The sequence below is a fragment of the Bactrocera neohumeralis genome, chromosome 2, assembly GCF_024586455.1.
Source record: "Bactrocera neohumeralis isolate Rockhampton chromosome 2, APGP_CSIRO_Bneo_wtdbg2-racon-allhic-juicebox.fasta_v2, whole genome shotgun sequence".
In the NCBI taxonomy this organism is placed as follows: domain Eukaryota; kingdom Metazoa; phylum Arthropoda; class Insecta; order Diptera; family Tephritidae; genus Bactrocera; species Bactrocera neohumeralis.
The window spans coordinates 90,871,047-90,943,135 of record NC_065919.1 but is presented as its reverse complement, the minus strand read 5'-3'; the positions used below and the strand labels follow the sequence as shown (position 1 = coordinate 90,943,135).

The window sequence follows — 72,089 nt, the reverse complement described above, 5'->3', positions numbered from 1 at the left end:
AGCCAGGTCCTTCTCCACCTGGTCCTCCCAACGGAGTGGAGGTCTTCCTCTTCCTCTGCTTCCCCCGACGGGTACTGCGTCGAATACTTTCAGAACTGCATTGTTTTTCCGGACGACATGATCTAGCCAGCGTAGTCGCTGTCTTTTAATTCGCTGAACTATGTCAATGTCGTCATATATCTCGTACAGCTCATCGTTCCATCGAATGCGATATTCGCCGTGGCCAACGCGCAAGGACCATAAATCTTTCGTAGAACTTTTCTCTCGAAAACTTGCAACCTCGACTCATCAGTTGTTGTCATCGTCCAAGCCTCTGCACCATATAGCAGGACGGAATTATGAGTGACTTATAGAGTTTGGTTTTTGTTCGTCGAGAGAGGACTTTGCTTCTCAATTGCCTACTTAGTCCGAAGTAGCAAATTTTGAATATGTTCATACAAATAAATTTCATTGGAAAAAATAACGAATTTAAGGCTGCTTTCGCAGTGTCTGGTTACCAGCCTTTCTGTCCATTTAATAGAGATGATAGCTTAATAGAGCGCCCATTTAATATGCTTTCACTGTATATTTTATTTTCGAGGACAAACAACGTGACACTATTTTTATATATAAAGATTATATGAAAACGCTGTTAACATGCACAAAATAAAATTAGTTAACTCTAAAAAAAGCCTAACTTAAGATAACATGAACCTTAGTTTTGCGCTATATATAGCCACTCTGTAAAATGCGTGGTTTTTTCGCCGAGTGTATAAGAATCCCCGGTAGTGCCGAGTGCAATGTACTGAGGGACTTTGAAACCAATGAAGATATTTCTGTGTTCGTTTTTAATTTTTCACATCACTTTTTCATCCATATATTTACATTTCACGTAACAACCTCTTGAAGGAATCTTTCTTAACTACTCCTTTGAGTTACTTTAGGTAAATAACTGGTATGTCGGCCTACGAAAGGGACTATCCTGTCGGACTTTTCAATTGAAAAGTGATAGCATCTAAAAAATCTCAATAATCACCATTATCCCCAGAACTTCTTTCTAATTTCTGCAAATATTTGATTCTTTCCAAATTTTTGTAATAGGAGCGTTTAAATGAGAGAATATTCTTAACGAACAGCATATTTACAGCGACCGACCAAATTATATAATGGCTCAAAGGCAGTGACGAAGACTCGCGTAGAGACAATGAAAGCGATAGTTGTGGCGTCGGCGTCAGGAAGGGGCGCAGAGCCAGCAAGAAGTATAAAACCAGTTTGGTGGAATGCTAATAAGTGTAGATATAAATAAAACAAAACCCAGAGTATCACAGGCACAACCACGAAACCACAGCAAGTCAGTACAAATGCCATGCCACCAGCTCGGATGGCTGATTGACTGCATAGCGGTAGTTGGCAGATAAATTGGTGACGGTGGCGTCGACAGCCACTCGTCTGGTCGCTGTACGTATGCCCGTTTGGCGCATATATGTGCATGGCCTGAACTTTCGAGAAAACCTGCACCCAGTCGCAGCGCAGCCTGTTTGCCTCGACTGCGTCGGCTGCGTCGATGAATGCGCGACCAACTTCTTAAGTGGCCGAGGCTGAGCCCGAGTAGACCGAGCGGGAAAGACACTTAGTCGGCGTTCGAGCGCTTGGTAGTTTTGTCTTCTATAAGTAATTTAAATTCAAGTCACACACCTACAAATTGTGAAAAAATCTTGCATACTGGTTTAGTACGTTGTGTCAGCTACGACACTAAACACCCATAAATTCATCGTACGCTCGCTTGCTCACCTGCGATCCGTTAAGACAGTGTAATAGTTGGAGGAAAAATAATCGATAATAAGTAATAATGAATACCCAGCTGATCTTGTTGCTGGCCTGTGTGGCATTGGTGAGTGTGGAAGACGCGTGAGGCATAAAAGCATACGCGCATTAACAAATTGGCACAGCGTCTACAACAAAAACGAGAAAAAACGAGAAGCAGCAATGACAAAGGCTGAAGCAGTAGTTCGGCGTTTTGTGCAATCTTTTTTTTCGAAACCCTTCATTTATCATTTTGTCTTACCCGCTTTTTATTACTTTGTGTTTGTTTTTACATACGTGGACTTGGTTTCTCGTCAACAGGTTGCAGGCAAATTCCAGATTCGTACAGCTCAAGATGCGTTTGACGCACACGAGGCGTGCCATGAGGAGTACCGCGTCCCGGAAGACATTTATCAGAAGTTCCTGAACTACGAGTTTCCAGCGCATAAACGTACCAACTGTTATGTGAAGTGCTTTGTGGAGCGAATGGGACTCTTCACCGAGGAGAAGGGCTTCGATGAGAAAGCGATTATAGCGCAATTCACTGCGAAGAGTTCAAAGAATTTGGCCAAGGTATCACATGGACTTGAGAAGTGTCTTGATCACAACGAACACGATTCGGACACTTGCACTTGGGCTAATCGCGTATTCTCCTGCTGGATATCCGTGAACCGGCCGATTGTTCGCCGAACCTACATTGAAAACTAGGGACTCGATGCGGCGTTGCGATTGCGATTGCAAAATCTTAGTTTTAAGTTGACGAATCTTTTCAGAAATTCGGTTTTTATACGCGGTTCATTATTACAGGAAGAAAGAAAATAAATAAATGTAAGAATTACCGTTTATTTTCTTGAGCTGCACGATATTTGTATGTTAAAGAAGATGAAGTTAAATTAAAAAATAAAATGGGACTCGCTGAAAAAGCGCTGGTTGTACATATAAAATGAATGTTTGTTGTTTGAATACAGTTATGTGCATCTCCTTAATTTAATCCACTATATTAGGAGGCTTTTGTCTTGTCTTCGACTGCCGCTGCCGTTTTACGTGTGATAACGGCACTCAGTGTCGTGCTTTCCAATGGATAAGAACCGTCTGTGTTGTAGTTCAAGCGTTCCAAACAGTTATACTCCTCGTACATCCATTCGCACTTGTCGCGCGCCTTCATTTGCTCAGCACTCACTTTGCAGACATTTGAAGCCGTACGATCCTGGCGCATCGGTCCGAACGCCTGGACCCAGTTATCGAAATTCCACTCATAAGTTGGCGTGTAGAAACTCATCTTCTCTGCCAGACATTGAAAGAGGCAGGGCACAACTTCCTTGCTCGGAAAAGCGGCGTACTTTTGTAGTTCCTTCATGGTGACATTTAACTCGCTGGCGCAACTCACAATGTTCTTGTAAGTTTCCAGAGTATAGAGCTCCGCCTGTAAATGGAGTACATTATTAATAAAGTGTTCGCTATGGATCGGTCTATATCAATTTATTTATGAACTAGATATTACTACGGACTTATAAGTTATGAAGTAGATGTAATAATTTCAATGTTGTTTTTATGTTACGCAGTCGAGACTTCTTTTGTTTTTGATTTGAATATAAATTTCTGAAGTAAATTTCGATAGAAAAGTTCTGCCAAAGATTAATGGTCCTTTGCGCGTTGAACACGGCGAATATTGCATTCGATGGAACGATGGGCTGTAAGAGACATACGACGACTTTGACATCAGTTCATCAGTTCATATTGTCCGGATGAGCGAAAACACTCCCGCAATGGAAATATTCTTATTATGAAAAAGCTACGTATAAATTAATTGGTACCTGTTTCAAGCAGCAGTGTTGTTCTTCAGAGACCGGTCTATCGTGTATGCGAACTCGCAACTATCCTCATTGTAGCGATCAAGCTCATAGCGGCAGTAGTTGTACATATCGGCACCCAGGTCATCGGCGATCTGCTGTTTGTTCCACTTGCTTTCGTCCGCATCGAACCAGTGCTTCATGGAAGCGAGACAACGTGTAAAACAGGGCACCTCCTCTGATGTCCATTTCGAGTAGCGTGCAACCTTTTGTAGCTCACCGACCAAATCTTTGCTGCCGACTTCGCGTAAACATTTTCGTAATATCTCTGTATCGGAATCGACGTCTTGTTCCGCCGCCTTTGTTGTCGCTGCGCTGCTAACCTACAAAACTTTTATTTATTTCAAATCTTTCTCTATCTTTTTTGATCATTAGATCATTTGCATATTTCAATTAACTATTGATCTCATATGTGGTTTGGTCACATCGAGCTTTTGAATTTGAAATTATAATTTACCATTTGTATACAGTACGCGACTGCGATTAATAAAACCACTTGTGACGCTTCGCGAAAATTCATTTTCGATGAATTTCGTTTCGTTGATGGAGTTCTGTTGATTTGTGATTCTTTAGAGCCTTAGCCGTTTATTGAGACTGACTTGGATGGGAAGTAAGCTGCGCAACGACGCTGTAACGACTTGTAGATTGTGTTGTCGTTGTATAGACAGAGACTGACGGTGCTGTATTTCTTATCTGTGTTTTGAATTCCTCTACTTGGTACTTATCGGCGGTGAGCTGATAACGCTATATAAATATACGCTTATTTCGTCTTTTTTAGTGGCATACACGACGGCGACGGCAGCTTCAGGGTTATCGCTGGGTGCGCCAAAGTGTCATTGCTACATGTAAGTCGGACTTAGGGTTGTAACACAGGCGCCGTTTACGGGAATAATGCTCGCGGTGAGGCTATCTACGTCACTGCGGTTGGTTGCGAATTATTATTCTTCGGTCTCGATCTGTTGGTATGCGCTCCCACAAAATCTAAAAAGCGGAACATATCTTTCACGCACTTACCTTCAGAAATAGCTTAAAATGTTTTCGGACCGATGAGAAGGTTTCATCGCAGCAGCTCTGAAGTCTTTCAGGTAATGGTTACAAATTAAACGAATTCAAACGCATGAAAATCCGCATTAACTTTAATTTAATCGAGGTCTGTACTGATATATTTTTTAGGGGAAATTCTTGGAAATCATTTTATTCGGAAATTCAACCGTTTTCAAAATTTGTATGTAGTGATGATAGAAAACACCTTTAACAAGAAGACGGAGCTCGCTAGTTATTGCAGGGAATTTATAAGGAAACCCAGTTAACAACACATACGAGACAGGAGGGCGTGAGTGAGTATGGTTCCCATTTGTAGAAACTCATATTGTATTTTCACATCTTTATCCTATTTTAAAGATATTTGCACCATTTTATAAACGTCTTAAGAGAATATATGCCAGAGGTGGCTGACACCCATTGAGAGGCCTAAAACATAGCATTTAAACGAGGAAAGCAAATTTATCAAAATTGAATATGAGATAATATTCTAGAACTATTTAAATGTATGTAAAGTGGTGCTTTGGATTATCATCGAAACACTGTTGGGTAAGCTGTCTGTGTGCTTGTCTGCTGCGCCAGCTTTCTCGGTGCCCTTACCGAATGGGTTGCCTTGAAAATGCTAGTGGATTGGAACTCAACTGATAGGCAATTGAGACTTGTCATATTCTCCTCTTTAAAAATTTCAAATTTTCAATTCAAATGCACACATACACAAACACATGAATACATATTTCGTTAAAAAAACAACATTCACGATTTTGAGGCCAACAAAATACATTGACTCGGTTGAGGCGCGTTCATTCACAGCTTTATTCGCTTGAAGACTGATTAGAGTTTCTAAGTTATATAAAAATCGAACTGATTAGAACTTAAATGCACTCTTGCTTTTCAAAAATATTTTACTAAGAGCTTCCAGCACGTGGCATATATAAAATCGGTTTTTAATCGTGAGCCAATACAAAGCAGGTGAACTCCTGATACATCCACACACAGGCATTGCGGTTGCGCCTCTGCTTCAGACAGTGTTGTATATTTGCTCCAGTGGCAGGCACACCCAACTTGGACGTCAGCGCCGGTATGTTCCACTGGCGAGTTTGTTGGCTATAAAGTTGCAAGCGATCGATGAAGCATTTGGTGAAGCAGGGGATGGGTTCGCGCACCGGATTTTTTGAGTAATCTTTGATGCGCTCCCATTCGTACTGATCAAAGCGATGCAGACAGTCCTTCATGGCGGTTTTCGCCTCGATGCTGACATTTTTCATGCTCTCGATTATCACGAAAGGGTCATCCTCCAACTGCAATGAGAAAGGTGGAATAAAAATCACCATACGTAAGGGTATATGTTTATTCGCTTGAATAATCACAACTCACATTGACGAGGCAATGGAATCCATTATAGGCCTGCTGACAACTATCTGCCGCAGGTTCCATGCGATGTTTGCATGCCTTGTGAAGCGGCTGGCCGAACTGCTTGATCACCTGCTCATCGTTGAATCCCACAGACTCTTCGAACATATTAAACATATTCTTGATGTAGCACTTTGTAAAGCATGGTATCTCTTCATACGTTTCCGACCAGTCCTTAAAACGTCCCAAACGCTTCGAGTTCTCCTCCGTTATGCCGCCATAACTTTGAAGACAATCGGAAAGTATACGAATTTCCTCGGCATTGGGTTGGACAACTGCACCCGAAGGAGACTGAGAAATAATCCAAATAAATCAAATGAAATGAGGACTCAATAAAGAGCGTTTAGACGACTTACTATGATCGTCGCTGCGAGTAGGAAAACTAAAATCAATTCCATCGTTTCGTGTGCGCTCTGTGTTCGCGCTAAATTCGTATGGAGCAAAAGTGGGTCTCTTGTGCGATTAGATTGCGCGCAGGTCTTGGACTGCTCGATTGGTTGGCAATTCACTGTAGCGAATTTCTTTTGGCACACCGATTTGGCGATTATCAGCTTGCTCTATACATGATGAACATCAAGAATCAAGAATTGCTCAATAGTTGCTGATAACCTAAATTATTTGGGTACCGTTCATTTAATGAATGAAATGAACTTCTAAGTTGAATTTAGAAGGCCAATGGTGTACTTAAGTGCCGCAGATCAGATGTGTGCAGATATGTTTGATGTTTTTTTTTCTACCCAATCACAAAATATTACGAATATGATATTAGAGGTGCTGTTCGAAGACTACCGAAGAAACAAAATAATGATCTTCTTAGATATATCTCTAAACAAATATGAAATAGAATTATATTTCGATAGCCCTCTCAAAGAATTTCTACCTACACAGTTACAGTGCTCCCTGAATATAAAAGTGCATGTTATTAAAAATTGCCCGCAAACATGAATAATATTTCCTTGGCGTCCCTTATCGTATTTTGATATGTATTTGAGTATTTTTTAAAATTTGCAAAAAAAAAAAATTTATACGGATTATATTGTCACCTGAAATATTTTTATACTCATAGTTATGGTACTTTTGATGAATATCATTTTTTAAATTTTTATATGAAAGGTTGAAACTGTCCAACAATCTGAAAAAATTAAAAATGATTAAAAATTGAATCAATAAACAAGTAAGGAAGGGCTAAGTTTGGGTGCAACCGAACATTTATACTCTTGCAACTTGAAGGAATCAATGTCAGAAAAATACCTTTAGGTGTAAAACGTTAACCACATGATCGGAATGCAAACAATTTTGTATATATACATATACCATATATAACTCATTCACTAACGGATATACTTGCATTCGGCATAAGGTTTGTTATAAAAACGAGAATCATTATATGTAGTATATACACAGGAGTTGGGGTACCAACCACCCGATTTTATCTGTTAACCATTAACATGCTACATTGTAAAAAAAATGTTCTCTGGGTTTCATTAGGGTACTTCACATACACTTACCAATCATATGGAGTACAGTTAGCCGGTTGTTCGAAAATACTGGTAACGGTTATAAGGGGGCTAGGTCAAGTTTTCGTCCACTTTTATCTATTTTAGGCACAAAGATGAACTGTTATGAGTAAAACATGCTCCATAATTTTCATTGATATATCTCAAATATTGGCCGATACATGCAGCATAAAGTCACTTCACGAAAATCTTTATATTAAGTATATGATCAAGTATACTCGTATAAGTCAACTATTGGTACCAGGGTGTAACAGTTTTAATTGGATATAAAAAATTTATGGTCATAAGGTAGCATACAATAAAGACAATATTCTTGCAAAATTTTATCACGATATTAATTACTTCTTTATTTGTATAGTGGAGAGTGAAAGAGTCAAAGGGAATTTAAAATTGTGTTATGGTAAAAGTAGGCGTGGTTGTATTCCGATTTCGGCCATTTTCACACTGTCACATAGGAATATGAGAAGAATGCCACGTACTAAACTTAGTCGAAATCGGTTGGTCGGTGATTCTACCGAAAAAGTGGGCAGTACCACGCCCTTCGTCCAATTTTCACACCGATGAATGTCTCTGACGCATTTAGCTATTGATTTATTGCGCTTTTAGTAGTTTTTAACAGTACCGTTATATGGGAAGTGAGCGGGGATATCTTCCGACTTCATACATTTTCACACTGTCGGTAGGAGTTCTTATAATATTCGTGCTGGGCGAATTTAGGTGTTGTAGCTTTGGGCACTTTATACGTTTAATGGCGATTTGTGGGCATGGCAGTGGTCAGACTATGCCCATCTACGAACTTGTATTTTTTTTGGAACCTGCCTACCAAGTTTCATCAAGATGTCTCAATTTTTAAATTTACGAGTTACAGCTTGCACGGACGGACGGACAGACAGACAGTAACCCGGATTTCTACTCGTCTCTTCATCCTGATGATATACGTAACCTTAAATCTATCTGGATTAATTTTGGTGATACGTGCAACCGTTAGGTGAATAAAACTATTATACTCTGTAGCAATAGGTTGCAAGAGTATAAATGGATATTTATATGGGATGACAATAAGGAAAGGTACTCTTGGCTAACTTCTCACTAGAAGATATTGGAGGATGATTTTGACAATTTTTCGCGGATACTGTTCCGACACTTAACCCGCAATCAGAAAAATTTTGTTTGATCTTCGAAATCCTCTTCTCCTAAAAATGTTGTCCCTTTCTTGCTCGTTTTATTAAGTTTGTAACACCCAGAAGCAAGCGTCGGAAACCCTATAAAGTATACATATATATAAATGATTAGTATGTTGAGCTGATTCGATTTAGCCAACTACTAGTCTAGTAGATCTAGAACTAGTCCCTCAGTTTTTAAGATATCGTTTTGAAAGTTTGCAAAAGTCATTTTCTCTTCAAAAAGCTGCTCATTTGTCGGAACTGTCGATATCGGACCACTATAACATATAGCTGCCATATAAACTGAACGATCGGAATCAAGTTCTTGTATGGAAAACTTTTGCATTTGACGTGGTATCTTCACAAAATTTGGTATGAGTTATTGTTCATAGAAATAATGTAATATCGGAAAGAATTCTTCAGCTCGGATTACTATAGCGTATAGCTTCCATACAAACTGGACACATAGTTATTAAAAGAGATGCACCTGTGAAGGGTGTATTAGCTTCGGTTCAGCCGAAGTTAACATTGTTTCTTGTTTTCGATTTCAATTCGTCAGCATAAACCATTTCTTTTAAAATAAACTGAATCAGTTGTTTTCATATAAGATTATATAATCGCATAACGGAGTTTTTGAAAATTTTTTCCAATTTTGTTTGATTTACTTGCAATTTCATTGATAAACACAACATCAGTTGCCAATGAGGCCAAACAACCAATTCGCCTCACATTCATACTGCGAACGACTTCGTCCAGTATATACACATGTATGTGTCTGTGCCGCGGTATGTACATATGTATGCTGTAAAAAATATTGCACTTCAGTTTACATACTTAAAGATAATAAACATAAAGTAGCACGTACTTTTTTCTGTGTGTTTTTAATAGCTTTGCACATAAACACGTTTGAAGTAATCCCTTTTGGCGAATATTTTCGGTGTTAAAGTGCGCTGATAAATTAGCTATGCGAACATGTTTTCGCAAATGACGGAAATCGTTAAGACCCTATTATCTTAGAGTTGTGGAAATATTAATTTACTTGACCTATTATTTATTGTGTTAGTCTTAATAACCGTTAGTCTGCGACATTTGCAATTGACAACAAACACAGTTGGATTGAAGTCCCTCAATGAGATTGTAGAATATATACATATGTACGTCGAGTTAACCGTGAATCTTTTGCAAAAAATGTTAGCTTTATTTCATTTGAAGACGACCGAAACATTTTGACATCATAAAATTCGCTCAGCTGAAAATTTCGATTTCGTCAAAAACAAAGAAGCGGGAACCCAATTACATAAACCCATTTGGATGTTTTTAGCTTTTGCGATTCGCTTGTGCTTGATCGTTTTTCGTATATTCGCGCCTTGATGCTCCGTGTCTTATCTAGCGTCCACCGTCGCCGTCAAAGTGAAGAAATACAGCAATCAAATTAATGGCTTCAGTTCCATTTTGCCGCCGACGGAAAGATAGAGCGAATGATTGAAGATGGCTACCAACGCTTTCAAATCACCGCTTTGGCGTCTAATTTGTGTGTGTTTATATTTCTAAACGCCACTTTCGTTTATGGCACGCAATGCGAAACCTGCTACAAAGAAAGAGCCGAAAACGTATTTGGTAAATATGACCTTGAATATTCCGAAACGAAAGAAATAAAACCGAATTAACACTCGAGCTGATAAGTTGTTAATATATAGGCCAAGAAACTGGCTTCGATTTCAGTGAATGACAACAACAAAAGTGAAGTTGAGAAAATTGAATGATTAGCATAATTTAAGTAACGCAACATTTTATTTACCATATACTCTGTTAACAACAAAAACATCTGTGCCTGTGTGAGTGTGTGAGGGAAGAAATAAAGATCCCTTGGAGGAGAGAGAAACAGCTGTGAAAGAGTGGAGGCTAATTATAATATTTAATGATCACAAAGTGTTGGTATGAATTGGGACGATTTTGTAACAATGCGACGGCAGTGTGGGCATTTGGCAGCGGCAAGACAAACCGGTGTTGACATTGACAAACTAAAAGTTACACCAATCAGCTACCGATATTTGGGGGATTAGGTAATGCGGGTACACAGCCACACACATACTCGAATATGACATACCACAATGAATATGAAAAATATAATTTGTGCAGTATACATTTCTGGGAAAGAGGGGCTTGCAGCGCTTGAAATCATTCTGCAATATGACCCTTGTCTTTTGATTTTGTGTTGTCGTGTCTTGTACGAGGTGAGTTGTTGTTGTTCATTGACAGAAACAACCGATTAGTTGACTGGTATAATGAAAAGAGGCTAACGGTATGATTAGCTTTTAGTTACATCTGCTGTGAAGTAAAGACACTACTCCTTGAAGCCGAATACTGATATATACCAAAGATACATACCATAAAATTTGCACCAGTCGAATTCGCTCGAGCGTAGAACACGATCGCCTATTTGGGCAATTAAGACGCGGTCTTATCTCAACATCAAAAACACATCTTTTTTACTAAACCTGCTTTTCAACAGCTGAGTGGCGCTGAGAATGCAACTATTCACCCGAGGCTACAGTGCAATCGACAACAACGATGATTAGTAAAAGCAATATTGATCAAAATAATGGAATTGCTGCAGGAAAATCGCTTGTTGTGAAAACGTAAATTTGCAAGAGCAATAAATCGAAGTCCAGTGTGCGAGCGCGTTGCAGCAAAGAAGACGCCTCTTTCCCCATGTCTTTCGCAATAACCGAACTGGTGAGAAACGCTAGAGAAAAGTGAATATAATGTTTTGTAACTGGAGATGCAAGGCACTAGCATAGGCTTCCACAACAGACCATGAAGAGTCAAAAAACTTGTTGCTGCAACGCGATTGTTTATGAAAGCGTGTTTGAGCACATTACCAAAGCCGCATTAGCTGCTAGAGATCCCACTGCTGCCAAGTTATGAAGGAAACGCAACAATGCGATTAATGTTGCCTTAAAATGCCTTTACGAAAACCAGCTGGATTATGCGCACGCGCGATGCGGGCTTTGTTTGGCTAGCAAATCGTGCTTTGTTGGCCGAGCCGTTTGTTTGCAGCACAGCGCGACGGGCAGCGAGTGCGCAGTGGCTGATTGATAGCACCGTCAACGTGATCGCCAAAATCATGGTCGCCACTGGCTTTGGGGCGTTTGAGCGGCGCCGCCCGCCATGGCATCTTCAGCAGCGAGCCGAAGAAAGCAAGCCAAGGTCAATGCAAAATTACTATGGGAATGCCGTTGCGTGTCTCCGCCGCTTTTTGTTGGGGATTTCTTTCGGCTGGCATGAGTGCGCATGTGTGTGCGTGTGTTCACATAATATTCCATTGTTGCACATTGCAAGCCTGATTGCAGAGGCGCGTAAAGTAGCCAATAACTCATTTTCCTGGCGGTGTTGTGGGCATACATTTGCATTTGCACGCTCGGCTGGCAAGCGATGCACTCCAGTTTTCGCGGCGCCGACTGGGGGCGCATCACGCCTTGCACGTCGGCAATTAATATCGAGAGTAATGTACTCGCTGGGCGTCGGCGCGGACTGCAGAAGCGTGAAATTGTTATTTAAAGCAAAATGTAATAGACGTGAGATAATTCATTAATGATTTATTGAATTACGTAAAAAGCATAAATTTTCCTCTTAAAGTAATTGGTAACGAGACGGTGTTTGATGATGTCCATTTTCGAGCTTAAAACCCGTTTTAAAGAGCAAGTTTTCGAAGGACGAAAAAAAATTACCTCAACTGACGCATCGCATATCTAAAACTGCAATTTAATTATTTTTGGTTTTTTATATTTTCAAACGGTAAGCGATCATAAACTCAAACTATTTTGATACGCTCTTATAAACCTTGTCAAACAAATAAACAGAAATCAATGTTTATACAGATCCATGAAAATATAGGTAGGTACGGCGCTTGTACTCGTGCGCATGCGTCATGACACAATTTGGTAGTGTCTGACATTGACGCACCCAGCAACCAGACCGAATTGCGAACGCCTCCAGTCGCCGCCAGTCACCACTTTACTTAGCCGATGATGGTGGCTTCGATGATATTGGACATTTTTTGCACGATCACCATAGTGACTAATAAGCAACAAATCATTGTGGACCGAGAGCAATTCCAATTAAATTGTTAGTACTCAAAGTAGAAATAAAATAAAATGGTGCAAAATCGCTTAATTTCAATTTTGCGCTAATAACGGTAAGCGAATGAAAAGCAATAAGCGCGCAAAATCAAATAATAAGCGTTAAATTGGACTGTATATTCGCTTATATCGAATGGATACTTATACAACAAAAAAGAAACACGTTTTTACCATTCATTGATGTTTTCTGTATTAACTTGGAGGGGTGTTTCCTAAGATAATGGAAATTTTGAAACATGGGCGCTGCAATTTTTAAGACTCCTTACGTGGTTTATAAACGGTGGCCCATTTCGAGATTCCCTACTTTACGTAATGTTTATTATCATTTGAAAGGGCATTCTTTGAAGCTTATTCCTTTCAAGTGTTGATCGCACCTATGTCTCAGATGGTCCATCCGTTGAGTCCAATTTTCGTGGCTCGTACGATCATTTCAACTGATAACTTGCGAATGACTTGAAGGCCTGAATCGAAGCGCGATTGTCCGCATAAGCTTTGGACTTTACATATCCCCACAGGAAAGAGTCTAACGGTGTGATACCACACGATCTTGGTGGCCAATCGACCGGCTCAAAACGTGACATTATCTTCTCACCCAAGTGTTCTCTCAATAAAACTATTGATTGATGCGATGTGTGGAAAGTGACTCCGTCTTGTTGAACTAAACATTCAATGTCATTGAGCCAGAAATGCGACTCATCGCTGAATAAAATTTGGCTCGAAAATGTCGAATCTTCTTGAAACTATTCAAGAGCCCATTAAGCGAAGCGATGCCGCTTAGGAAGGTCGAGCGGCTTCAGTTCTTGCACAAGCTGGGTTTCGTACGCTTTAAATTAAAATTTGGACGTAAAAGTCGATTCATACATCAGTCCGAGTTGCTCCGAACGGCAGTTCTTCACGGTTTTCGTGGACAATTTCAGCTCAGGCTGCTATATTTTCTTCAATGTATGTTGAAAATGGTCTAATCGTAGTAGGCCGATTATGTTGACCATAAGTACAGTGACCATAAATTAGTGCGATTTGAATTTGTGTGATTCAAGCATCAGTCTTTTCATGATGAAATGCAAACAATATTGGACAAAAAGAGCACGACAGCTTGAAATGACTTACGCGAGATCTGCCAAAAAGGGCTACTTAAAAAAGGATGAAATATCAGTATGAGTGGCTTTTGAATTCCTTAAGTTGCATCTTTACTGAATATGATTACTTTCTTTTAAAAGATGACTTATTAGACTTATTTTCTATTAGAATTTTTCGAATGGGAAAAGGTTTGTGATCCAAAAGTTTCTCCCAGCTGCAAATATGCGAGAATTCAAATTGTTAAAAAGTCGTCCGCAGTTCAATATAAATGCCAGCAAAATATTAAGAGAAATGATTTGCTCATACAAAGCTTTAAATAAGACTGGACCTAAACAGCCGTAGGTACACACACATATGCACGGTAAGCATTATTAAGGGATTAACGCCAACTAAGCCAAAGCACAAGGCAATCGCTTTGGAACTAACAAAGCAGCAAAAGGTTACAATGCAAAGGCGAAATACCAATCAGCTGACGCGAGCGCTAACCACAATGCAGCAGAAGAAGCAGCGCAAGCGGGAGCGCAGGGCAGGGTGATTAGCAGCAACTATGCGCACGCATCTCCGGCATGCAATGTGACGCAAATGCTGCTAAGCCTTCGAGTTGCCGCTGGCGCGCTCCAAGACAGCAGGCAGAGCCTCCCGGTACCAGATTGGCCGCTGTTGGCGCGCGGCCGGAACTTTTTGGGTGCCGCAAGCAAGCGCGCAAAGAGCGCCAAGAAAGATCATAAAAATACCGAAGGCAAACCTTAAGCAACAATTTCTGAGGTTGTTGACTTGTCGCTGCCGCTTAATCTGACGCTGATCTGCATGCCAGCATATACATTTACAAACACAGCTCACACACATACACATGTGTGCATAGAGACGCCAATGTGCGCGTGAGTGTAAGGATGTGTGCGCTCATACCTGGCAAGTGACATAAGCCGTATGTTGATGAGCGCAATAGCTAGGCAAACAGCCAGCAACAACTGTAAAGCCGCTAAAATTTAACTAACCGATCAGACCGCCTGCGCGCCGAGCAGTGCATCCATCGCGCGCTTATTTGTATGCGCAGTTACATGTGCTCGCACACAAGCCCGAACACGAACACACCCGTAGCCGCCACTCGAAACTGGGGCATTGAAAAGCGAAATGATTTTCTGATTATGATGACTTGCGATCGCCGAGCGGTGTCTACGCGCTTACACATAACAAGCATGTAAATTACAAATAAATACCTTGAGCATTGATTATCTGCTCATTTTGTGCATTTTACGAACGGCTTTTGTTGAGTACACGAAATAAACTTAGGGAAAACAAAGCAGCTCTCGACGCGCTTCTTTACAAGTCGGGAACGATTTCTTGGGAAATTAGGAAACTCCTTCGTGCATTCAGCCTACATTATGTTGTCAGCTAAGTCAGTATGAGGGGTATTTAAAACAGCAAATTCATAAATATATATCCTCAAAATTTCCTCAGTTAACAGGAGATGAATTTGATTTTACATCAAAAGCCGAACATACTACTTATTGTAATAAATGAGTTTAGAGTGGATCAGCTGTGATTTCTTTAATAGTTAGTGCTATTACGAATATAAAATTTTGCAAGAGCTTATGTTAAACCTCTCTATTTTTCTAAAAAAAATTGCATCTAAGACTGTTGAGCTGAGTGAAACTGGCCAGAGTTTGTCAAGGCAAACCGATGCAGCTACCATTTCTTGGAGAAGAATTTGAATTAGTTTTCAATTGATATATCCCTCTGACCCATTTTCTCACTGTAACAAAGAGGGAAGCGAGACGCATTTGTAGAAAAAAACAGAGGGGCTGAAATAAGTGAATATGTAAAGCTTGAAAAGCTGGCCGACTGGAGTAATGCTCGAAAATTCTACGAAAAGATGCGCGGTCTAACATGAAGTTTCAAGACTTTATCAAACTCTTGTAGATCCCCCAAAGGTGATCTAGTGACTGATGTCAAGAGTATACTAAAATTATGCAGGGAAATTTTCTCCAACCTGCTGAATGCCAGTGAAAGCATAACGCTAGAAGAAGGCGTCCCGATTCTCCAATCGATGACAATGGAGGAGACGCCCGAAGAAGTTCGAATAGCAATTACTCGTCTAAAGAACAACAAAATGGTGGGAGCCAATGGATTGCCGACCGAGCTATTCAAATACGGGAGCGAAGAACGGATAAGAAACTTCTTTGTAAAATATGGTCGGACGAAAGCATGCTCAACGATTGGAATTTAAGTGTGGGATAAGCCTCCTAAACATCGTATTAAAGCTCACCGTCATCAAACTGATTAGTCCTTATCAGTGCGACTTTAAGCTTGAAATATCAACAACTTACCAGATATTCACCATGCGCTAAATCAGGGAAAAGACCCGCGAAAAGAGGATCGACACACACCACCTCTTCGCCGACTTCAAAGATACTTTCGACAGCACGAAAAGGAGCTGCCTTTATGCCGCGATGTCTGAATTTGGTATCCCCGCAAAATCAATATAGCTGTGTAAACTGACGTTGAGCAACACCAAAAGCTCCGTCGGGATCAGGAAAGACCTCTCCGAGCCGTTCGATAACAAACGAGGTTTCAGACAAGGGGACTCTTTATAGTGCGACTACTTCAGTCTACTGCTGGAGAAAATGATTCGAACTGTCATAAAACAAACAGTCGTCTCACTCGCAACTTGGCTCCCACGTCACTGTCGATAGCACTGTGGAACATTTTTGGGATTATTGTCAGAAATTCCAAGTTAGGGTGATGGTACTAGGTTATAGTAAAACCCTCAAAGGGTTTGGCGGTTGTATGTGTCAGTTTTTTTATGACCTTTTAAACTTATCTTGAGCAGGTAAGGAAAAACCTTACAGCAATCAAGATACAACGTCAGCTGTTGTACTGTATAGTCTTTGAAGTTATAGATAATTTCGTCTATTTTGGAACCAGCCCTTACAACAACAACAACGTCTGCCTCGAAATCCAACGCAGAGTAACTCTTGCCAACAGGTGCTACTTCTTACTGCTATTGAGAAGAGAAGTCCTCGCTCGACAAACAGAGACCAAATTCTGTAAGTCCCTCATTATTCTGGTACAGATGTATGGACGATGACAACGTCACGAGTTTTCGAGAGAAAGGTTCTGCGGAAGGTTTATGGTAATTTGAGCATTGGCAAAGGAGAATTCCGCAGTCAATGGAAAGATGAGCTATGCGAGATATACGACGACTTTGACGAGTTCAGTGAATTAAGAGACAGCGAGCGTCGGGTAGATCATGTCGTCCGAATGGATGAAAACGCTCCAGCGGCGAGAGTATTCGACGAAGTACCCGCGGGGGAAGCAGATGAAGCGGAAAACCTCCATTTCGTTGGAAAGACTAGGTAGAGAAGGACCTGTCTTCGCTTGGAATCTCCAATTGGCGCCAGACAGCGAAAAGGACCACTGGTGCGCTCTTGTAAACTCGGCTATAACCGCTTGTGTCTCTGCTAATAAAGAAGAAGAAAATTTGTTCAGTAATTTTTTCCAGTGCGTACACATGCTGCAAGGGGCAACGCTGCGATAATCATTACGCCACTGAGATTCCGCTAGTTATGAGATGACACGCAACACTGCTGATTTAATGTATTTAGTGCAAATGCTCTAAGCCATTTGAAGTGTCGAAATTGATTTCACCGTTTTTACAAGCGCTTGCTCCGCTTAAGCTTTTTCATTGTTTAACGGCGGCGCTAATTTCATTTTAATGATGTTTACAGTAGCAAATGACATAGAGATATTCATGTTCATGCGTCTCTGCCAACAAATTATGTGTCCATGAGTGACGAAACTGCCGAAAATTACAACACGAAAACACGACATTTTGTTGTAATTGTCCAAAAAGAAAGCAAAAAGCCTCAAAATCAGCCGATTGTCGGGCAGCGTAATGAGCGGCGCCGGAGTTGCAAAAAGAGATGCGCAACGCAACTCGAAATCAAGGGCTTAAACATTTGCATACACACACTTGCATAGGTGAGAATGTGGAGTGCGACAAAATGCAATTTATTCGGAGGGCCTGTGGCAAACATTTGTTGCGTCAGCAAATAGCGGAATTGCCAATTCATTATTGCATTTTTTGCGCCGCGGCCGCGAACGGTTCTAAAAAATACTGTTTTAATGCTAGACTTGGCCATTGCGGCAACGGAGGGGTGCGCGTATGTGTGTGCTGGTGCGCATTCGCAATTGTTGGCGGCAAATAGCGGTAAATGCGGCAATTAAAATGCAGCGCATCGCTTGCGACAGCACACAACAACACGTCACAACAACGCCGCGTTGCCGTCGCCGTCGCCGATGCTTAATTGAATGAAAAAGAAGAAAATGAACAAATAAAAGGCGGAATGTGAAGAGCAGACAGCCAGCAACGGTAGGTGCCGCCGTCACACCCGCCGCCACGCGCTTGCTGCCCACTCCGGCTGCCGTTCAAAAAAGCTGTGCTGTGCTAACGCACAACGGTACTTCATGCATCATTTGTTTGTGCATTAATCAATTCTAGTTTCGTGTCTTCTTCGATTTTTCGTGTCGCTTTAGTCATCGCACATCGCCGCCTCGGCCTTTCGGTAAGCCCATGCATGTGTGCAGTTGTTTTTGTACGCACCGTGTTGTATAAATTACCAGCGATTAAGTGTAGGCAGGTTTTAATATTTATAAGCGCAGTGCATGCATTTCGGTTTTTAGAAGTGCGCGATCAAATATCCATTAGCCGGAGCTAAAAACGAGAAAAAGGTTAATGTTATGCGAACTTGTGTGAACGTGCAACAATTGAATGCATATCAAGCACCAATTTGTTGTTGTTTTGTGGCATGCATAGCAATGTACACGGTTGCTCGCAATTAGAAAAATATGCGCCAAAAGCCATTTATTCTGGCGTTCTTCTAATAGTTCATCCGTACAATTATCCCTCGAAATTGGAGCCACTTTCGAAATCAGAAGGCTTGGCAACAGAATCTTTCTAGAATGAAAACACCTCATGAAACATTTGCCTAATTTAGCGGAAGTGAGAAGAGCTGAATCTTACGTAATTCAATGTGCCAAAACGGATTAAATTCAAGGTTTGCGGTAGTTAATTAGATTAGTGGCAGGTTAAATTCTATTTTGTATCATAAAAGTATGAATAATCATCGTGTTTAAGATTTATTAGTTTTCTTCTAGTTTTGGTTTAGTGGAGTGGGGGAGTGCGCGAAAGAAACTACTGTGACAGCAGCTCAACTTTGTAAACTTTATAGAAAATTTGGAACATAGTCTCAAACATAAGCCTTTGTCAGATTGACCACCGAGTGGATACTATGAAAGCATTTCTGACATGTAATATCGTTAGTTGTACTTTCCGTCTCTCTGGCAATTTGTAAACTCCTCCTGGCTTCAATTCATATGTTACTCCATTTTGTTGGTTTTGAATGTATCTGGCCACTTGAGGACTATCTAAGATTCTGCGAGCTTCTCTTATCATCGAGTAATGCTTCCAGTTCCTCATTGTTGAACTTTCCGGGCCGCCTAGAATGTTCCTATATGTTCATCATATACCACCACCCTAACTAATTTTCGGCTGAGACTTTCTTCATATAAAAGCAATGGAGAAGAACTCCTCTCAAAGACATTTTTTTGGCACAATGTTCGACATATGTGAGTGAAAAAAATTGTTGTTTAAGCTTCAAATAAATTACATATATTGAAAAGGCGCACAGGGTTGGAAGGTTTCCAGCGCAAGTTCGGAATATTGGAACAATGGAAATAATCAAGTTACGCCATCTCCTGACGAGCCTCACGAATATAGTTATAATAAATTTTGCCTTATAACTTTTGGTACAAAATTCTATGTGAAGTGTCCGGAAATTGTAAATAAAACGAAAATATTTAATTTAATTTAATCTCCACCAGTTGTAATGCACTTATGCCAACGATTTTTCCAGTCCTCGAAACACTTATCATAAGCACTTTTTGGCATGACTCCTTCAGCGAATTTTATTTCATCTCTTCGATCGACTGAAAGCGGATTCCACGATGCGGCTGTTTCAGTTTGGAGAACAAGAAAAAATCACACGGAGCCGAAACTGGCTAATACGGTGGTTGATCTATGGTATTCATTGCATTTTTGGCTTTAAATTCGGTCACAATCGTAGTGCGATGTGTTGGTGTATTATAATCGTGTAAAATCTATAAATTGTTCTTACATAATTCCGGCCGTTTTCAACGGATGTTCTCAGGCACCAAACCACGAATATCGAAAAAACACTGAGAATCACCTTGATTTTTGAGCGGCTTTGGCGTGGTTTTTTTGGTTTCGGCTCCATCCATTCCGATGATTGCTGACTTGTTGGCATGTTAAACTGACACATTTATGTCTCATTTTCAGTTATATTGCTCTCCATGAATGTGGGATAGGATTTCGCGCGATCAAGCATGTCCAAAAAATCAGCTTACGGTTCTCTTTTTGAACAAGTCTCGAACTCCCTTTGCGACCTCTCTAACGTTTGCCTGCGAATTTCAAGCACCACACTACACAACTGAGGTGTACCGACTTGAGCAGCTGCTGTAACCAAATTAGTTGAAGGATCGCACTGATATTTGGCATATTAGTTAAGGACAGTCCTACCAACTTAACAAAGTTAATTGAAATTGAAATATCATTTATCCAGGGAATTTAAATTACAATTTTGTGTAAATATTGAATCCAACATATTTTTTGATTTTAATGGGTTATAAGGAATTTAGTTTCCTTTTTCACACCTGATAGCCTTAAAAAAGCATCACTGATCATATGCATTTGATGATAAAACTCTAAACCCATGTTTGTAAACTTTCGTGTGCGCTTGTTCGCTCTTTTTTTTAGTGTTGAGCCCAAAATATCAAACAGAAGCTGCAATGAAATATCTGATACCAACTTTATTTGTCTTCGGTAATGGCAATTTGCTCGGCGGGGCTTAAGTCTTGTTTCGATAACTGACCACATGCTGCCGCTGCCACCGCTTTCTTCAGCTCCGCTATTATCTTTCGTTAAAGTCTTTTGTGTGGACGTCGTTTTATGTGTTTGCGGCGCCGCACCCTCGCTGATGCAAGTTTTGCATTATTTAAAAAATATTGTTCAGCTGGAGAAAAAATGCGGTTTCCTTTGTATGTGTGTGTTGCAATAAATAAAATGTTGATCAGTGAGTAGTATTTTGATTTAATAATTTATTATATAAATCCACAAATAAGTGTGTGTGTATGTATGCTAGTTGGTGAATCGAGAATGTTGTTCACTTTGAGGCGATCGCGGACACAATGGCCACAGACCTTATGCAGTTACACCCGAGTGTAAGTATTGAATGCCGGCTCCGTATACTGCTCTGAATGTGTGTGTGTGAATGTTGCGCTCATATTTATTTTGAGTGTGAACAAGTGTTTCGACAAGAATTATGAGCATTTTTCAACTCCCCTAAAGCACTGTACTGGATTACCTCATGCTGAGTAATTATAGAAAAATTCATATCTGATACATTTGTCAGTAATTGAATTATATTAAAATGAAGAAAAGGTAAGAATGTATAAAATTATAAAAGGCAAAGAATGTGAACTTTTGCAAAGTGACTATTTTGACAAAGTTGAGCGGACTTAATGGTTAGTATATTGAGTCTTTAATTGAATGACTGTTGAAGACGAAAATTGTATGCGAAATAATTTTCCGTCCACGATCGAGTGCTAAATCTATAGCTATGAGCTGCAGGCGCTTGGAAACTTCTCACATTTAATATTCGAACGGAAGTGGGCTCTAGTGGGCTAACAATTATGAAACCAAACGCATTTCGCTGTGACAATTGTCGGTTTCAAAACATGATTATTAACCACAAAATAACCAATTTTTGTTTGTTTGTGGGAATAAGTCACCTCCGAACCTTCACGCGATGCGCGCCGAGCGAAACATAAATCATATCGCCAGTCTTATAATAGTTAGGTGAATTAATGGTATTTTGAACACAACGTGAACGCCCTTAACAGCTTACGTAATCATTTTGCTTTCATTTACTTTTGTTTTGAGTTTTGGTAAAAGCTTTGCACTTCACTCTGTTGTTGGTCGTTTTGTCTTTAGTGCATCAAAGGGTTGGTAAACGGGTGTAATTAGCACGAAATGGAAACGATTATGTTGGCTCACATGTAACTTACGGTAAAAAACGAGCACGATCTCGAGCTACTAGTTTTGGTTACACCCAAAGCATATAACTCTTCCACAAATTTAAGCGGAAAGGAGAAAAGCATGACATACCGTTGTATTGCAAACCAAACACAAGCGAAAGTACAAAAGGGAAAATAACAAAAAAACAAAAAATATTAGTTTTGAAAATACTCGAACATAATGCTTTTGCATGAAAGTAAAGCTGTTAACCAAAAGGGTTTCTCTCGGTGTTTGGCATTCGAATTGCTCGCGTTTAAGGTGAAGCTTAAACGAAAGCTAGTGTCAAAGTTGTTGTTTTGGTGAAGAAAAAATCTAGGAGCAGCAATTAAGAAAGCTCTCGCCCAAGCTGACTTAGTAACGATCGGTACGTGTGCGCTTTCCAGACCCAAAGAACTCAGACAATCTGTTTTACTTTAAATGTCGCACTTTGTCCACAAAAAACGTGATTTGAATCACGAAAAGTGAAGAAAGGGACTTCATTAGGCCAATCTCCATAAATCAACATTTTATTTGACACGTCATCATCACAAAAATAAACAAAACGGAAGTCTAAGCCTGATCGGTGGCATTTCGGTGAAATAAGAAAAGCGCTGCGAAGCAGATTGCGAACGGGTTCGCTTCAAGTAAGGCATAAACGAGTGGATACATGTCTCACAATGCTATTGCAACAATCTGTTGATGGTCAGCCACTATTCAGCGCGCTTACGAGCAAGCAAGTACAGCTACTAAGCTGCAATCAAACTCATTAATAAATCTACTTTTCATTTTACGCAAACAAGCTCGCATTAAAATGCATAAAAGCATATAATTATTGTGGATGCAACTCGGGCGACCCGCTACCCGCATACTCGCATACTCGCATGCATCCTCTACAAGCCGCGCTTGTCTCGCTTGACCGACTGCCCCGACTACATAGCTGACTAATCATGCCCAAGTATACACACCCGATCCACATACAGACCAAATCGGAGCGCAGGTGCGTGTGTGTGTGCTGTGCGTTGCCTTGCAACCAGCGCTGAGAGGCTGTGTCGTGTTGGGCCGATTAATAAATGCCCAATGCAATGAAATCAAAAGTGACCAACACACCGCGCTGGCCAGGGCATTTGTAGCGGTTCTACAGCCAGTCATTTTTCTTTCTTAACAATTTCAAGACAGCCCCACTCCTTCCCCGCGGCAGATGCCTGTTGTTGTTGCGGTCGGAGTTAAGCAAACTGCACTGGGGAGACTCTACTCCAGACACGAACGAACGAACCACCGAATAGAGCCACAGCCAATCGCCGGACCATAAAGTGAACTGTAATGAACCATAATGTGATTCAAGGCTTTGGAATTCAGGAAGAGTATTGAATTACCATTTCAACGCAAAGCAACACCCATGTCAGCGGCTGCGTCGGCTATGAAAATATTTGTGCAGCAAATGGCAACAAGCAAGAGGCGAGAAACAGCAAAACTGAAAAACAGAAAAACTCGTGTGTTGGTCGCAGTCAAGGCAGTTAAGTTTTTCCCGACAACATAGCCACCGCACACACACACATTGCCATTTATACAAGCAAAACATGCACGTTTGTCGCCATTTACCTATTTCCACACACAAACACATACACATGCAGTGGGTATGCATGTAAACAATGTCTGCAGTGGAATTGCAACACAAAGCAAATAGCTCACGAACGCTGAGTGGCAAGTCGAAAGATAATCGATCGAGAAGTTGGCTCGCTGCCACCAAGAGTGGTGAAGAAAGATATTGGTGTGTTGTTGGTATTTTTGATTGGTAACTGTGTATTCACTCGTGCTTGTCTTTATGGAGATATTCACCTATCGGAGACTTTGCTCCTTTCCCTTTTCCCTTCACGTTTTCAATACCCTTTCTATGCGATCAATTATCGGCGACAGTTGCTAGCTGTACTGGTTTCGCGCTTGCTGCTGTAACCGCTATGTGTGTATTGGCTCGCGTTTATGTAAAGCCTGTTTGGCCATAAAGATTATGTGATTATTCATACCGAGGCAAATATGGGATAAAATCAACAATTAAGTGAGACAAAATTGCTTGGCTTTCATTAGATCAGGCGATTGCGATCCACAGATTTGTGGGAGAGGTCGGAGTAGAAATTATTTTGCTAAACTGTTAATTGACCTTTGTGTTTAGTGATTTTTGCTGGGATTTGGTTTTTAGACTTTGGCGAACTGGTGATCTGAATTAAGGAAGGACTTTGCCAATCGATTAATTATTTTGTAAATTTCATGGTCTTCAAAGGTGCCTTTAATCCGGATAATTGTTTGTTGCCTTTGAGGTGTGAGCCTATCACTACTAAAATAATTTAATCAAACAGAAATATCGTTGTTTGACTGTAAGTTGAAAGAAAGATTAATATTGGACAGTCGAAAAAGTCTTTTCGTATTTTGTCAATAGATGCCGTTGCAGTCGTATTTTTCCAGTGCTACCAATCACATTGTGTCATCCCATATAGTGTTGAAAAGGCGAGATTTTGAGCTTCATTTAACCAAAACAAATTATATTCGCTCTGGGCGACCTATCGTTGAAAAGGTCGATGAAATTATGGAAAAATATTGACTAGGACCGTCACATAAGCAGCCATGACATCGCTAAGGAACTTATCATTCATAATCAAACGGTTTTGAACCATTTAAAAAAGGCTGGCTACAAAAAGAAGCTCGATATTTGGGTACCACATGAATTGTCTGTGAAAAATTTAATGGTCCGAATAAACATCTGCGATTCTTTTCTGAAACGAAATGGAATCAAACTATTTCTAAAGCGAATGGAAACAGGAGACGAAAAATGCATCAAATACGACAATAATTTGCGAAAAGGGTCATGGTCCAAGCGTGGTGAAGCTTAACAAATGTTCGCAAAGCCAGGATTAACGCTTCGAAAGGTTATGCTGAATGCTTGGTGGGATTGGAAAGAAATCATCCATTATGAGCTGCTCCAGCTTGGTCAAACAATTGACTCTACATTTTACCGTCAACAACTGATGAGATTGTAGCAAGCAATTGAAAAAAAGGCCAGAAGTGATCAAAAGAAAAGGCTTCGTCCTCCATCAGGACAACGCAAGACCACATACATCTTTGATGACTCGGCAAAAACTGGAAGAGCTTGGCTGGGAAGTTTTGATGCATCCACCATATAGACTTGACCTTGAACCATCGGATTACCATTTGTTTCGGTCAATGCAGAACTCCCTTAATGGAGTAAAGTTGTTTGTGAAATTTACTTGTAGCAATTATTTGTCAAGAAACCAGAATAAAATAATGTTTCTAACAGAAAATGATCGACCAAAATGGCACATATTTGGTTCATTAAAGTTCATTATAAAAAAAAAATTGAAGTTTGATTAGAAATACGAAATACTTTTTCGACCAAATAAAACACCTTCGAGCGCTGATTTGCATTTTTAAATACAAAGCTGTGCTATTTAACTGATGATGTTGGTAGTCATTGACGAGCAACAAATCGTAGTGATCCAAGCTCGCAGCTACCACACAACGTTCACAAGCAAAAGCGCCTAACTCAGGTTAAGACTCTACTGAGTTAATGACGTCTTTGCCAAGTACTCGAGTTCTAAGCAGAGGTACCTTTGAGAAAACCAATTAATTGAAATATCAAAACCCAGCGGCAAAGTCCCACATTGGAAGGGCCCAGTCCAGTATTGTTTGAAATGGAGTTGGGATATTTTGCCATGTAAACTCGTTTAATTTTCTTCATGAGTATGTGTATTTTTAGATATTGACACATATGAATTTATGTAAATATGTAAAGCAAACAAGTTTCAATTTTATTGACTTCTACTTGTTGTTATTACCCGCATTATTGTGCTTGGCGCGCCGCGGAGTTGCAAAATTCGCAAACGAGTTTGTTCGAAATTTGCGCTTTATTCGCTATTGTTATACTCACATTTGTTTGTTTACTATGGATCTATCGAGGGAAATATCAAGTAAAATCCAGTTGGCCATTTGGACGACATGCTGCGAGAGCGATAAAGGCCGTTCAGCAGTGCATTGTAAAGCGCTGGCACTGAAGACTTAAGGAACGAACGCGCTCTTGCAGTCACACACACACCTTCATATGTAAATTACCTCGCTTTAGGCTTTGTGTGTGTATGTGTGTAGATGCCACAAGTAAGCAAGTATTTAGCTTATTCGGTTAGTTTAATCTTTGTGCCCAGATGCTTGTTGAATGCTGTTGGCATTTCTAAAAGCATTTTATAAATAACTTATTTGCTTTTTGATTAGAAATGCATTCCTGCATCTCATGACTATGAATGTGTTCTATTAGAGGGGGGATTTGGCAATTTTTTTCTCAATAATTATGATTATTTTGAATTTGCAAGGGAAAAATTCACTAAATTAGGCTCAAAGAGACTCGCAGAAAAGAACATTTTTTGGTCTCAAAGTGACTCAGAGAAAAGGATATTTTGGAGTATAAAAAATTTAAGATTTGCATACTGAAGATCAAGAAGAGGGCATGGAAAGTCAAAGGAAGATGTCTAAATAGCTGCAGCTGATTTAATAATTGTCCGACACTTAGCGTCTAAGGCAATACTAGAAAGGTGCAGAAGTGCTCAAGCATTCTTGTTCTAGGCTTTAAAGTTTGAAGATCATTATATCGTAAGCATGAGGCAAACAATTCTGGGTTAGTAAACCCAACTTCTGACAAGTCTTCATCTGATAAGTGATAAGTTGGCAGAAAATCGATAGGGTTAGAGAAAGGTTGCCGAGGGCCAATTTACGCGCTGTGCTCATTGCGATTTGATAAAAAAATAAAAAGAAAATCAAAATTTATAGAAATTCAAACTAAAAACGGCAGTTATTTTAGTGATTGGAGAATATTGCGGTCAAGTGTTCGCCGAGTAGAAAGCAACCAACGACTTACATAGCTGCAATAAAAGGCATTCTAGGCAGAAAGTTGTCGCCCGGACTTTTATGTCAGCCAGGGCGAGTTCTGCGCGGCTTTGTGTGCGGAATACAAATTGAACATTGTAGTTTAATGGCTAGTAGAATGAGCAACGCTGCTTGGCATTAATTTGTATGCGAGTTTCGAAAAAAGAACGGTTGCGCGAAGGAAAGAGAAATAAAGAACGCGCAAAGAATGCATTCCAATGAACGCCAAACATGTAGTCACCACCCGCGCTAATAGAGTCGCATACGCGCTGCATGCAAGTGTTGGTGCGCGCTACTCGCGCCGGCAGTTGAACGACAACGTTGCGCATGCGTCACTTGCATAGCGCGAATAGCACAAAGTGTAGGCAAGGCGCGCAAATGTTACGCTATGCTTGTGGTTCCAGTGTCTATTGGCTGTGCGAAAGTGGTAACAAAAGCGAACAGCAAACAACTGTAGCGAAGCAAACGCGAAATGCAGAGCGCTGACTGTCGAAGAAACTGTGGAATAACAGAAGTCACAATGGAAATATGAAACGGCAAAACTACAACTTCAACAGTTAAAACGGCACCAGCTCTTGGCGACTAAAAGCCAGCGCCGCTATTTTCTGCCGCTAGCAAACTAGGCGCAGCAGCGCGGCAGCGGCATTTCTTGCGCTCACCAACGTCAGCAAATTGTGTTCGTAATGTGCGCTCAGCTTACATTTGCTTCTATGGCATTTGCTGTAGCGGTTTTCGCTTTTGTGCTTTATCTTTCGCGCTGGCTTTCGCGTGCTATTTACAAGACAACACAATTTAGCATTTCGTTTTGTTCGCCTCTTTATGGTTTTTTTCCCTTTAGCTGCAGTGCTGGCGCGCGCTCACATTGGCGAGAGCGCAAGCGCAGGCGTCGATTGACAATTATTGTTGGCTATATTGGCGCGCTCTGCAACGGCAGCCAGCAGCAAACGCGCGCAGCGACAGCGACATTTTCTTACATTGATTATTTGGCGTTGTTCGCCTCGCTCTGTATGCGGCGGAGGCAAGTGAGCGGCGTGGCTTGTCGCACAGGTGGTTGATGGCGCGCGGGCGCAGACGCGGCGGACGCTGGTGCGCAGCCGTACGCGTGCGCACGCTACACATGGCCGGTATAAAAAGCGAATGTACGTCAACGTACCACACATAGTCGGTCCCAGTGGTTCCCTGTCAGACGTTGTGCATATCAACGGCATCTTTTGGAAAAGCAAACGAAGCAATTAGAGAAAAAGCGAAAAGGAAATTCCATTTTCTAACCAAACGGAATATATCTACGAGTATTTAAGAGCATTAACGCCTACGCAGTCACTTTTTAGCGCGTTAAATTTTGTTAAAAACTAAATCCACTAAAATGAATAAGTTTTTGTTCGTGTTTGTTGCACTTTTTGGAGCCGGTATGTACAAAATCCACCACATATTTTTCTAGAATAAAGTGAAATGGAAAGTTAAGAATTGTAAAAAAGAGTAAAATTTTACAAGACTTTAAGGAAAAGCGGAACATTTGCTGCTTGTTCCGAAAAACTGTATAAAACGAGTATTTAAATACTCGTATTTGTTCGTGCATAGTGTGTTTAGTGCCACGCAAGGATAATGGCGATTGTGAAAACGCTTTAAGAAGTTCATTTTGAAAACGTGTAAAATGTTAAATTTTTGAGATTGTTTTGTGAAAGTTTTCGAAACAATTCGAGATGTGTTTTCATGAGCGCAAAGAAGTCATCAGTTTTCGAAAAAAAAAATTTCCATTCGAATAAGAAGTGATTTTTAAATATTTAGATAGTATCTTGTTTGTTTTTCATTGATATCAAGTGTTTTGACATCTACTTGATCGATTAATCGCTAAATCATAAAGTTTTTTTTGTAATATTTGAATACACTTCTTATTCTACAAAAATACCGATTATCATAAATCTTCAGTGTGAAGATTTACAAAAAGAAGAGTCCATATGGACTAGATTTTTTATTTTAAACTTAATCGACCATTTAAAACCCATGTAGTTTGTGAGCGAGTTTTCAGAAAATAATATTAAGATATGCTTCATTCACCTGGATTTGCTCCCAGTTTTTATTTAGAATTTTACTTTTGTCAAACATTCATCATATGGATAACCATAAACTAAAGGTCCTTTATTAAAATAATTGTATTTTTCTATATTTTTTAAGATTTCTCCTTGAACAACTCAACTAGTGAGTCCAAGTAGAGCATAAGGTGATCTTAGCTAATAGATGCAATACTCGAAATCCAAAAAAAGTTATTCTTGGTGATTTGATGCCACCAAATATTCGTCGCGCAATTCGAGCTGGCTTCCTTTCCAATCTGGTTAGTAATACACCCACACATTAGAACTAGAACCTCGCATCCTTGTGTGCGCTTACATTCAAAGCGCTAAACTCGATTTTCACAACTGTAGCTCTTTGCCAGGAATATGGATTTTCGCCATTTGCATAATGTGTGTAAAATATGTAAATATTAACTTTTAATGTTTGATTGTGCATTGGAGTGCTGAAGTGCATAAGCGCTCCTGTGCTTCTCCAGCGATTTCGTGCACTGTCAAACGCTCTCCGTAGCTCTGCGCCCGAAGCTGTTTATCGCAATTGAATTTTACATAATCGCGCAAATCGCTTGCATTTGGGAAATTGAATAAAATGTTAAGTAATATTGAGCCCAAATGGAGGAAAAAGCAGTCCGCTGCAACTTAGCCTTTGAATAAGAAAGAAGAAGAAATAAAATGTAGTAAATTTCCAGCCTTAAGACATAAGGCACACACACATAGCAGAGCATAGTAAGTTACCGTAAACCTAAGACACAAAAAAACAGTCACCACTCTGCCACTCCTCGCCTCACTTATGATACCTTTCGATATCTTTCGTTAGCTAGAGACAGCAAAGCGATTTAATTTAAATATTTTGTTGATCTCCAATGCACGTTTAAATCAATCACACGCAGCTCAACCTGTTTATTTACTAATATTATACAATTTACTATAAACGTGAGTGGTTGTTGCTCGTAAGTCTAGTGACACTTGCCACGCCTAGGCTCCATCCGGCTCGGCGCAATGGGCGTCGCAGATTTCGTGAGTGGCAATGCAGCCGAGTTTTCTAGCTGAGCGCTTACTATTTGTTGTTGTTTTTCAAATACAAAACCAAAAACCACTTCGTTAAATATCAGGAGCTGCTCGTCCAACCACTGTTAATCAGCTTTTGAGGCATTGAACTTTTGCCACCAACATTTGACAACTGAAGCTTTGGTTTTTACGGAAAATAATCGAAAAAAGTTTAAAGCCCAACGTTTCTTCTAAATCCCATTAAAGCAGCCAATTAAATAATTGCCAATAATAGGCTTAACTGGCACACTTAGGCTGCCGAGAGATGCCAACAACGGAGCTAATAAGCGACAAATTTCGGTAATCAAAGTAAAGAGCTATAAAGAATTGGCCAACTATTGCTCTTCGAATCGATGAAAAAATGTTATTATGTGGAAATGGGCTCAACCTCAACACTCACACTTACATAAGCCGCCCAAGTGGTCCAGTGGCCATGCTGTGACGCATAACCGGGCAATCTCAGCGAATAGCGCCACTAATGCAGGTGTGCGACTTGACTTGGGGCGCGCAGCGGTCGCTTTCAATAGGTCCAGCGATTGGCCAATCGTCGTCATGAAATATGAGTGCTTCGATTATAACAGCTCAGCATTTTGACATTTGATTAACGCACAAAGAGCACTTGTAAAGGCGATCGCGCCGATGGCCGATTTGGCCGGTGACGAGACACAATGGGCAGCGATTGCTCAATATGTGCCGCCGGCGCCGCACACGTCGACCGCAGCTGGCCGATCAGTGCGAAAAGCAAAGGTCAAGTGTGTGCGCACACGTCGCGTCTCCGCTGCGAAGGCGAACGCCGCGAGCAAATGAAGAGAAATAATTAATTTCATAAAAAGGGTAAAGAAAATGTTGATGTGATGGGACAGATAGCCAAAGCGCGACTGGTGAAAGGAAAAGTGTGGCAGGTACGGCGGGTGACTGGCATTAATTCCTCAATGAACAGTAAGCCGATTGTTAGCGGTTTATTTCGATCAAAAATTTGAATTGGTTTTGTGCAATGATTTAGCATACGAAATGGCCCGTGTAAAACTCGCTCGGGTTTCCTTTGGTAATTAGCCGCCATGCAGTGTTACACAATACTTTAATGACTTTGTTTTGAGTGGCGTTCGCTTTGGACTTTCACTTTCACATTCGATGAATTAGGAAGGGTAATTTTCCCGTGAGTTGCGAGCTGCCACCTGAAAATGTTGAGACTCTATAATTAGAAATATTCACTTTGAAGCTAAAACTTTTTTAAGTTGAAGGAACAGGTCTTTGCTAAATCGGCGATCATTATCTTAGTCATGCTAATATTTCTTATTGTTTCTATTTGCGGTTGCTTAGAAATTGTTTTCGTGTTTTAATGACTCGCTTAAGCGACAAAAGACCTCATTAAAGAGAAGTATTCAAAGCTGACACCAAAACCACTCAGAACAATAGCAAATCTTAATGCCAGCCACAACAATAACAATAACATCTATTAAAATCTTGGAAGTGTGGTGCGAAGGACCATTTCCCACTTGTGGAGGCTAGATGGTGGCTAAGTGCTTAAGTGAGTGAGTAAGTACTTGCGTATGCACGGTCGATTGTAATGCAGCGGCTGCAACAACAACAGCAATGAAACCAGTTGGCATTGAAGCCAAGCTTGTTGGACTGCAGCCGAGCGGTGGACGGCTAACGGCATCTGGTAACAGTGCGCCAACGACAACGACAAGCGCAAGAATGTTGCTGCGAAGATTGCTTGGTACAAAAACACTTAATTGCCGTGGTTTTTGATCGAAAAGTGCGGTAGATGGAATTCTTGTGATTTTTGCGGTTTTTCAGTGGAAATTAAATGATCCAATATTTTATATTCTTCCGAGCAGCGAACAATAGAGCTCTGTCCGAAACAAGAGCACTTCATTAGCATGCAAATTTGGATTGCTTCTCACGCACGAACGCAAATGCGGAATTGTTTTGCATATTTTGCACATTTTTCGGGTTTCAGTTTGAGAACTACTACTAGTAACAAGATCAGGCTTCACCACGTGCTGCTGATACGCAAACATGCCATATTTGACTCGTCAGCATTGACTCGATGGGTTAGACCGGTTCTGAGTAAGCTTGCGCGATTTTTCCAGAAAATGAAAGGCATCTCGTTGACGCGCTTGACGATTAACTTGCTGACCCGTAGACCTAAATCAGGTTCGGCTGAGTCATAAAAGTGGCACGCACTTACAAAGATACACAATCGACCGGTACGCGGCATTAAATAATCGATGGCATAAAGGCTTTTTGCGAAGACTCTTCATTCTTCATTTACATATGTAGCTCATAAACAGCCACAAGATTTGCAAACTCATTAATTACAAATTGTATGCGCCGCAACCGCGTATCCGGTTCTTTGGCGACGCTTCGAGCCAGCTTTGTGGCTAAATTTAGCAAATCGCCTGTGTGGCTGAGTGCTTGGCTGCCTTCTGTAATCTCTTGCGAACAAGTGGAAATACCTGAGGAGCGTGTTGAAACGAGTTTGATGGATTCTGAATCGCATAACTCGTACGATTGCTTAATGAGCCAGCTGGATACGTGTTGAAAGCCAGCAACAGGTTCACCTTTGTATAAAGGAAAGATTGATTGTTTGCAGACAAAACAATTTCTTACACCAGTTGTCAATAATTCTCTAAAAGTGAGCTCTTATATAGAAGGAATCGTATTCTTCGATCGTTGATCTGGAACAACGATACCTTATAACTTTGTGGCACGTCAGTACTAATTATGCGGCAGTAGAGGCGCTTCCTCTGTGAAAAATGGCGCTTCAGCGCAAGTACTTTCGACCCTTGCCTTATTGAGAATCGACGTTGAATAATTAAGTAATTTGAGGTAGTGCACATTTCGAAGCGACTACCGGCGGCGAGTGAGCGGACATGCGGCCAAATTGCATTTGCAACATTAGATATGCATGTACGTGTGAGGGCGCAACATGCACGTCACCGCCTCTTTTTCGGTGTGGCGCTGTTTTATGGCTTTGCGTGCGCCTTGTAACTGGCCGCTGCTCGTCTCCCGCCATAATTCGAGTGCCTTAAATTTACTGCAATATTCACTTCCGCCTGCTGTCTGCTCGTGTAATTGCATACCGCTGCTCCTCCATTCGTGCGCATGGGTGTGTGCGCATAGCGTTTCTCAATGCCAGCAGCTAGAGCTGGCATGCATCACTGCGCCGCGTCCCAATATCTATTATGCATCGAGGGTATTGAGCCGAGACATTCGCGAATCGACGCGCTGCGCATTGGCTGCCGTTTGGCGCTCGAAAGTGTTAATAACAGCCGGAGCAACAACAAAAATAGCTCACTTTTCCAATTTTTTCGAAGTGCATGAGTGTATCAGTTGCAAGCTGCATATATATCTTTCTTTTCGCGCACTCCGTTATTTCATATTTTCCTTATAAAGTCTGCGCGCTTGCAGTGGCACAACGGCGCGGCAGTGTTGCACAAGTTGGCGTGAAATAAAATCAATTTCCGCGTACTTTGCAACATGCTCCTATTTGCTTTCGTTGCTTTGCGCTTGCGAGCGCTCTCAGTCTCCGTCGCTTTCTTTCGGCTTTTCGTAATGTTTCGCTGATTTCGCTTATTGGCTAGACCACAAAATGGTTATGCAAAATAAGCGGAGCAGTGCAGCAGAGAGCAAAACGGTGCAACAGACGACTGTTGCAGCTGCTCCAAAACAGCAACGGTTTGTGTGAAAATAAAAGCGAAATTTAGCGGAAAATTGAAACAATGTGGCAAACTCCGATTTCACAATAATGACGTGATGCAAAATTACCACAACAATGCCATAAAATGCCGTAAAATGCAACTGACTGTTGCAGTGCAAAAGCTTTAACTAATGTTAATGGCTTGAAATTCCTTCAACGACCTTTCGGTATTCGCATAAACCTGAAAATAATAAAGTAAACAACAATAATTATAGAATACGAGTGTGAAAGCATTTCTCTAACTCATCTCGGCATTTGTCACACCTTGGGTAAGCAAATGGGCTCTACTTACCTCCAACACCACCGAATCTTTGCATTGAAGTTCCACCATGCGCTTTAAGTTATGGTTGTAGAACGGTTTTTTGCTTCTAAGGTTCAGTGACAACATGTTAAAAACCAGAGAAAGCATATATAGTTGTAGTCCATATTCTAATAATAGTGTGTTACAAAAGCCATAGATGGCTCACTTCTTGGTTTATGCTAATCGAGTTGTGACATAAACATCTCAACGCTTTCCGCCAGCGACCGCTCGCGCCACACGATTCACAGGTGTCATTGATTACAAATAGTAAGTATATCGATACATATAAATATGATATGGCAAAAGTGACGCGAGCTTGCCCTGTAGGACCCTTACTAATACGCAATCGTATAATATACTATTAAGTTACGAGTAGTGAGCTGATTTCAACTGGATTTGTCTTTCATGTTGTAGAATAATTATTTGTTTTTTGTAGACCCAAGACAAGTTGCTGTATTTAATATTTGTTAGTGCTTGTTTGGTATTTATTAGAACCGTGGCTACCGGGTGCCTACAGTTCCGTGTTTGTTGTCATTCATTGGCTTGTCTGCCTTGCTTTTGTTGCTGGTGTCTGCGCTGATGCGTTAAATTTGAAAAATATTGCATTGAATGCCGCTACTGAAGTGTGAATTTTGCGCTTCGGTTATGCGATATGAAATCGAAAAGTTTATGCGCTGTGAGCGTAACTACTAACTACTAGAAGATACTTGCATTGAATTGCTACTTTTCCACAATATAGCTTACAGATAACTTTAATGGAAGCGCAAATGTGCAGTTACCCCGTTATAAACAACTTGTTATTTGAAAATGAATAAAAATGCTCGAACTGTGGCAGAGCTTTGCAAGTATGTTTGCAGAATATAACCGTATACTGAATAAAGTACTTTGGCTTGAATATTTTTCTGCTGCCTAAAATTATAATAATTGGTTAGGCATCATATGAATAAATATCAGGAGCGCCTAAATACTTTCCTTACCTTAACTGCAATATTTTCAAGTCAACGCCTTCGCCTCCAAAGGCATTGCCATGCTTGATTAGACAAGGCAAAGGAACGAAAATAAAACAATTTAAACAGAAAATGCAAATTGCAGTAGCAGAAAGAGTTTCGCCCACACATCCCGTATTCACATGGCCATCGCCTTAGTATTAACACACCTCCACAAACATAAACATGAATACATAATGTACATATACTGGAGTTATTTTTCTCTCCAAAGTTTATTTATTTGAAAACCATTAAAGCTGGCTGGATGCAAACAGGGGCAACAAGTCTGTGCTGCGCTGGCATTTCACAACCTCGGCTGCCAGACCGCGCCCGCACAATGTGGCATGTCGTTGGACGGCTAGACGCGCTGTACATATAATGTTTACCTCTGTGTCTACAAACGGTCGTCTTGAGGCAGATGAGCGCGAAAGAGTGCAGCATCGGCCGCAAGAAACTACCAGAAGGGAAAAGCGAAAAATGCAACACTTCTGTTGAAGAAAAATCCGAAATGCAGTCAACTTGTCTGAGATCATTCCGATGGCAGCGCTTGCACACACCTGCATGCCTTTCGCAGCGCGCTGTGCCGTCCACAAATGGCAATCACAAGTAATTGCGCAGGCATTATTCTCTATCTACATTCATTTATATAAACATATATTAACATTATGCACTTGTGCGCGCTGGCTGGCTCGAGAATTTGCGCGCCACTGCAGAGATCGTCGCGGCGGAGGCAAATCGGCAGAGCCAGCAGACACAACAGAAGGTGGCTGGCGTTTAAGGCAGCTCAGCTGCTGGAATGCGCCCAGCTTTAAGTCTCGAACGAGTGCATACAACTCGGATTCGTATGTGTGAGTGTATGTGGCTTGGATATATTTACTTGTTTTGTGTGTCACAACAAGTTCTGCAGGAATGCAGTTTTGCAGAGGCGACTTGTTTCTTCTCGCTGTGGCACAGCAGCGTGTCTCCGGGCAACGCGAAATATGTGCGTACGTGTCTGCATGCTGTTAACAGCTATTTAGACACATCACCATATTTTACTCCACTCGCGGTTCTTTTACTTAGCGAGGGTCATATCGAAGTTTTAGGTTTTTAATCAAGAAATTCAGCAACAATGCGATGCCGTTTGCGCTTGCAGACACACTCATATACTTATATATGTAAATATATATACTTGTATTACATAATATATACTCCATATGCATATGACACACTGAAATGAGGATACATTTTTCTGTGACATTTCCCGCGCATGAAATGCCAAAAGTTGCCACACGTTGCCACACGTTGCCAGTGATTGTAGTTTATTGTTGTAATTTATCATGAACAAGCGAACAACAAAGCGTGTCAGCGCCGTGCGCCTGCTGCCAGTGTGTTGGTGCGCACGTAAGCAACACATGCTTGTCACACCTAAATTTGCAGCATGACTGGCATTCTTCCGCCAACAGCTGCTGGCCCAGTGCGCTTGCAATGCCATTGTGTTGCAAGTAGGCGTCGGTGCATGCCAAGCCTCGTTACTTTAATTGTTCAACTGATGAGGTTGTAAAGCCATATTCAAACGAACTTCTCTGTCTGTCTATTTCCGGCTTTTATGGTGCTTGAGCTTAGAGCAGATAACGAAACACCCACAGACGCTCGTAAAAAACACGCAAAAGTCAAGAATTTGTTTTTCTTTGAATTTGAAATTTTTAAATATTTTGTTGCTGCTTTGGATTGCATCTTCTTCTTTTTTGGCGTAAACAACGCTTACTAGGATATAGTCGATTTTACAACAACCTGAGGCTGGTTTTTTCCTTTCATTCGGAGTGGTTTTACGTGGCGGGTCCCAAAACCAGCGCACAACCCTGGGGAGGGATTGCACTGTTTGTTTAAATTATGAAATAATAATTGCTGGCGAGTAAAAACATAATTAGCACCCAGCAAATTGACGCCAACCTTTTTTGTGCCGCCGACGTTGTTTTTGTTTTTGTTCGCTTTCCATATTTATTTTAAATGCTTTTCATATTTTTTTATGTCTCTTCTTTGTTTCAGTTAGGGAAGGCATAAATTAATAAATTTCGCTGGCTCAATGAATAAACAAACACTTGGCGGTGCGATTTCCCAGTAATTGGCAGTTTTTTGACCTAATGCTAAGCGTGTTCAACCGCACTTTGACATTCGATACTGTCAATTTAAGGTTATGTAAACGAATTTTCCCATTAGCATGGTTGTTGTTGCAGTGGACGCGTTTTTTGTCACCGCTAAGCGCGCTTGTTCAGTGCGCTCAATATTTTATTTAATATTTCATTTGCCAAATATCCAAATTATTTGTGTTTAAGTTTCAATATTTGCCCCGCAGACATGCGCGCAAATGCAATTGAGCGAATTAATTATGCTAATTAACTACTAAAATATTAATATATATTAAATTCGCTGCAAATGCGCTCGATGGCGCTGCAAAATTAATGCAAAACTTCGGTAATTGGCATTTAAGCTCTGCGTTTTTCCTTAATTCCACCTTTTCCACGGAGCGGGCGCGAGCGCTTGGATGGCGAGCAGTGAGCACAGTGTTTGCATTAAGTATGCAGCTCGGTTGTGTGCTGGCGATTGCGCTAATTCAATTATGCTGCAACTTGTTGTCACTTGCATGTGCATTTGAGTGTGTGGAAAGAGCAACAGCGAACAAACAATCCAATTGGCGGCGGCTTAGCCAGATCGTGGTGAGCACGTGTACTTTCAAAACGGCATAACGGCAATAAATAGTCGAAGGTTTGAGTGAGCGTGCGCAGCTGCGCAGTGGCAGCTAAATGATCAATTACATAAGCTCTTGTAAATATTAGCCGAATTGCGTCAGCTGCCAATGTTACTCATACGCCACGTGTTCGCCGTCGTTTAAGGATTCCGAAGCCGAAATTAATAATACATAAATGAAGGAAAAAACATATTTTTCTTTATTTTTTATTATTATATTTGCTTGTTAATTTCTTATTCTGTTTCCATAAATAAATGCAAATATTGTTTACTTTCTTTAATAAATTCGTATACTCGCTGCGCAATAATATAAATTTCAGATTTTATTGAATTCCTCAAAGGCTTTAAAACTGTTTTTTTTTCTTCAAACGTGAAACTCCAAAGCTCAGTTTTCTCTTAGTAACAGTCTACCAGTTTAACTGGACTCTCTGAAAATAAGTCGTTCTGTTAGCGGTTCTTTTTAGATTATTCTGCACATTCAGTCAAGTAGAGCCACTGTATCGACTATTTAATAAAATTAAATTCAATATTACGTATGTATATGATAAAGAATAATAATTTTATTTTTGATTTTGTATGTATAAACATATTTTGGTTTCAAAAGCGCCTCTTCCTCATGAAGCTTCCTCCACAGATGTCGTCATTTGATTCACAACCAATTTTTTTATTTTTTAAATCAACAAATCAGGCAGTTGTCAGCTGTAGTACACAGCTTCATCGAGTCAAATGGCTGCAGAACGAGTTCAAAAGTGAATGGCTTGTTTAGCGGATTTACAACATAGAATGTCAAAGGTCAAATGCTTGCAATTCTACATATTAATTTTAGATTAAGTGATCATGACAAAAACAAGTTAGATTTAATTTTAAAGCTGTGTGCTAAAATAGACGTGACAACTGGACGGAAATACACGAAATTCGCAAAAACAAACGTCAGACATTATAATTAACAATTAACAGTTAAGCGATGCAATTTATTAAGAAGACGTTCAAAATGAATTCTACGAAATCCACAACGTCTTCTTTTCTTGTTGACTTAAAATTGTAGGTGATTTTTTCCAAGCTTGACAGTTATATTTGTAAGCAGTCTCTCGCTTAATAATTGATTTATCATTTTTTAAAGCTGCAGAAATATGCGAATGAAAAGCCTTAGCGAGTTTCGCTTATGGTTAAAAGCGATTACTCGCAAGAATGTCGCTTGTTTACCACAAAACTGCTATAAGCAAAAAAATTAAAAATAAAAACAAAGCAAAAGCACAAATGCGGAACATACATAAACTCACAACAACCACAAAAGCTATAAAGCTGCTGATATTCTTAAGAAAAACCAGCGAAAATGCGAAGCCATCGCAAACATATTTGCACATCAAAAGCGTAGCCAACAACAAAGCTTGCTAAGCACGGCCAGTAGCCAGTCTATGAAAACGGCAACAACGAAAACGAGAACCGAGACACGCGTGACGTTGAACAACAGACCGGTTCTGCTGGCGCTGCGAAGCGAAAACGTAAATGAAGAGCGCTACATACACAGCCACGCAAAGAAGTCAACCAAAAATGGTTAACAAAACAAAGATTGTGAAGCACAAAAGAAAAAAAGCAACAATCAGCAGATAAAAGTAGCACACAAGCGCCGAGAATTACATAACACAGCCGCTGCCGGTGTGTCGCGCGCAGGTTGCGATGCAGAAGCGTCGTAAGAAGCCGAATTTATCTGTGCGCCAGGCTTGGCGGCGAAGAAGCTGCGCAGCGGCAGGCGGTGTGGCTGGGTGCCCGGCTGTTGTTGTTATTATTGTGATTGTTTTATAAGCTTCTTGTTGGCGCCCATTGAAAAAAACCGAGAGCCAAAAGCAAATGCGCAGCGCGTGAGCAAGATACTGAAAAAGAAGAAAACCAAAGACGCCGTGTTGTAAGAAAGGGAAATTAGACCGATCAGTTCGTTAGCACCACGACTCAGTAACCTAGAAAACTGCTCAGTGCAAGAAAGAACACACACACACACCAACACATAGGGAGAGTTGCTTTCGTTGGCCGACTTTGCGTGGAAAGCGATTGATACGCGCTCATGTAACACAGTCAGGGGTACAGTTATAGAGGCAGTTTGGTGTGCAGCAACACTTGCGCTCATATAATGGCGCTGCTTAGGCGAAATTTCGACCACGCTTGATATGGGGCACGCCCAGTTTATTATTTATGCAACACTTTGGCTTGCGCACTTGTTTACTTGTCATTTAGTGGTTGTTGTAAGAGTTGTTGTTGCTGCTACTGTCAGTGACATAATGACGGCAACAACATTACGGCAGATCAATATTGCATTTCGCAGGCACACACACACACACGCACACAAACGCGCAAATGAAGTCAATATGTTCGATGTGTACATGTGTGTGTGTGTGTGGTTGTGTGTTTGCTAATTGAAAAGCGAGAGTAAAAGCAAACAGCATTAAGCGAGCGTGTGCTGGAGACGTAATCGATTACGCGAAAGGGTAAATAAATAATTGAGCAACTCCGACAGTTCGTTCCAGCGGTTAACTGTACATCAGGTTTGCGGCAAAACCAGAAACACCAACAAAAATGCATTGAATAAACAGTATTGCAGGTGAAACACCAAATGGGAAAATTAGGTTCAGCGCTTTGCAAATGTTAGACGCTGATGGTCTCAGCACACATACAGACATGGATAGGCGCATACATACAGACAATTATATAAATTCCTCGACTTCAAGCGAAGCTTTAAGTTTTTCTTAATGCACTTACTCAACCTCATCTGGAAAATGAACTATCAGCAGCACGGAGGCCTTCAAGTCGACTCATGTTCGATGCGCTTTTTAAAGTTACCGTTACAAATTGGCATCACGGCACACATTTGAATTTTCGTCTGTAAAATACAGCACAGTTTTCTGCTTCTACATGGCAACGCTGGCGCTCAACAAATAGAACTAACAACAATTGCATCTGCAACAATTATTCAAGTTGTCATTGCTGCAGCATATCCGCAGGTAGCGCCGCACTCTAATTTGCCTTTACCGCCGCCTGCCGCCTGCGATTGTAAGCGAGCATAAATAAGTACTTACACGTGCAGGAGTGTCTCACCAGCCTCACCGATGGCTGCTGTTGCTTTTCATGTCAGCTTTCATTGTTGTTATTTGTTGCAACAACTTCGACTGACTCCACGACTAACAACATAATGCTCCATATGTGTTGTGTAGCACTAAACCGTTATGTTATCTCCATTTGTTTCGCACGCTCGAGCCACCACCGCACCGCCACCCGCCTGCAGCTGCCACATATGTCGCTGCGTACGCGCCCCGTGCCACAAAAGGAAGCAAATGGACGCAAGCAACGATTGCGCTGCTCGTACGTTCTGCACTCGTCGCGCGCTGTTGCTGAGCTTATGTTGCGCTTGGCACTTATTGTTGAATGTCGGTTGGTGTCGTTACATATTTTCCCTATTTCATGCAACATTAGTGTAGCGCGCTGCAGCCGCATACGAGCTAGACCACTTTAGCGCGCATTGTTGCCGTTGTTGCTCGCCGCACACAAGCCAAGCGCCATTGTGTAGGGCTGGCGGGCAGCAATATTTATGCTGTTGTTTTTAAACGCATTAGGATCGTCTAACAAGCAACCGACCGACCGACCGCCTGCCTTCGGCCACTTTAAAGTGGACGCAACAGCCACGGCGACCTGATGTTTGCCGGCAGCGCACGAGTAATTGAGTAGAGTGTCTGCTGCTGCCGTGCTGCAGCAACATTTGTTGAACAAACACCTGTACAAATTGAAAGTTCACATGTACACTCCACACTCCACACACATACACACGAGCACACACCGGAGCTGATACAAGAAAGCTGGTGGGTGGGGCCGGAGGACGTGCTGTGCGGATAAATACTCACACCCTCTGCATGTTCCAATAAACAGCTCGGCAGCATGCTGCATATTGTGACGACCACTGCAACATTTTGTTGCCATTTGGCCTTTCGCTGGTCGCTGTGTGTGTGTGTGTTGGTATTTTTAATACTTATTTATTTATGTGTGTTGTTATTGTGTTGCAGCATGTTGTTTTCATTTAATTTACAGCACTCATTGCACGACTTCTGCTGTGCATTCACCTATTTGCAACATTGCCGCAAATACTTGAGGTGGGCACCGTTCACATTGTCTGGACGTCTGCGCAGCTCGGCTTAAGCAAATAAGCTTACACACATATTTCGCTTCTATTTAAAAATTGTATGCTTCTAAATTCCCGAACTCACTAAAGAGATAGTTCGAGCTTAAAGCTTAAGAGAGCGGGTGTATGGAATGCAAAAGTTTTAAAATTTTCTTAAAAGCGTTTTCGAAACGGAACGCTTCCTGGCAGCCAGCGTTTAATTCGAATATTCAAAATAATTGCAACAAATTGTCGCACGTTTGCACTCATAACCGCGCGCACATGCCACGCTTAGCGGCCGATCGTTTTATCAAATGGGGTGTAATTATTTAACACACACACATACATGAAAAAGCCTGAAAAAGCTGGCGAACAACAGCATTCATGCGCGAAGCAATTTTGCATTCGCTGGCGGCAACTGCATGATTGCCGTGACAATTGGTGCATGATGTCAGCGACGGTGGCGGCCACGGCGATGGCGATGGCGACAATGACCGCGGCGTCCGCTGTAATCACCACACTTAACCACTTGTTGTTGTTATTGTTAAGCTGTGACTCGTCTATTTGGAGGTTTTATTTTCTATTACGCATGTTTTGAGGCCAAGCAATGCAGCACCGTGTTGTAATCACAACGGTAATTGTTGCTGTTATTGAACACTTATACTCGTATAAAGTTGTTAATAACTGCCTTGACTGCCACTTCAAATCGCTTAATGCCTTTGGTTTGCATTACTTTTGAATATGCCAAACATATTTCTGCAAGCGCTGCCACAAAGCGTTATATTACTCGAGATTTTCGGGATTCTTGGTTGAAGTAGTTTTTCCTTTTCTGCTGAGACTTTGTTATTAGCTAATAAGGGAAGCTTTACGAATAATCCTAACATTCTCAAGTTTTAAAAATGGGTTCACATCGGTATTTATAGACATAAGTATGCACAATCAACGACAGCCAGTAATTCGAGCGGAAATGCCCGCGATAAATGAGAGTTAAACGACACCACCAACCCACTCAACAGTTGTAGCCTGCCAACGCCGGTGGAGAAATAAGGAGTTTGTGTGGTTCCACTTTCAGGTGCTCTCGTTTTCATCAATAATCTTCGTGGTTGTTGCGGTTTCGATTTCAGAGAAAGTAAAAGTTTTCACAAATCATTGCGCAGAAGAAAATGTGATGCAAAATAATAATGAAGCATTTGGGTTCAAGAGACTCTTCCCTTCAAGCGAGCGAAAAATGCAAGAAAAAATGCAGAAAATCCAAAAAAAAATGTTTAAATGAAGCTAAAAAAATCACCTTTCCAACACTTAATGGTATGACACAATGTGATTAGTAGCACTGTAGATATATGACTGCAATGACATCTAATGACAAAATACGAAAAGACTTTTTCGACTACCCAACAGAATAGAAGAAATATATTGTCTCAACATTCGGAGCAAATTTAATTTAGGTATAATTTAATTAGACCTTTCGCTTAATGAATGCCTGGCGACATTAAAAAAAATGTATTCCTGGGGCTCAGGTGTGCACTAATACATGCAAAAAATTATATATTTTAAATATAAATAGCATGACAATACTAAATATAAAGAGCCGTCACTGGAGCCATGCGTGTGCATGTATGTGCGTGTTTGTAAAGGTCGTGAGGCGTGGCAATTGTTTCGCATGTTTGTTGTTCAAATTGTTGAGAAATTGCAACAACAACAACGACCTAGCGTAAAAAATTGCTAAACCATCAGGCAATTATTATTGCTAATGAGTGCAAACTTGTTAAATGTTGGCTAGTGAAAATTTAACAACAACCATTTGCGGCATGTAATTTTATAATTAAAGCAGCCGCTAAGTAATCGCTGGGAAAGGTGCATGCAACGTACGCGTATAGTAAGGTCCGCGTGTGTGTGCGTGCATGTTGCGGCCACTTGACGTCAAGGTGAACGGCTGAACGAGTCCAATTGTGGCTTTGTTGCTTGTGGCAAGTCTGACCTTTCAAATAGGCGTTTCTCTGCAGCGCACTCTTCTTTGCTCTGACGACTTCCCATTACTTTGTTTCTAGGTTAGGTTGTCACCCAAAGTACTTTAAAGAGATCTACGCTGAACCCGTTTTCCCCGTAGTCCCTTGCCGCATCTCCGCTTTGCAGGATTTTCCAATTAATTACATTTTATGTACGCAATAATTACATAACAGTTTGCATGTCGAGTCTCCTGCACGCTTATCGACAAGCCATACATGCTTAACACGCACACACACACTCACATGGCTTCTGGCGATTTTTGCTGTTTTTCTGCTTTGGCGCACTGCTGTTAATTAGTTGCCCGCGCCGTTGTCGCTCGATCACGCCTCCGGAGATGCACCGCCGGCGATAAGTGCTGCAATTTTAATTCACATTTTTTACCGTTGTTCCAGTTGTTTTAGCCAAGCGTGCCACGGAAATGTTGTTAGAATGTGCATGTGTTGCGAGTAGCTTAATATGCATGTAGCTATGTACAGTTAGCGCAAGAGTTCGCATTTTCGCATGTTTTCGTTTTTTGCGCATTTTTGTGTTTCTCGTGCTTTACGCTGCCACAAAATTAGTGAGCAACAGGTAAACGGGCGAAAAATTGTGTTAAAAGCTTGAGCCATCCTCTTGGCGAGCAACGCGCCACAAGTGCAATTTTGGCAGATGACTTTGAAGTGCAGCAGCTGCAATTACAAGCAATAAGCTGCCACAAGGTTGCGACATCAACAAGCCGTAAACGGGCATGTTCGCACACAAAGTAAAAGGCAGCCGGCAGACGGCAGCCTGCCACAGCAACAAGTCGGCAAAAAGCGGCTTCTGCCGTGAAGACACACTCGTGCAGCATAAAGAAGCAAGAAAAAAATGTAAAAACCTTAAAAGGAAGGGGCAACCAATTGCCTGGCAAACTTGTTGTCTGCTCTTCTGCCAGTGCCGAACCACCCCTCCTCCCGCTGTCTGTGCCCACTTGTCACTTTGCGGCGAAGTGCCTGGTTGTGGCATGACCTCTTTTCGTTCCTTCCTTTCGGCATGCATTTGCTCATTGCAACATCGACAGCCGCCGACCACACATGCACACACACTCGTCAACAGCAAAGCTGCAGACACCTTCGCTTTCCTTTCCTTTCGCTTCGCATTACACAACTCACATCTACACACGCACGCACATCGCGCACTTGTAGGTGTATCTTATCTCCAGCCAGCAATCGCCACGAAGGACGTGCAGTTTTTTCGATATTCATTATTAAAGTTTTTGCTGTTGCTTTTGCATTGCGTAACAACTGGAGTACCTTGAATGGGGCTTAATGTGTCATTATGCAATACTTGCGAACGGTTAAATTGCAAGCACACACCGGCGCACAAAGTGCCGTTTTTTTCAACTGCGGTCCAAACCCGTTCACTGCGTTCACTTCGTGGCGCCGAGGCTTGTGACGCAGCTCAATTTTTTCTCGTCACTTTTGCCTTCTGTTGGCACTGTTTTTATATGCTCGCACTCTCTTACGCTACTAATTAACGGTAATTAAACAATGATCATTAGGCAATAACTGGTTTGAGGTGCTCTGCCCTCATCTGTTCCTCGGACGATTCATTTGAGAAGATTGCTGGAGCTAATATTAAATATCAAATGAAGAACTAGAAGACAGGCCCTGCTGGTGAAGACACTTACGTAAGTCGTGAATGAGCAGTTTGGAATATGACTTTATATATGACATTATGTAACACTCAGATACGAGGAGTTTTGATTTCGACTGTGGCCCTTTGAAAAAAACCGTAGACTAATCTAAAATCAGATTTGTTTGCCGTTGACTTTAGTTGAAGCTTTTAGTTCAGGAAGGCAGGTAAATGGAACCCATTTGAAGGTTGAAATATTTGGTAATTTCGCTCGCCTGAAATATTGCAATTGTAGCATAAAATTATTTTTTCTAAACACAAATTTGGAATTCCACTTTTTGCTTCGCGAAATCAATTAAATGCAAATAGATTTAGTGGCGAACCGCATTTTAGAATAATCGAGGGCATTAATGGAAATTGAATTCGCACAAAAAGTTATGCAATAGAAAGCGGCAAAAAAGCGAGCACATTAAGGTTGTTCATTTATATGCACACACCCATACATGCATACAAGCACTTGCGTGTGTGTGTGTGTGTGTAGTCATCCTATAAGTGTATATTTTTACTAGAATTTTTAAGTTTTTCGCTGGATTAAATTAAGCGAAGGCAATCAGCAATGTGGCGCACTGTAACGGGATTGTTCAAACAAACAGCGTAAGCGCCGTAGTATAGTGTTGCATCAACACATACTTACATAGATGTACACAGGAGCACAGGCTCTTCAATAGATATTTGCTCGTGTGACTAGAAGCGTGTTTTTTCGCCGCAGGGCTCCCTTTCTGCCGCATTCGGCTGCCTGATGAGCGATAACCTAATTGCGAAACCGCAAAAGTGTGGCAACGCTCATCATGCACACTTTAAACGCGTGCGCCAGCAATTCGTATTGCGCTGAAGTTGGCACATGCCGCTGGCTAGCGGTAAAACAACTAAACGCTACTCAATCCAACCAACATTTGACTGATTGCCAACAAAACAAACAGCCAACAAATGAAACATAAACATGAAGGCAACAACATAAATAACAACAACAAGCACTTGCTTGCCACGCCAACGTGGCGAGGGGTGGGAGGGGAGAGTAGGAGTCGGTGGCTGTTTGCGGGCAGTTTCCACTTCCATGTGCCCACTTCTATGTGTGTGTGTGTGGGTGTGAAAATGTGCGCGCTGAAAAAACAACACAAACAAATTCTGCAACAGCAAATAAACTCGGGAAAAATAGAAATAATTGTGTTTGCTTGCACATTTGATCAAAAGTTAAAGGCTTAGTTAGCGACCGCAGAAACGAACGGCCAAACCGGCGGCAAATAGAGGCATAAGTAATCGTGGCAGGCGTCAAGATGGACGGACGAAGCGGAAAAAGTTGTATTTGAAACTTCTGCAGACCAAAAAACTATACACTAAATTGACTTCCGTCGGAATTGACAATCTGTTGTACTTTTTCACTGGCGAAGAAATTACCGTTTACTCGCCAGCTTATGTACTTTCAATATTTCTCAATAATTAAATTGCTCTCCGTCGGAGAAGACGGAAGTTTTCGTGCAAAATTAAAGCGCGTCAAGGTTCCCATTGTCGTCCTTGGTTAAATACCTGCCAAAATGAGTTTATTTTACAACATGTGCAAAAGCAACAACCACGTGGCAAGTTGGAAAACTGTTTGCAGCACTCGCTAGCCCGGCCATCAAACCGTTAGACCGTCAATTGAACAAACCGACCACCAGCGGTTGCAGTGGTATTTTCTGATTTACAGTTACTATTTGTTTACACTCCCACTGTACGGTATTTTTTCGGTTTGTTGTTTTAATTTTTGTTATTGTTGGTTTGCGGTTTTTGTTTATGTTGGCTAACTGACAAGCGGCCACAAAAGACTGCCACTAAAACACACACCCGCCGCGCAGCGCACACTGCGGCAGGGGCGCGTTGCATGCAACGGACAGCCGTCGCTATTAAATTGCAAAAGTGACTGTATTGCAAACAGTTGTTGTTGTTATTGCTACTTTTGCACACACGTCCGCCTGCCCGCTTAGCAGGCGCTGGTCCACCCTTCGCGGCTATTAATATTGAACACACTTTGATGCTGCCATTATAATTTATTTATTTATTTTATTTTTTCGTCATTTTGTATTTATTTGCGTCGTGTTTGCTCTTGCTTTTGGCGGAATTTTAATTAAATATTTTCAGTGAAAGCAATTTAATTGTAACGAAAATCAGCGTGATAGTGCCGCCGCACAGCCATGCATGCTGATATATGAGAAATATGGGAAATAAAGGCGCCACTTGCTACGCGCCACGCTTGCCACGCTTGCCACATGCAATATGACACATACTAGCGGACGTGGTGATAAATATTTGCGTTGTTCGAGTTTCAGGGCCGCTGCGGGGCGAACGGAAATTCGGGTTGTTAAATTTTGTATTTTAGAATACGCGAATGCTTTAAAACCACTGTGGATATTTTAGAAAATGACGAAGAACATACATATAATTGTTTTTCAAATAATTTCTTGAAATTCTAGTGATTATCAAAAAATTGTCTCTCCATAAGCATTTTCGAAACTAAATAAAACTGGTTTGTTTAGGAAACAAATTTTGAAAACAAAAAAATATTGCATCAAAATATAATTTTCCCAAATTTTATCGCGAAAATTTGCATTTTGATCGCAGCGCGTTGCACAATTGTTGTGCCACACAGCTAGAGTGCAGCACTTACGCTGTGCCGGGCCGGGCCGCCAATGGCAAACAATTCAATCACCTAGCGGAAATTTTCGAATTTGCAGAGTTCAGTTGCTGCTGGCGGCAGATGCGCGCCGCCATGCAATTCCATTTTAGTTGCTTATCTTGAAACAACGCCATTAAAATTCCATTACACATTGATTACTACAGAAAGCATTTGTCTGTGAGTGTGAGGATGTGTGGGTGCGCGGGCAATGGAAAAGCGCTGTCGGCCAAGCCCTGCCGGCGCACAAACAAACATAAATATGTCAGTCGTCTATGGAAACGACAGCGCAACTGATGAGTTTATACTTGTATGTGCCACAAATTACAATGTTGCCTCATTTTCCACACATTCAATACACACACACAATGCATTACCGACAATTGGCAAAATGGGTGCATCAACAAGCACCAACTTTGATAAATATATTCATTATTGCAACACGCCACAGCGAAAGAGAGAGAGCGAGAGAGAGAGATGCTTACTTCATGGTTTTGTTTCGCTTTTCCTGTTTGAAAACAACTTTGCATAACTTTTTGTTATTGTGGCTACTTAGTATAGTATTAGTTTACTGTTAGTTTTCATGACTGCGCCAATCGTTGCTTATTATTTGTTTCATTTTACTTTCTGTTTTGCAGCCGTTGCTCAAGATAACTTCAAGTGTCCCGATGACTTCGGTTTCTACCCACATGACGTTTCTTGCGACAAATACTGGAAATGCGACAACAATGTTGCGGAGTTGAAGACCTGCGGCAATGGTCTCGCCTTCGATGCCTCAGACCCGAAATTCCTGACGGAGAACTGCGATTACTTGCACAATGTGGATTGCGGCGATCGCTCTCAGTTGGGTGAGTCGACGTTTAATGCCTCCAACAAACTTTTTATATTACGATCTTATTTCGGAACCTCACTCATTAATATTAATATTTTATCTGCCATAGAACCACCAATTTCGACCCCACACTGCTCCCGCTTGTACGGTATCTTCCCCGATGAGAACAAATGCGATGTCTTCTGGAACTGTTGGAACGGCGAACCATCCAGATACCAGTGCTCTCCCGGTCTTGCCTACGATCGTGACGCCCGTGTGTGCATGTGGGCCGATCAAGTGCCAGAATGCAAAAACGAAGGTAAGCTACTTTAAACTGAGCTTCAACTCTCTCTTCTTATCGCACTAAAAACTTATTTTGTGTTGCTGCAGAAGTCGCTAACGGTTTCAGCTGCCCCGCCGCCGGAGAACTTGCCAACGCTGGTTCCTTCTCGAGACACGCTCACCCCGAAGACTGCCGCAAGTACTACATCTGTTTGGAGGGTGTTGCCCGTGAATACGGTTGTCCCATTGGCACAGTTTTCAAAATTGGCGATTCTGATGGCAGTGGCAACTGCGAAGACCCAGAGGATGTTCCCGGATGGTGAGTAGTAAAGCTTAAGCTATATTTCGGCTTTGTTTTGTTTGCATGTACGGCTAATAATGTTTGTTAGTTTGGCATTTACTAACAGTATTAACGGTATCTTTCTCAAATGACATACTAACTTTCACACTATATCCCCTGGCTTTTTATATCAGCTAACCTACTTTAAAGAGGGTTTCAGTGGTCTACTACCTAGAAGATGCTCTCTCATACAGCACTCACATTATTTTTTTCCTTGCATTCCTCTACTCATAAGACTTTGCACGACTCAGCATCCCTCTATACAACATATTTTTTAAGTTTTCGTTTCGCGAGATATCCTCTAACCCGTTTTACCTTTTCTACCATCTCCACATTATACAATTACAGCGAAGACTACTACGGCGATTTGGACTTGAAGAGCATCCGCAAAAGTGAACTCTTAGCTGGATTGAATAGCGAAGGTCGCACAAAGAACGCACCAAAAACCAAAGCTGCCGCTGCTTCCTCCTAAAAAACTCTAAAAAATCTCTCCCACGCAATTTTCGTTAAACTCTGACTTTGTCCCCACTTTCTCACACATACACACACAAAAGAGATGTATATTCACCTTGTACTTCATAAATACTTCCACACAGCGATGCGTCGAAGCATTCGACTGTACTTTTCCTCCTACAAAATTTGTTTCGCTATCTCACTTATGGGCGACTACATTTCTCTTTGAGAGGGATGCTGCCCCTTCGGAGGCGATTTTCACCCCGAAATCATGAACAAGCTTTGAAACCTTCACTTTATTTATATAAAAACTCCATTTTTATTTGGAAAATCCCAAAATATTATTCATGGTTTATAAAAAAATTCGAAAGAGCGAAAGAGAAGTTAAAAATTCGGGAATCATCTCACTCTTTCTGAGTGAGAAATGCCGAGCTTTTAAAGATATCACTTCAGTTTGGAGGAATAATGACTTGGCCGGTGAAATTAAACCCTTGAAGGTGAAATAACAAAAGATACATTAATAAGAAGAAGTTGAGTGTAATCTGAAATTGTCGCGTTAATTTTAGAGATTTTGTACGTTTAAGTGATTATTGATTGTAAGTTTATAATTTTATTATATAAAGAGAAAAAGAAAAAGAATGAAAAACCCATAATAAAAAAAATAAATAAAATAAATACAAAATTCTGTTTTTATCTAGAATGGTAATCGAACAAAGGTAATGAACATTTAGCTGCGAAGGCCCTCAATCGCCAAAGCTTGTTTAAATTTTCTAATTTTCTCTTTCAGTCTGTTAATAAAGCTAAAGTAGCATGACTGTATATACGTTTGCCTAAAGCAGCCCTGTAAAGATAAGATTACTCCCCATAAATAGCTCAGTCGTTTTAAATAACTTTTCCGGCAAATATTAAAGAATTAACGAATCATTTCTATTTTTCAATGATTATGTATGTACATAAATGCGACACTCAAATACTTTATCTTTTTTCAAAAAAAAAAAAAAAAAAAAACACTCTTCTTAGATAAACACTTGTCTATACATATTTCAAAGTCTTCACATCAGTTAGATCACCCCACTTGTAGTTACTATCTAACATTGGGTCACTTCAAACGAAATCCATGATCATTTTTGTCAATATTCTCTAACTGTATGTGTATTTATGTTTAAACATATGTTCTTGAAATTAATGTCTCTAACCCGTCCGTTTGTCTAAAAATATGACTCATTTTGTGTATATTTGTTTATTTGTAACTACTATACATGTGTGTTTTCATCTCTTTCTAACTACTTTTTAACAAAATAAGAAATATTTTCTCTTTGGTGAAGTATGTATACAGTAAAGCAAGTATGGATTATACTTATATACTACTATGAGCTAAAAATAGTAAGACTTTGTGCATAATTTTAACATTCTTATTTATTCTTCAAATCTAAGTCGACCCCATTGGACCTAATACGCTTGTGCCAACGTTTTTTCCAATCCTCGAAACAGTTGTTAAAGTCAATTCCTGGAATATCCTTCAATGCGCGTAGCGATTCATGTTTAATGTTTTCAATTGTCTCAAAACGGTTTCCCCGCAGCGGTCGTTTGAGTTTGCAGAATAGCCAGAAGTCACACGGAACTAAATCAGGCGAATATGATGGTGCATTATCGTGGTACAAAAACCAAGAGTTGTCGGCCCATAATTCCGGTCTCTTTTTACGAATAGCTTCGCGCAAATGACGCATAACAAACAAATAGTATTTCTTGTTGGCAGTTTGGCCGGTCGGAAGGAATTTGGAGCGCACAACACTTCGATAATCGAAGAAACGAGTCAACATAACTTGATTTTTGACCTGCTTTGATGTGTTTTTTCGGCTTCTTATCACCTTTGAAACGGCATTCGGCCGATTGATCATCCTTTTCCGGGTCGTAAGCATAGATACAAGACTCATTGCCAGTAATAATACGTTTCATGATATCCTGGTTTAGTGATTTTGGAACCAATGGTGCTTTCACTGTTCTTAGACACAAATGATCTTTCAAAATAGTTCACACTGATTCTTCCGATATTCCAACGATGCCATTAAGATCTCTGACTGTTAAACGTCGATTCCCAAGCACCAATTCTTTTATTTTATCGACGTGTCGATCATTTTTCGTCTACGCTTTCTCGACCATCTTTGAATAATTTGCACAAATCGAAAAAACTTGCTCGTGACGTACAATCACTCACAATCACCGAAAGCCTTTTTCAACATTTTGAACGTTTGGGCATTGGAAATTTTATGGCACATACAAAATTTAAGGAAACTTATTTGCTGAATGGTTTCACTCTTCGTAAAAATCGCCGAACGCACTTTATGTACTTCAGAAAGATAAGCGTGTATTAAACACCAATGATAATTTTGATTTGAGAATGGGTTCTCTTCATATGCTCAAATTTCGGAATTATTATTCCATATTTGTAGAATACAACCGGAGTTTCGTACCTCAAAAATTGAAGAAGAATTTGTTCAAAATGTTCCTTTAATGCCTTTAGAGTGTTAGGTACCTGGATAATGTTCGCCCTTAGTGTCACCTGCGTACCCTTATTTTTGCTCATTTACATGCTAAATTAGGTGGATCTCGGCCGTACCTGAAAAAGGGGTAACATTCTCGTGCAAAATTTTTAATTACACTGATATTAAGATAGACAATATATTATCTATAAAACAGAAATATCCCCTTATTCTTGAGATTAACCCTACAAATCAAGTATTTTTGCCAATAACTGAGAGATATGTATGGGGATGGTGTAGTTTTAACCAATTAACATTTCCCCTGAACAACATTGATCAACAGCTAAACGGTTTAGTAATAAAAGTTTTCAGAATAAATAAATTCATAAACGAAATAATTTCACCGATTTTTTCAAAACATGCTCTCTTGTATGTATGTACAAATGTGTTGTGGTAGAGTGCTTAACCGCTATGCCTGGCTCTGAAGCTGCCAAGCTAGATGAAAAGTAATAAATGCAAACCTGCAGTTAGTTTCCACAGCTGAAAGTAATCACAATTACATACCCTGCATTACTTAAATAAACATTTGTGTGCTTTTCGACAAAACGAGAAAGTACGAGTAATGTGTAAAAAGCTAAAGGCAGAGAGCAGCCTGAAATCTGATTGCACTTTTGCCTGATGCTTAAGTTAATAGAAAGTTAATGTTGACGCAATAAAAAGTCATGAGGCATGAAAACCACAGGCGACGCAGCGCTGTTAAGGCACCGAACTATTATAAAGTGTAGTAAACAACTGCACAAATAAAAGCACCGGCATCGCTCGCATCAACAACACACAAAACCAACAACAAACAACCGTTGTTGCGTGCGTGTGTGTGTGTATGTATGTGAGCAAAGGCGAAAAACGCATTGCGCTAAGCATAAAGCTCAAAGCAAAGTGACACACGAACAACAGAAACACAAATAGCAACACAGCCACACACATACGCACGCACACATGCACATGGACGAGGCAGGAGCAGGAGGCGGAGCAGGAGCGTGGCATTTGCAAAGGACTGCGAATGAGGTTAAAAAGTGTTTATGTTTAGTCACAATTAAAAGTTAAATTCGCTTTGTGTGTTCGCATGCAAATAAGCAGTGCAAATGCGCGGCTGAAGGGGCGAGAGCATCGAGAGGGGGGAGGGCAGCTGTCGACAGGAAAGCAGCAAAGTGTAACCACATTCTTCTATTTGCAATGCATTTATTGTCGGTCTGTTGTCGGTGGCTGGCGACGGTTGAGCCGGTGGCTTGCCAGTTGCTTAGTTGACTGGTCGGTGGAGTAGTTGTGAGGCTAATGTGGCAACACTGGCTGTTGTGTTCAGCTCGTACAATTATTAGCAGATTTGCCAAGAAAAAAATGGCAAAACATCCGTGTATGTGGTCGTGAGCGGTGCGGGGATATGAGCCCAAGCACCAAGTCGGAGCGAAAAAATGGCTCTGCGAAGTACAAAGAAGAACGCTGCGTGAATAAACGCAGACAAAGTGTAATTGCACGCAATTTCTTTCGCACTAACATAATTTGGCCAAGAGAACAAGGAGGATGTGTTCTCTACTTTCGGCAGCGCTAAAAAAAGTCGCACAAAGAATTCCACAAAACAAATAAAACGAACGCCGCAGAAAATGTCAAAATGGCAAATGTGTGCAAAACCTTGAATGCACAGAGCTGGCCGCAAAGTCCAAATTTATCTGACCACTTTTGACATTAATTATTTTTAATTGTGTTAGCAAAGTGCACAAACCTTATTATCTCTGCCTGGGAATAACAATGCAAAGAGAAATTAGGTGCAGATCGCAAGTGCACGAAGACTTTTTAACTTATACATGGTGGGCTTTCGACGAGAGATCTGTAGGCACAGACCTCGTCATCAGTGAGTTCTTCCAAGATTTCTATTATATCCATTCGACCTGGCGCTTCCGTGTTTTAAACCTAAATGTATTGAGAGATTCTTAAGAGTTGTCGAAAGATTGTGCTACTTTCTTAAATCGGTGGTATTGTAACACGATGCTGTCGTGGGTGCTTGAAGGACTCATCAGAGCGACTATTGTTGTGCTGTCGCGACAGTCACTAAGGGCTGAGAGCTTTTCAAATGCTTGCGTTCTCAATAAATAGATATCCAAAAAGCACTTTCGCTACATTTTCAATGAAACTGTCGAAGAAAAAATCGAGATCCAAATGCTTATGCCACAAACAAGGAGCGCAACAGAACGCCAATATTGCCATATTCATTAAAATTTCTCACAAAAATCCATCAAGGCTCGAAATAAAGTCATATTTTTCCAACATTTTCTAAATTGTGGAGATGCGCACTGGACTCACATACTATTAATGTGTATTTTATTTGTTAATATTCATGTACTTCCACCTAAAGTCAACATGTTGTTCACCGATGTGCACAGACACTCGCTGTTTTAATAAAAGAGAAGACAAGAAATGTCAAAGTCAGAGAAAAATATCCAGCTAATTCCACAAAGCTGACTACAAATCAGCACAAACATACCGAACAACAACAACAACAAACACAACTAAGCAACAATAACAACAAGCGAGCCAATAGCCAGCTTGACCTGAAAGGGATTTCATGTGCACGTTTTCAAGGCTCCGTTACGTCCACTCTGACAGCTGAAATCTTCAGCGCCAACTTTATACAGCTGTCATGTTGGCTTTAACGACTAGGAGCGCCCTATCTACACACATGTATCGCTGTGTGTGTGTGCGCGCGTGCAACTCATGTCCTTGGAGCGCTTCATAGTCAATCTACGAAGCCGCTGGCGAATGAAAGCAACAACAACCAGCTTTTTGTTTTGTTGCTGCTCTTGCTTACTCATATTTTCAGAGAAAATCTGCTTTCATTCGTTTACCGTTAGTTTTGTTATAACAACTGTTGTTGTTGCTATTGTCAAGTCTTGCGCCCAGCGCTCTCTTTACTGCGTTCGCAGCAAGACGGTCTCGCTTTGGTCAATTTAATTTAATTGAATTTTATTTAATATATTTTGTGCTTGACAATTTTGTTGCCGCGACCTGCACGCACCCTGTAGGAAAAGCACTCCCTCAAGGTTTTGTTGTAGTTATGTGTATGTTTAGGAATAAAAAGTGAAATGAATTTCAAGGAAAATTTTTAAAATGTCAGCTAGTAAGTGGAGTTTCCTCTTTTTCTGGTAAGAAATTTATTTTTGTTATTTTTATTCATTATTTTTGAATTTTTCAGATAATGTGGGTTAATAAAAAATTGATTAGTAAACTTTTTTCTTTCCATACGAGGTAAAAAAGAGGACAAGGTATTGTAAGAAAATCATTTGTCAAAGTCAGTCATTCAGTTCAGTCTCTTTATCTCGTAGGTCCATTTACCCAAATATGTATATTGAAATTTGTTTATTGGCATCTTGCAGCCCCTCAGTCTTAAAGCATCTGCAACTTTGAGTTATGGACTGGACTAGTTTTCCATAAGACACTCTATGGGTGTGACTTTCTTGCCTTACATAACTTTCAAACTTTTGCTTCGGCTGCTTACTTCTACTCTTCGTGTTATGGTTATCTTCTCTTCTTCTCAGAGCTTAAGTATCATCGAGAGTCCTCTTGCGCTTGTCATACAAAAATGTAGTCCAACATATGCTCCACGTGTCCAACGGCGACATTGTTGTGCATCAGATAAGGCAATATCAAAATATGAGTGTATTATTTTAGCAATTTTAAGTACTCGGTAAATTGTCTGGCTTTCACCACACTGCAATGTGTCTTACTATTTTTCAAATAACTCGGACGGTAGTTTACTTTGCTTTCATATTTTTAATTTTTATTTAATGGCGTTCACTTTTCGGTGATTTTTCTTAACTCAGGTCTTTCTTAACTTTTTCAAAATGCATTCCTGTCAATCGCTTTGCCCACAAAAAATTGTCCTGCTGTGCTGCTTTTAAGTTTTATCTTTTTTCCCCGTCCTTTTAAGACAATTTTCTTTTTCGAAAATTCGGATTTCGAGAGCATGCAGGGCTAACCGATCTGTATGACTCTGAGTTTATATTCTGATTTCTTCCACTTACACATGGCATTTGTTTGGCATGGCCTAGAGTCGGCTTGGCAACGAATCATAACTTTGCTTAGCATTCGCTCTTCTTTGTCCCTTTAACATTTATGGCAGGCATTAGAGAATCAAGGTTTTTTGACAGGTTTTTTGAGAGATCGTTTTCAATATTCACTCCCTTCCTCACTTCCCTTCCTCATCAAGAACTAAAGGTTTTCAGAGCAACGTTAGCCATTTTGTGACTTTCTGTCAGAGGTAAGGAGGAGTGTAAATGCTATTGCCATGTCTAATTGCATACATTCCATCAATCTTTCATCAATGTATGTGGCATCAAAACCTTCATGTATTTGCTAGTCATAGAACACATTGTCTTCAATACTCTTAGCATTATGACTAAGCAAAAGCTTTTTAGCAAAGCTTTTTATCTTAAAATTTCTTTATTACTTTAATCAAAACGAATATCCTTTCCATAATTCTTTTGTAACTAATAAATATTCATTAGTATTTGTAACTTTTTGTAGTTGTATGTATTTTGTTGTAATTCTCCTAATATTTTTAAAACAAAATGTATGTATATAAAGCAAAGATAGTCTGTAAGCGGATGAGTTGCGTATGAAACCAAAAAAGTGCTAAGTAACGGATTCAAACCACTAACGGAAATTGCAATTAAAGTCAAGCAAAATGAAAAATTCTATGCCAACGAATAAAAATTAAATTAAACTAATTAAAGCGAATCAACAAAGAAATGGTCAGAAGTGAAAAAAGAGCCACTAAAGAAAAAACAGAAAGAAAAAAGCCAAGATAATAAAGAATAAAACCTTTTCCCCTTTGTTTATTCAATGTTTTCTTTCCACATTTTTATAGCGAGGATTACTATGGTGATGTAGATCTGAAGGCTCTGAAAAAATTGGGCTATTAAAGAGCCCAAAGCGGCCGTCGGGAGGGTGAGGCTGTGCTCGGTGACGACCAAAAGAGATTATGTGCAAAGTAACGGACTCGGAACGAAGGAGGAACAAAAGTGGAGGAGGAAGATGTATGTGTGTGGGAGGGAAAGTTAGCACAGCCGAAAAACGTGGAAGATACCATTTAGAAATGCAGCGAAATTAACAAACAAACACAAACACAGATGCGGGCTCCCGGTCGCTTCGCAATCAACAAAAAGTCACACGCTTCTAAGACTGAGTTACAACAATAACAGCAACAGCCAACAAATTCGTCGCCACAATTCTGCGCAAAGGATTTCCATTTAAATTGACGCCACTGAGACAAATAGAATGCACAAAGAAGCTTCGCTCCCATACAGTCTGCCAAAGTGGAGAGCCAGCAGCGCAGAACTCAAACCACATCTGAGTATGTGTGGGTGTGTGCGGTCCACCGTTAATGCATATGAGCTCATGCTTGTGTGTTCATGCGCTTAAGTGCGTCTGTGTATGTAAATGCAATAATAAGCAGAGCAATAAACGATCGCATTTAATTTGTCATTAGCCACACCACATGCAGCTTTCCGATATTTATTGCTAATACTTTGATAGCAGCATGTTAATTTATTAATTAAAATCACACCCTCCAACTGCATTCGGTCCAAATGCACAAGCAGCGCACACACACACCGAGACACCCACTTTCCACACAGCGAGTGCGAAGCTCAAATCTAACGGTCACGTACTAATAAATGCTCAAATTCCTAAATTCTGTTAGATAAAGCGTGTGCGCACACACACACACACCCACACACACACTTTAAATAGCAAATAAGCGTTCTAACACACACACGTCTACACATATGTATAAATGGTATATAATCTGTATAAATTCTATTGTATTGTACATTAGTGTATATATGTACTCTTAAGTGTTGATAAATGGCAGGATCAGTGCAACAGAGTCAATATAATTTAGTATTTCGTATTTAAGTTATGAATAAATCGAGAATAAATGTGAAAGCAATTCATAAACAAATAAAATTAATTTTCCACATTCAGTAAATGAATGCAAATGTTGAGAGAGTGACTAAGTGAGAGAGTGAATAAGTGTGTGAGATCTTTAAATTGATGATAATTTTTCTACAGCTGGGAGGGCCTTTTAGGTAGGAATAATTAAATATTTTTATTAATTTTCGCATATTTGTTTAGATGCCTTAAAATGCTATGGATACGGAGGAGAGAGTGGTGAGAAAACGGCGCTGGCAGCAGGCAACGGAAACGTACATACGTGCACAGGGATCACATAACTTAAATCGCGTCCAGCAAGATCCCAGAATTTTTCAGAGTACTGGATCATAAGTCGCAGTGCAAACCTTTACTTGTTTTCTATCTATCGATTTAAAATTGCCATTATACAAAAATTGGGTAGTCGAAAAAGTCTTTTCGTATTTTGTCAATAGATGTTGTTGCAGTCGTATATCTGCAGTGCTACCAATCACATTATGTCATACCATATAGTGAAAGGTGAGATTTTAACTTAACACTCATCATCAAACGGTTTTGAACCATTTAAAAAAAGCTGACCACAGAAAGCAGGCCACCACATGAATTGTCTGTGAAAAATTTAATGGACCAAATTAACATCTGCGATTCTTTGCTGAAGCGAAATGAAATCAAGCCAATTCTAAAGCGAATGGTAACAGGAGAAGAAAAATTGATTAAATACGACAATAATGTGCGAAAAGATCATGGTCCAAATATGGTGAAGTTCAAAAAATGGTCGCAAAGCCAGTATTGACGCCTCGAAAGGTTATTCTGAATGTTTGGTGGGATTTAAAAGAAATCATCAACTATGAGCTGCTCCAGCGTGGTCGAACGATTGATATCTACGTTTTACTGTCAACAACTGATGAGATTGAAGCAAGCAATCGAAAAAAACGGCCAGAACTGATCAACAAAAAGGGCTTGGTCTTCTATAAGGACAACGCTAGACCACACAGATCTTTGATGACTCGGCAAAAACTCGTGGAGCTTGGTTGGGAAGTTTTATTGCATCTACCATATACCCCTGACCTTGTACCATCGGACTACTATTTGTTGAAGTAAAGTTGGCTTCAAGAGCAGTCAGTGAAAATTACTTGTCGGAGTTTTTGCCGAGAAACCAATGATTAGGAATGAAAAAAAAGTTTTACACTGATGGAATAAAAATTCTATTGAAAAATATTCAAAAAAATAAGTTGAAAGAGTTTTGGAAAATAGTCGAAAAAGTATATAAATGTTTAATTTTCTGACAAATGATATGGTCCGATAAATCTGAAGTGCGCTCAGAAAAACAAGGGTCAAAATTTTAGATCGATATATCGATATATATAGGATGGACAGACAGACCGACGGACATGGCTAAATCGACGTCTCTAACGTTTCCTTTTGCCTGTTACAAATTTCGTGGCAAATTTAATATACCCTGTTCTGGGTATAAAAATACCTAAATAAAAAATAAAGTTAGAGTAAATTTTCGAAAAGATATGAAATGTGAATCATATCAGTAATAATGAACGTAGCCCATGATACATACTGCATACTTAATGATGCCAACTAATTTGTTAAATTTTTGTTCTTCTTTATTGCCATAGTTACCGTAAAGACTTATTGGGGGTGTTTTTAGGTGGCGGGTTCCAAACTCAGCGCACAACCCTGGGGAGGGATGGCCCGCCTTCAAACGGATGTTTTTTGGCTACACAGAGGATACTTGGTCTAAGATCGGTGTATGATCGATAAGATCGCTCTATATGTAAAAGAATCGTTTCTGGCCACTCCCAAGTGAATGGTGCTCAGCGAACTTTCCTCACTTGCGTTACAATATCGCTTTATATTTGAAGGAATTATTTTATTTACAAGGCATTGGAATTCTCGGTCCCGAATCATTGGAGCGCCAGTAAGCAGTAATGTCAGCAAAATGCGTTCACGTGACAATTTGCACAGCGGAAATCAAATAAGTTTACTGTAATAAACTTCAAGGCAAACTGAGAACAAATTACTCAAAAAGAAAATAAATAACAAATCGCAATTGTGAATCCGAATAAATGCATTGTTTCAGTGATCTTAACAGACACAAGTTATAGAATAATGCAAAATGATAATTAAAACAGACGAATTTACCATCGTCCACGGAAAGCGCACGCCTTTATTCACACAATAAAGCCAAGGCATGGAAAGGCAAATAATAACTGCTGGTATCATAAAATAATGGAAATAAACACTTGATGCATAAACTCATTGTGCTGTAAGGGCTTATGTATGCGGGTCTAGTTGCAGTCTTTGTTTGCTTAGATGAACGAAGCTAATCGATCGAAGTGCCATTGTTGCTATTCAATAATTGCTCTGACAATGATATCATGATATACTTAATTGACGGCGAATGGGAGCACTGAAAAAAATATAGAATAACTTTGTAAGCAAAGCGAATTAAAACGCCGGATTTTAGAGCGAAATCGAGCGAAATATTAAACCTGATAAAGGAAAACGAAAGATTTATTCGTCTCATTTATATTCTTTTCCCTTAAAAAGTTTTTGTTTTTCAGGAAACATAAAATAATACTAGAAATCAAATGGTCGAAGTGCTTAGCTTTTATTGCCATATAATCATCATAAAGAGTTTTGAGCATATTTTACTTCTTCGCCTATATTTTTAAACAGAAACGAAATTGATAATCGTAAGTTTTCCACTATCAGTTGCACTCACACCTATGAAATACTGACTTTTTGTATAAAACAGGGTTATAGAACTCTTCCGTAATTTTTTTCGAATTTTGAAATTACCTGCAAATTTTCGTTAACTGTTAAATAACGGCAAATCAAATGTCTTCGTAGCTCATAACAAAAAAAAAAACAGAAGTCTACATTTATGAACAAATTTTTTAAAGTAAGATTCTTTTTCTCGTGTCAAATTGAAAAAAAGTTTCAACAATTTATGCAAAATGAAAATTCTGTTGAAAATAGAGAAAGTCTAGAAAGTTTAAAAATATTTCTTTGAGTGAGCTTAACAACGGGCGCGTTGTTGTCATACATATAGACCTTGTGATCGGCCTTATCGTCGTTATTGTCATGGTTGTGTCTATTATTATTGCGATTTCTGTTGCACTCATTGTTGCGGCATTGATGTTGGCAATGTCGATAAAATGGCCACCATCAAATGTGAAGTTGCAGTTGTTACTGTTGCTACTGTTGTTGCTGATGTAAACGCTATAGCCACTGTAGTTGCCATGTTGTTACTGTTGTTGCAGGCTATTTTTGTCCGCACCTACTGCTCTAATTTGCCTTTATTTGCTCTCCCATGTACGCTAAAAACCGCACTGTGTCCCATTGATGGCATAAATACGACTACAACTATAACAACAACAACAAACTGGCATGTGTAGAAAAGTAGCAAAATCAAAACAAAGCGAAACAAAGGAAGCTTCGAACATGATGCGAATATGCGCTGGACATTCCGATCGACACGCCTGTGTCACTTGTTTGTGGAAATGTGTACGCAACAACAACAGCAACGGCAAATTTACAATAATGCACACAGCAACCATAATGTTGGTTGGAGTAGCAGTGCCGCCAATAATGCCGATAGCAGGCGCAACAAGACAAGTAAACAGTTATGCAAGAACAAAATCAAACAACTAAGTGAAAGCAGGCTAAAGAGAAAATTATACTTGCAGCAACATTAACATGTGTGCCTCGGAATTTATTTGGCAATTTCTTTTGCTTCCCCGCTGCAGTGCTGCACACTTGTTTTTGCAAACGGATGAGTCGTAATGATAACCAGGCGCCTATATGTATGCAAAGGTTGCCACCTTCTCTTCCGTCTCTCTCCCTCTCTAGACTGCAGCTCAGCGGCATGCTCCTACATAACGGTCCGGCTAATGTACGAGTACATCCAGTGCTTAAAAAATGTGTTTTGCTCTAACACACACACTCACACACACACACAAGCAAGCATCGCCAGCCAGCCCATAGTAGTGCGCATGTAGCGCTGTGCGTGCGTGATGTTGTTGCTGCTATGGCAACCACAGGCGTATGCCACATGCCGCATTCTCTGTGCAAATGCATGGCTAAGTGATTGGTAGCACCGATGTTACACCGAAACCACAACAACATCATATCGCCAATGCTATGTTGTCGGTTATTTTATTTGTGAAGCAGAAAGTGTGGCACGAGAAGTCCATATTGCTATTGATGAGGTAATTGTTGCTGCAGAAATAGCACAATGTGTTTGCACGCCGTTAGTCAAGTAGTTGATGTAACGGACATGAGCTATATAGTGTGTTGGAGACCTGATTCGAAGGCGACTACGACAGGGTCCAACTCTAAATGGGACCATAGTTATACGAGCTATCGTAGAATACTTCGGAGTCACAAAATTATTTTAGGAGACTTGATCTCATGAAACCTGAAATTAATAACATTTTTTTCTTCAGCATACCGAATAAAACTGAATGATATTAGAACGGGGATTATTTTACAAGGTCCTACAAATAAGTTCGCTAAAGTTGAAACAAGTTTGACGGATGTCCGCAGTGAAATATCCCCCAAACCAAAGAAAGATTCCCCAGGATTTTAACGGTATAGGTGTTTGAATCTCTCATCGCTTAAAACATTAAAACATTTGAATGTACATTTCATATTTGTAGGTTATGCCGTTTAAGGTCTAACATTTCGTTTACCTGTGTACAGCTTTTCCGAGCCGAGAAAAACACATAAATATCTTCGCTCCGGCCGTGGTGACAACTTAGCAACGCTAAATGCGTGATAAATGTGTGTTGTTGTGGTGTTGGTAGACCAAAACGAGCAACTGCTTTCAAACAACAGCAGCGACAGCGTCTATGCACTTTATTTTATGATTACGGTTTTCGAACAAACGAATGTGGGAGCGCATGTTTGCGACGCAATGCTCAGCGATAGTCGGCAATTGGTGCCCGCACTGACGAAAACATGCAGGAATATGGATGGATAGGGGCATTTAATATGCGCGCCTAAAAGCTCATTTTCATATTGTCGACAGGGCGTATGAGTAACATTTTTGGAATTGCGGCAATGTGCTTGGAAATATGTGGAACAACACGCCCTACAAACATTTACGCATACATTAAGGTGGTCATTCACTTTTTTTTAGGAAAAATAGTATACAAAATCTTTTCTTCAAACTTATATTGAAATCAATCTCATTCGATGAATTACTAGCCTGAACTGGAACCTAATTGGACCGTTATTAAATGATTTTGTATCATTCCTTCAGATTATTACTTCAGTTTGACCCAGTGTTTCACCATTCAAATACTTTGATTAACCAAACTTTTGGGTCCTCCTTAGTGTTAACTGGCCAATAGAGTGAGCCAGTGCGTGTAGCAAAATGGAATTATTAGTACCCCAAAATAGCAATGCGCCCGTTTGCTTTTGTCTGACGCACAAAAGAGTAAGTGAATATTAAGAACAGTGGCGTTGCAGGGCTTTGTTTTCATCGCTCGAATGTCCGTCTGACATGTGTGTGAACGTCACTTATTGTTCGCTTGGCGCTGGCGCTGAATTCATGAAATGGCTGTAGCCAAATTCCTCAGCACCGAGTCAGTTAGTTAGAAGTCCATAAAAATGGAATGGAGACCATAACGACAAGAGCGAAGAAGAAAAGAAATGGTGTTACTCACCACACCCACCGCCGCTGCCATTACGAAGCTCAATTATTTACTTGGATTCATTATTACAACGCTTATCTGCGAATGCGACGACGAGCAGCAGCGCCGATTTGCCAAGCGAACGAGGGAGCAGTGGGAACTCCCTTCCTGCATTGTTTGTTGATTCCATTGTGTCATTTATAATACTTTATGATGTTTGCCATTGAACTTTGTGCGCTATAAGCATAAACTGCGCAATGCAAAGATTTCTAACTTCCATTGCTTGGCATTCGAACAGTTTCTATCTTCATCCGTGTTGGCTGAGCAAAAAAGTAGCGCTGAAAAGTAAACGCATTTTGTGTGCGAAGCTGCCAAGGAATGTTTGCGAGCACTGCACGCACCCCTGACCCCCGCAACCACTAGCTTCTGGCTTGGCACGCATTGCACTCCGCTCACACGCACACACACTCGACCAAGAGCTGTTCAGCTTGGCAGTTTCACCTTCACGAAGTCCGCCACAGCCAATGTCAACTCGCTGCGAGACCGCTGGTAGACTCAATGGTGTTGCAACACATACACCGGCGCACATTCATTGGCCCTTTTGAGCTGTGCTGTTGGCAAGCAAATCCCAGCATCGCCAGCGCCAGCGCCAGCGCCATCGCTTTCATTGTTGTTACGTAATTGCATTCCGCTATCGCTGATATTTATAGCTCCCCATGCGGTCAAATATTTATTCTTTGGCAACACATTGCGAGAAGCAGTTGTTGCCACCTTTTTTGAATTACTAGAAGTAATTGTTGTTCTTATTATTATTCCTTCGCTTCAGAAGCCACAGTCAACCGCAGCATGAACAATTGCGACAGGCTGCGAAGGTTGCGGTCTATTAAATATATATGTCGGCCAGCATAATCAAACGCATGGCTGTGTGTGTGTGTGAATATGTGCAACTGCGTTTGTAGGTGGCGGTGTCGGTGGGCAGCGATGCCCCCATTGTGTGCTGAACGGCATGACCAATAACCGATGGAGCGCCGCTTTTGTGCTGCGCTTTGCGGTCCGAAAGCAATTTGCTAAACAAAAAGCAAGAACCAAAAGCAAGCGCTTGTAGAAATCACCGCTTGATACAAAAATGCGGTTACTTTCATGACATATCAATAAAATAGCAAAAGGAAATGCTCAATTGAAAATATGGCCATAAAAATTTTCAACAACACCAAACCACAAATATCAGCAAACTGCTGAATGAAACTAAAAATTTGATGATTTTGGATCTCTACTTATAAATCGGTGGAGCGGTGCTTGCAATGCGGAGAGTGGTTAATTTTGTTGTGAATATTTAGAAAAAAATAGTTAAAAGGGTTAATAGAGAAAATAGCGAAAATCATGAATAAAATTACATGCATTATTGTTTGGAAAGAGTTTTTATTATTTCTCAGTTTTGGGTCTGCGCGTGGGGAGAGGTGTAATTGTAGAATGGTAATTCGTTAACTAAGTTTAATTTTGTATATATATTTGAATAATATTGTGTTTGACGTTGTCAAAATAAGTTTGTTTTTTAGGGAGTGACATTCGAAGAAGAGATTAAAAAACTTCTTGCCTGGAGATTCAATATAAAAAACTTTATTAATTTATATTATAATCTTAGGTGCTTTTTAATTTCGCAACACTGAGCGAAACTATTTTGAGTAAAAAAAATAAATGAAACTTAAGCAACACCAATGTAGTTTCTAATCAGGCAAACTGAAAAGGCCAAGGCGTGCCACATAGATGGCGCTACTAAAATAAAATCCATATAATTTTAGCTGGCTTAACAATCGAAAAGCGCATGTGTAAATTTAAGAGCTGTCTGATCATTATTTTCTGAATTATAACATTTTGAGTGAAGCAATTTTTGTTATTGCGAAAAAATGGATTAAAAGAAATTTAGCGTGTTGATAAAATACTGCTTTTTGAAGGGGAAAAAATCGGTTGAAACAAAATCTTGGTCGATGACGAGTTTCTGGTCCCAAGAAAATCAATTATCAAGAATGGTGTGCTAAGTTTGTACGTGGTGGACGCCCAAAAGATGTTGTTATCGACGAAAATATTGAAAAATCCTCAAAATAATTTCGGTTGACCGCAAAGTGAAGGTGTTCGAGATAGCAGGCACTCTAGAGATATCAACTGAAGGTGTACGTGAAATTATTCACGAATATTTGGGTATGAGAAAGCACTATGTAAAGTGGTTGACACGCGAGCTACTTTTGACCAAAAACAACGACGAGTTGATGATTCGGAGCAATGTGTGGAGGTGTACAAGAGTAATGCAATGCCCGAAGTCCAATCCACACTCATCTAAGAGGACTGAATACGATGAATCCACTCCAAAGCGTGGATAAATGCATCAGTCAGCTGACAAGATTATGGCGTCTGTATTTTGTGATGCGCATGGAATAATTTTTATTGACTACCTTGAAAAAGGAAAGATTATAAAAAGCGACTAATAGTCATAGCATTGTTGGAACATTGGAAAGAGGAAATTGTCAAAAAAACAACCGTGTTTGAAGGAAAAGATAGTGCTGTTTCGCCAAGACAATGTACCGTGTCATAAAACAGTGATAGCGATGCAAAAAATTTAATTAATTTTCCAATTGCTTCCGCATCCACCGTATTTCATAGAACTTACCCCTAACGACTGTTTTCTGTTCTCAGATCTCAAAAACTCGTGTGAACTCGCTGTGAAGAAATTTTCTTTCGAAAGTAGAGGTGATCGCTGAACCTGAGGCCTATTTCGAAGCAAAGGTCAAACCGTACTAAAAAAATGTTTTCGAAAAGTTGGAAGGTCGCTATAATCAGTGTATCACCTTTGAAGGGAACTATGTCGAATAAAAGAAACGAATTTTGCCAAAAACCTTTTCAATTGACCTCTTAGCTCAGTAGTTGGAACCAATTTTATATCGTTTGTTTCATTTTCATTTCTACTCTTTCCTTTTATTACGGGGGATATTTATTAAACTCCAATTTTCTTTAAAAATCTTCCCAAGCTGTCTATAAAACAAATTAAATGTGGCGTGCAGGTCTGTTAGTGTCATGGAGAGGCCATTGGGACCAGATAATCCTGTGACTATGAATACTTGTGAGTGGCTAATAATGGATTGCATAATGAAGTTAAAGCGCAGATTTGCAAAAAATATAAATAATTTAAGACGCTGTTCGAATAAGAGCGAAGGCTACAAACCAAAACGTCTTTAACGCCTCCTCAATGCTTCAAAAGCTGCAAGAGTGTTGTATATTACCGTGTGAACTATAGTTAATATAATAGTGAAAAAAAAGCCGTTTACTCTTATTTTACTTTAAAATTTTCTTTATGCCGAGAAATTAATATACTGCATTGAACTAATATAATCTGCAACTATTTCCGGAATTTGTTTTAACTGAAACATATGCACCAGTGAAATTGACCAAGACCAAGCAAGGAAATAAAACGAAGTTCGTGAATCTATTACAGACAGCAGAAAAGGCTAAACGACGCATGCCAATTGAAGTATGTAAATATGCAACACACAACCTTGGTGAAAGGCATGCCTCGTTCCCTCGGTTCGGTTTTTGTTTCGGAATGAAAGTCAATTATTGTGCACTCAAGCGGCGCAAATCAAGTTCATTTCTGAAATGGCTGAGCCCCACTTCAAGCGGCAGAAACGATTTACTCATGGCTGACTCTTTGCAGGTTTGATTCCAAAGTCACGAAGAAAAAATAGTCTCTTTCTTTCAAGAAAGATGGCAGAAGTCTGCGAACGAGCGTGTGCGTAAATGGCGATTTACAAAATTGCTGCTTCACTTGCCCCACTTAACCTCCGGTATAACTTAGCCGTTGCAGTGAGCAGCATCGCATGTCAAGCAACAAATACAATCACATACACGCCACGCCATGCCACGGACGCGGTGAGCAGACGGAGGTGAGTTCGCATGCGATTCGTATGTAAAAATCGCAAATTCCCAAATTCGTTTGCTTGTTTGCCAACAGCAAAGAGCAAGCGGGGATGTAATCAAAAACAAAAGCGTATGGAAAGCGAAAACCAAAAATGAAAAGATATTGCGAAGGCATGAGTGGAGAATCCATTTATTTACATGTGAGAGCCATGAAAATCTACTTGAACCTAGCGCCTTGGCATATGCAATGATTTTCGTTTTCCTGTTTCTTTTTGCCGTTTCCATTCACACAGCAACTGCTGTGAAATCATTCGTGAACAATAACGATCAGCAAACAAAATAATAAGCAAAAAGTAGCTTAAAGATGGCATTAATAACTAGAAACGAAGAACAAAGCACAAAAAAGCGCTTCGCTTTGAAGTGCTCGTCAGCAGGGAATGGCGGCGCTGAAGCCGCTTACGCTCTGTGAGGTAAGCATTACAGCGGTGAGCAGTGAGCAGTGAGCAGTAATGCAGCAACAAAGTACTTAAAAATGCCTAAGCGCATAATACCTAATCCCCTGAAATGTAATTGAACCGCTTTGTTCTTTGGTTATTTCTCACGGTTTCCTTTGAAAGTGAAAGAAAAGAAACCTATGCAGGAGCATGTCAGCCTAATTTAATTAACAACCAAATGCTTGAGAAATTAAAGATGTTCTCCTCAGTTGAAAACATATTTCTACCTTCCCTTAAGCTTTTTTTCTGAGAAAGTTGTTTAATAATCAAAAAACGCAGAGTACATAAACCGAAACAGGAGTGTCGGGGAAATTGTTTAGTTAGCAACGACAACTCATGTGCTTTCTGAGTCTCCAAAATCAGCTAGCTAAGAAGAAGAACTAGTGCGAAAAATTAGAAATTGCTCTCAAAAAGGATTAAGGAACGAGAAACGTACAGAAATAACCAGAAAAAGTTTTCACTGTTCGGGGAAATATCAACATTTTGAAAACAAATTAACGGAATAGTGAAAGCAAATTAAAAAAAATAAACAACGAGATCCTCTAAAGGATGGAAAAACAGTTCATTCATATTTTAAACTGCCGTTATACATAAATCTTGAACAGCAATCGATATGTTCTATCCGCAAAAATGGGCCTCTTAGTTAACTATTGCAAGACGCCTGGGATGAACGTACCACGAGCACATATAGGGGACGTGGGCAAAACATTTAAAAACCTTACAAACTCCTTTGCTCTCATTGGCGGGATAACTTTTGTATTTGCTGGAGATTTCCGACAGACTCTTCCTGTCATTAACAGAGGAACGAGAGCAGATATTATCAAAGGATGCTTAATATCGTCGCCCTTACGGACTTCAATTGAATATATAAAATTACGGACGAATATGAGAGCTCAAATATACAAATATTCATGGAATCCATGAAGGTGATGTTTAGAAAAAACTGCTAATCTTGAGGAAGGAATTTTACCCACTCCAAATTTAAGGAGTAATTGTAATATTCTTCTGACATGGAGAATTTGCACTAAAAGAAATTTCATTGGTTGTGTTCTTGGGCAATAGTGTCACCCAGGAATGATAGTGTCAACGAAATAAACGATTTAATTATTCAAAAAGTTATCGATAGACACTGTGACTAATATCGAAGACGCAGTCCATTATCTCCAGTAGTTTTTGAATTCATGGAACCCTTCTAGACTGCCAGCACATGAATTGGCTTTAAAAATTAGAATTCCAACTATGTTTTGAGGAGCAAGCATGTCGAACGGGACAAGGCTACTCATAAAGGAATTGAAGGACAATTAAATTGTAGCAACCATTATCACCGGCCTAGCAGCTGGTCAACTAGGTCATATACGGAGGATTCCGATGATCCGAAGTAATCTGCCAATCCCATTTAAAGGACTTAAATTTCCAGTAAAAACATCTTTCGCTCTAACTATAAACAAGTCCCAAGGCCAAACTTTCGAATTAGTAGCAATTGACCTACAAAAAGAATGCTTTACTCATAATCAATTTATATTGCTGCCACAAAATAAATTAACGTCAAATATCGTTTACAGGACAGCTCTCAGTCAATAAATTATTTTTCAAGAGCAGAGAAAGTAAGATATACAGTAAAGGCCTTTTACTAAAATAAAAAGATAATAATAATAAAAGAAAAGAATTTACTTTCATGTTCGAATTCCCTTCATTTAACTAATATTTAATGATCCCTCGCAAAAACGAGAAAGGATGTGTGGGAGAGTGTGAACAAATTACCATATAACTTTTGAAATGATTGTTTAAAACCCGTGCGAAGCCGTGCGGGCTGCTAACTTTATATTTTGAAGTTCAAAGTTTCTTCTTTATTTGACAGCAGCTGATTAAACTTAAACTAAACTATTGACTGTCAGATACAAGTAGCTCTCTTTACTTGTGATGTTCCATCTCTTTTGATTCTGACTATCATAGGAAACGAGTCTTTTGTTTTAAATCAAAATTTTTTAATTTAAAATAATTTACTAATTATATATTTCAACCACCTTCCACGAAATTCAGTTAATTGTGTGCATTCGAGTTCATAGATTTCTCAAAACTATGAGTATTTTACTAGCTCTCCTTAAGCAAAATTAACTTGATTTTTTTTTTGGGGATTTTCTTCCTCAAACTGAAAGACAAAAAAATATTCCAATATGGCTTCCACCTTAATATCATTTAATTTTCAAAAGCGGTGGTGTTCTCAATAAGGCATTTGCAACAAAATTCCACTTTGTCACTTCGAAAGGGAAAGGAAAGCATTGACAAGTTGCTTTTAACCATAATCAGAGAGTGATCAGCTGTGATGGCTATCGCTTCAAAGTCCAACATGTGGCATTCATATGACTTCTATTGCAGGATTTATGCAAATTGAAGGAGGAATTCCTAGAAAATTTATAAAATTCTTTTTGCACGTTTTTGATGTTGCAGCAGCCGAGCATGGCACAGAAGGCTCTCTTACACACACATACATATGCAGTGGCCAAAACATACTGCGTTGTACGGTTGAGTAGCGCATGTGATAATTGTGTATGCAACATAGAGCAGTGCTGCATTCATATTTGACGTCAACTTTTACCGTAATCACACAATGTATACGTTCGGCTGCAATTGCTGCTGCTCTTCTTGCTTCAACCCCTCTCTGGTGGCGTTGTGTGGTAAGTTCTTTTGTAAGCTCGAAAAGTTTCGACAAGTACTCCCGAAGAATTGTTCTATTTGTGGCTGTTGCATGCAACATGCTCTGATGGTCTGTTTTATTGCAATTGTTGCATACTCTTTTGGCTTTCTCTCTCTCATATCCGTCTTTGATAATGCCATTTTCATTTTTGTTGAATTTGATACTTTCGATGTTGTTTCTGGTTGCATTGCTCGCCTGGTCAGGTGATATTGTTCACGAGAATGTCGATTGTTGGTGTGCATCATGCATATTCAAGGGCCATCATTGACCACCACCGCCCAATTGGTCAACCTATCAGTCAATCAAACTGGCAGACTTTCAAGGCAATGGACAGTTCTTTGCTCCGCCAGTTGGCGCACTGACTGGCCTTCAATTTGACAATCTGGCGACGGCAAAGCCTTTATAAGCAAGAGGGTGTATGGTGGCATACTCATTCTCACTTAAATATCTTTCACCTCCACATCCGGTGCAGGCAGAAAGATCGAGCTGTCATTTTGACCGCCATCATGCGATGGCTGTGTGTGTACAGTCGTGCATAAGTACGTGAAACGGTAAAAACTTAAACATTTTTGTAGCTTCAGCATACACAATTGCTCACCGATATGTTGGTAATGAATTTCCAGTGGAGTTTGCCAGTGTGCCTGCAGCGAAAGCGAAGAGACGGCGACGGTG

At 40.2% G+C, this 72,089-nt stretch overlaps 3 protein-coding genes across 4 annotated transcripts; 2 read left to right on the top strand and 1 right to left on the bottom strand.

Annotated features, from left to right (window-relative positions):
- Positions 1–1,561: 1,561 nt before the first annotated feature.
- Positions 1,562–2,730, top strand: LOC126760716 (general odorant-binding protein 99a). The gene is made up of 2 exons (XM_050476563.1): positions 1,562–1,870; positions 2,104–2,730. Exons 1-2 carry the CDS (start codon positions 1,829–1,831, stop codon positions 2,488–2,490), a joined length of 429 nt encoding a protein of 142 aa, XP_050332520.1. The 5' UTR covers positions 1,562–1,828; the 3' UTR covers positions 2,491–2,730.
- LOC126760748 (uncharacterized) lies at positions 2,606–6,607 on the bottom strand. Its single transcript, XM_050476625.1, has 5 exons — positions 6,440–6,607; positions 6,048–6,374; positions 5,666–5,971; positions 3,621–3,955; positions 2,606–3,209 (listed from the first exon to the last, which is right to left on the bottom strand). Exons 1-5 carry the CDS (start codon positions 6,479–6,481, stop codon positions 2,783–2,785), a joined length of 1,437 nt encoding a protein of 478 aa, XP_050332582.1. The 5' UTR covers positions 6,482–6,607; the 3' UTR covers positions 2,606–2,782.
- A 21,602-nt stretch (positions 6,608–28,209) lies between these two features.
- LOC126760702 (protein obstructor-E) lies at positions 28,210–58,736 on the top strand. Of its 2 annotated transcripts, none has more exons than XM_050476551.1 (5): positions 28,210–28,445; positions 48,959–49,168; positions 49,262–49,450; positions 49,522–49,732; positions 57,605–58,736. In XM_050476551.1, exons 1-5 carry the CDS (start codon positions 28,403–28,405, stop codon positions 57,657–57,659), a joined length of 708 nt encoding a protein of 235 aa, XP_050332508.1. In that variant the 5' UTR covers positions 28,210–28,402; the 3' UTR covers positions 57,660–58,736. The 2 variants fall into 2 exon arrangements, with proteins under 2 accessions (XP_050332508.1, XP_050332499.1); XM_050476542.1 differs by lacking the exon at positions 57,605–58,736 and adding an exon at positions 50,102–50,862.
- The last annotated feature ends 13,353 nt before the right edge of the window (positions 58,737–72,089 follow it).

Coding starts and splice junctions, on each gene's coding strand:
- LOC126760748 (XM_050476625.1), bottom strand. CDS start 6,481: ATGGAATTGATTTTAGTTTTCCTACTCGCAGCGACGATCATA. Junction 6,375..6,439: donor TACTCGCAGCGACGATCATA/GTAAGTCGTCTA, acceptor ATTATTTCTCAG/TCTCCTTCGGGTGCAGTTGT. Junction 3,956..5,665: donor GGCGCAACCGCAATGCCTGT/GTGTGGATGTAT, acceptor AAAGTTTTGTAG/GTTAGCAGCGCAGCGACAAC.
- LOC126760702 (XM_050476542.1), top strand. CDS start 28,403: ATGAATAAGTTTTTGTTCGTGTTTGTTGCACTTTTTGGAGCCG. Junction 28,446..48,958: donor TGTTGCACTTTTTGGAGCCG/GTATGTACAAAA, acceptor TCTGTTTTGCAG/CCGTTGCTCAAGATAACTTC. Junction 49,451..49,521: donor GCCAGAATGCAAAAACGAAG/GTAAGCTACTTT, acceptor GTGTTGCTGCAG/AAGTCGCTAACGGTTTCAGC.
- LOC126760716 (XM_050476563.1), top strand. CDS start 1,829: ATGAATACCCAGCTGATCTTGTTGCTGGCCTGTGTGGCATTG. Junction 1,871..2,103: donor TGCTGGCCTGTGTGGCATTG/GTGAGTGTGGAA, acceptor TCTCGTCAACAG/GTTGCAGGCAAATTCCAGAT.